Genomic DNA, 72,089 nt, shown 5'->3' with positions numbered 1-72,089 from the left:
GGTAGGTGGAGCCCCTTCAGATTTTCAAGGTGGGGACCATGCTGGTATGCTGTGGACACTGTTGTGTGAGCGTAAAGGTTGGTATGTCTCTCATATCTCAGGCTGTGTTTTAGGCACTGACATGCATGTTGTACTGACACCTGACTATTGCTTCCTCCAGTTTATTCTTCTCAGTGTGTATGTTAACTGACACCTAATAATACTAATACTGTTTAAATGGGAGTATGTGCTTTCCTGTGGAACTTGTGGAGTAACTGGTTTACTGCAATGGCTCTTGCAATTTGTTGCTTTGGCTTCACTATTTAGCCTTTACATTCACTCCTTGGAGGCCTGCTAGGTGTCTTTACTGGAATGTGTTGCTATGGCTTTCCTCTTTTCCATTCACATTCACTCCTTGTAATGCTTGCTATATTTCTTTCAGCAGCAGTTCCTTATATGTTTGTTGTGGTTTGGTGGTACTGCATGCAGTCTGGTCTGGCCAGGGTGTGGGGCTTGACACCTACAAGGGTATTTTATTTTGCTGCTGAGCAGTAGTGGCACCTTCTACTTTGTACTAACAGTTATGGCAGTGCTTGTAAACAGCTATACTATCCTTCTGTTATTAGTTGGATACCTCCTTTGATATTTGTGGGTTGTACACCTACATGTGGGTGTGCTTGTGAATACACCATTTCTGACATGCATGTAGTGCATACTTTCAGTAGTTGACAGTTACCATTATGTGGGAAAAAACACCTTTCTGCCTACTATTAGTACATTTCACAGGGAGTTAGAGGGGCACAGTTAACATTTGTTTTCAAATCAGGGACATCCCTGTAATTCAGTCCCATTTGTGAGGTCTGGCCTCTTACCTGTTCAAATATGGCAGTGTTTATCCTGCTCTGATAGTGTGTGTGGTTTATAAGGTGCTACTGTCACATTATTACCTACTAGCTACCGACTAGCATGGCTGTTTCTCTTCTCACACTAATGTTATATAAATCCACAAGAATTGCCCGTAAAGATACAAGACAAGCTTTGTGTAATAGCCTTCCTATATTCCCTTTACATTCAGTCCTACTATTTCATGATATATTGCTTTCAGCAGAAGGTTCTTGTATATCAGTCATGGCTTAGTGGTAAGTCATGCAGACTAGTGTTTCCAAGGTTCTGGGTTTGAAATTGACAGAGGAATTTTATTTTGCTGCTGAGCAAACTACAGGCCTTGTCATTCAGAGTGACTAAGGAACTTTTAAGCAGTTGTAAGCGGGTTAGCGCTGGTTTGCACGGTGCTCACGCATGCGCATTGTCGCTTAGCTTCGCGCACACATGTTTAGCTAAGTGCACACAAGTGCACACCCACTTACAACTGCTTAAAAGTGCTTAGTCTCGTGCACACCAGCACTAATTTCTTTGAAAGAAAAGAAAATGGGAAGATAGGACAGTGGTGAAAAAGGAGGCACAAAGAGGGTAGGACAGTAGGAAAACAAGCTTGGGATTTGCAGGAAGGATGTAGGAAAGGCCCATATCTGCCCATTTCTTTATCAGCAACAGCTGTGCATATCTCTGTAATTTGGAGTGAAATTTGAAACCTTCCACCCCTGAGAGAGGGGTGAGAACAACAAAGTATGTTGTACAGCCAGTTGTAATTACCACTTCACATGTCCAGCAGACATGTCTGCAAAATGGGCAGCTATGTATGGGGCATAATTTTTTTGCGGGAACAGAGTGCCCTTTTTTTTTTTTTCAGGTGAGAGTGGAATGTGAGGTACAGGAAGTAGGTATATTTGGGGAGATAGGTAGGGGAGGTTAACAGACAAGACAAACAAGATGCATACAGGGGCAGAGTATGACACATGTGGGGAGGAATCACAATTGACGAGGACGGATGTTGGGATATCGCGAGCCCATGAGCCCACAGATGGCAACAGTGGAACTGACATCCCCAACCATGGGCAGTTGCCACTGTGTCTTCACAGCCCAGGATGGAGCTGTGCTGGGGGCTGTGTAGGACGGGCAGCAGGGACACCCGTGAGTTGTGCCACCTGAGCCTCAAGCTGGCATAGGGGTTCAAGCAAAGACTGCCTGATCTCGCTACGCACCACAGACCGGACACTTTGGAGGGTGAGTGGATGGTCTCTTCCGGCCACACTTGCAGAGGGGGGACGAGCCCCATCCCCTGCAGCGCTTCCACCCGAAGGTGGCACAGGGCCACTGGAGGAGGTTCCGGCCTGGGCACTAGTGCCAGGTGCACTCGCCAGCTGAGGTGGGAGAGGTGGGTCCGCTGGAACCCGCCTTCCCTGTTGTCCTATGTTTAGACATATTTTATGACATTTTGGGTTAGTAACAAACAATACCATTCAAAATTAGTTGTAACAGCATGCATCAGTATTCCCATTAACCAAACACCCATGAATTCCAAACATTAAACAGCAAGCATAACAGATGAATATTTTGAACAACAGTACACAATCCAACAGCATGCAGGGTCGATTGATGGCAACAGGCCATCAGGTTTGGCTATGTGAACAGGGCACAGGCAGCAATGTACATGCAAATATGTTTGAACCAACAGGACAAATGTCCATAGGAATTGATTGTGAATACACATACCCAGTTTGTTGTGGAATGGCATTATTTGTGAATATAGGGTAGGGTGAAGAAATATTTCTTTAACAACTTCAACTACATATACATATGCTGTACATCTCTAGTAGCTGCAGATATATATACCCTACAGGTCTTACTACAGTTTCCTATATGTAACCTCAGGAATGTTGTTGATGGGACTGTTACTGATACATTAATATCCATTGCATTTTTATTCATACACATTTCATATCTGGCTATGTTCAGGTACAGCATCCTGCTACATTTCATTTATATGGCTCTAGACAACTGTGGATGTTCATTATTTCATACAACCATACTATCTACATATTGCAAGGGTACAGCAACATTTACAAATTGTGGGACAGACACATTCCAGCTTCAGTACTTTATTTCATACATTTCACTTTTTGGTTGTGGCTGTCTCATTCATTTCATTATGTACTGACTGCAGTATACTTTATTCAGGAGTTATAACAGCTTTCTTGGTCAATTCATACATCTTTCTCTCACTCACTTCTTTTATTTTTACAATTCAAGTTGGTACTTTATTGTAGGCATTATTAACATGTCATACCTGCTTACAACAATCCTTTCCAACAGACTCACTTGTTTCATATGGCAGATTTTCTAAGGGGATGTATTTCACACATGTCTATTATCTTTGGCTTGTTTATCAGTGATTTTCAGGCTGCTGCAGGTTATCTGATATTACACTTCAGGTGGGTAATCACTATTTCAGACTTGTTTACTTTTTATTTCTGGATTACAGGCTGCATCACTTATCTAATCATACAGTGCTAGCAGAATCTTTCTTCTAGTGTTATTTGAACTTTATTAATATGTGACTACACTGACCACTTTTACAAGCTGTCTCACTTATATTGTATAACAAGTACAGGAATATAATTACTAACCTGCCTGGTGGCACAACCGCTCCAGCCTATCACCATAGGCTCACCTATTCGCGGAACGCACACCTGCAGCTGTAATATAAATGAAGTAATATTGGAACATACATCTCCATAATATCAGCTAGGATAATTCCTTACATACATAATTACATGGATACTTACTCAGTAGTGGGGCGTTGGGCATTTGCCGGGCCTCCTGGATCCAATGGTTCAGTTGGTCCTGCTTCCATCTCTTCAGGTCCGCATGGTGGTGACGGATCTGTTCACCAGTCCTTGGTATGCCTGTGGCACTGGTGAGATCATGTGCCAACTGGTTCCATGCCTCTGCCTTATATGCACCCCACAGAACCGGGCCCTGCATGAGTTAAGCCTCATGATTGTGGACTAGGAGCCAAACCATGTATTTGGACTCCTCAACACCCCACCCCACCACTGTGCTCGAAAGCGACTGCCCTCTCCTACACCTGTCATCCTGACTGCAAATAGGTTCCACAATCAGTTATGCTGTGTATTCCCACCTATGGGGCTTATATATGCTGTTTTTCCCACACTTATCTGTGATTGGCCATTTTGGAATTGTATCAGCTTCACAAAACCTGCTTTGTCATGCTTCTATTTCCATTCATTCCTATATATATGCTAATACTGCAGCTTTTAGTACAGCTGTCATGGCTTAGTGGTTCAGTACTTTGACTATGATGCATAGTATCCTGGGTTTGAGCCTGGGCACTGCTTCTTTTTTTATTTTACTACTGTCTAGACAGGCTAGGCAGTGTGTCTGTTTAAAGGCGGCTTTGATACAGGTTGCTCTACGTTGTTCGCCAGTAAGCCAGTTGGCGCACTGGGCAGCTCCACGCAAATGGGTTATGCAGGTTAACGCGTTATTTGGCTATGAGCATGCATAGTACACTGTGAGAAATGCTGCGCAACTACGGGCATACACTTTCAGGATATTATACCACTGCTCAACTCCGGGCACTCCTATTACACCTGTTAAACCACTGCTCACCTGCAGGCATACATACTCAGATTGTTAGAGCACTGCTCAGCTATGGGCACTTATAAAATATTTTATTTTTTTATTGTGTCAGAGTTCTTCATAAAACAATATATATATATATATATATATAAATATATATATATATATATATATATATATATATATATATATATATATATATATATATATACATATATGTCAGGGGATTGTTTCGTGTTTATTTCACTAAAAATAAAAAAATGATGTTGGTGGTGCTCGAACCGTGACTGCCTCCTCTTTGGCTGATGTCTCTACCGCTATGCTATTGCTACTTGGCTTATTTTGCATATTTAGAGCTTATATGCTTTTTCAATGACTGCTAACTGTGGCTGAGCGAAGGGCACACCCTCGCAAACGAGCGCAATTACGGGAAAACATTTCTGAAATAAAAAAAAAAATTAAACTGTTCATTTTTACGTTTTACTTTTCAGTTGGGTTACTAGTCTGTAGGGGCATGTGTGCTGTTGTGTTTCGTGACATTTCCGCGGACTTGTTCGTGGGTGTTTCCTTTTGGGACTGTGATTCTTCTGGGGGCATGTCCCTTTGCAGGTCTCGCCATGCGGACACGCCCCCTACTTTGCTACATGGACCGTGTTAGCCTAGGGTGTGATTCAGCATGCCCTCATGAATATGCATGCCATGCTGACATCACCCGGTTTAACTGCAGCCTCCGTGTAAGACTTGTTAACTCTTACATGGAGGCTTTGTGAATCCTGCCCATGGTTATTGTAATTTATTGATTGGTGTTTTGCATATGACCCTGTCAAATGCTGAAGTTAAATCTATATAAATTATATAACAACACACTATTTAATTCATAGCTGATATTATATTATTATAGAACATCAAGTTCCAGGTGATAATAAATCACTTTTCAACATAAGCATGCTGATATATAATTTCAAGTCCCAAGCTTTCCTATTCTGACAATAACTTATACAATATTACTGTCTCCGTTATTTTTTCACAACATGAAAGTCAACCTAAGGGTCTACATGACCCTGAGTTTGTCTTACACCTCATTTCCTTAAAGAAAGGTTTAACAACTGCATGCCTCCAATTTTAATGAGTCTCCCCATATTCATAAGACCTGGTAAATAATACATATAATGATACAGTAAGTTTTTGCTGAAGTGTTTTCAGGCCATTATTATTAATTCCATCTCCTCCTTGTGCTTTGTTTGGATCCAGTTTACATAGTTCTTTTTCAATATAATCTAATTTAATTTCAGTATCTGATATTACCTGGATATCACTAGGACACTTTATCACCTCCTTTGTGGAGCCAAACTGTGTTGCATAAGAATTTGTACATATATTTACAATTTGTTGTGTCTGAGGATATATTTTAGAATCTGCACAGTTTATCACTTTCTATGTATTTATTCCTTCCACATCTTATGTATCAATAATATGGTTTCCTCTTATGCTCAAAATCTTTATATCAATTTTCTTCAATTTTTTCTTGATCTTGTCTCACACTATGTTTAATTTGTCTGTCCAGCTTGTTTATTTCAATTTTCAAAGTTATAATTTGACCTGTTTTCTATTTCTTATATGTTTAGTCAATCACTTTAATCAAGTAACTTGTTTTTTTTTTTTTATGGAAATATATCCCCCTGACATTGTATGCCTATATCCAGTGCATTTCTTTGTGCCCAAGACCAGATAAATGGGGAGGGGTGCATCAGGAAGGGCATCCAGCGTAAAACTTCACCAAATCTTTTTCATGCAGTCACCAGTTAATATTTCCATACCGGATCGGTCGAGGCCCAGGTTAACAATGATCGCCACCAGTACTGTTAGCCAACAGGGTGCTGGTGGAAATTGGGCTACTGTTGGCCGAAGGAGAAGAAGAGGTGGAAGGCATGGCCTAAGGCAGGAAGAGAGGAGACAGGCTAGGACTGTGGTAGTGAGGGTCAGAACTTTGAATGTTGGCAGTATGACTGGTATATGGAGAGAGCTAGCTGATATGATGGACAGAAGGAAGGTTGGTATATTGTGTGTGCAAGAGACCAGATGGAAGGGGAGTAAGGCTAGGTGTATTGGAGGTGGCTTCAAATTCTTTTATCATGGTGTGGATGGGAGGAGAAATGGCGTAGGAGTTATTCTGAAGGAACAGTATGTGAAGAGTGTTTTGGAGGTGAGAAGAGTGCCGGATAGAGTGATGTTTATGAAGCTGGAAATTGATGGTGTAATGATTAATGTTGTTAGTGCATATGCTCCACAAGTTGGGTGTGCAATGGATGAGAAAGGAAAATTTTGGAGTGAATTGGATGAAGTGGTGATGACTGTACCCAAGGGTGAGAGAGTGGTGATTGGAGCAGATTTAAATGGGCATGTTGGTGAAGGGAACAGTGGGGATGAGGAAGTGATGGGTAGGTATGGTGTTAAACAAAGGAATGCAGAAGGTCAGATGGTAGTGGATTTTGCGAAAAGGATGGATATGGCTGTGATGAATACGTATTTTAACAAGAGGGAGGAGCATAGGGTGACATACAAGAATGGAGGAAGATGCACACAGGTGGATTATATCTTATGTAGGAGGGTCAGTTTGAAGGAGATTGAAGACTGTAAAGTGGTGGCCAGAGAAAGTGCAGTTAGGCAGCATAAGATGGTGGTTTGTGGGATGATGTTGGTGATCAAGAAGAGGAGGAGGAGTGTGAGGGCAGCACCAAGAATCAAATGGTGGAAATTGAAAAAGGGTAATTGTGAGGTGGAGTTCAGGGATAAGTTAAGACAGGCACTGGGTGGCAGTGAAGAGTTACCAAATAGCTGGGTAACTACAGCAGAGCTAGTAAGGGAGACTGCTAGAAAGGTGCTTGGTATCACATCAGGACAGAGGAAGGATGACAAGGAGACATGGTAGTGGAATAAGGATGTACAGAAAAGTATACAGGCAAAGAGGTTGGCAAAGAAGTGAGATTGTCAAAGAGATGAAAAAGTAGACAGAAATATAAGGAGATGAGGTGCATGGCAAAGAGAGAGGTGGCAAAGGCTAAGGATAAGGCATATGAAGAGTTGTATGGAAGGTTGGTGAAGTCTGCGGTTGGAGTGACAGATGTGTTTAAGGTGGAGGTGGGGTTACATCAAGGATCAGCTCTGAGCCCTTTCTTATTTGCAATGGTGATGGACAGGTTGACAGACGAGATCAGACAGGAGTCCCCATGGACTATGATGTTTGCAGATGGCATTGTGATCTGTAGTGAGAGTAGGGAACAGGTGGAGAAGACCCTGGACAGATGGAGATATGCTCTAGAGAGAAGAGAAATGAAGGTCAGCAGGACTAAGACAGAATATATGTGTGTGAATGAGAGGGAGGATAGAAGAATGGTGAGGATGCAAGGAATAGAGGTGGCGAAGGTGGATGAGTTTAAATACTTGGGGTCAATAGTTTAGAGTAACGATGAGTGTGGAAGAGAGGTGAAGAAGAGAGTACAGGCAGGATGGAGTGGGTGGAGAAGAGTGTCAGGAGTGATTTGTCACAGACGAGTACCTGTAAGAGTGAAAGGGAAGGTCTACAAGAGGGTAGTGAGACCATCTATGTTATATGGGTTGGAGACAGTGGCATTGACAAAAAGGCAGGAGTTTGAGCTGGATGTGGCAGAGTTAAAGATGTTAAGATTTGCACTGGGTGTGACGAGGGTGGACGGGATTAGGAATAAGTATATTAGAGGGTCAACCCAGGTAGGAAGGTTTGGAGACAAAGCCAGAGAGGCAAGATTACGTTGGTTTGGACATGTGCTGAGAAGGGATGTGGAGTATATTGGGAAAAAGATGCTAAGGATGAAGCTACCAGGTAACAGGAAAAGAGGAAGGCCTAAGATAAGGTTTATGGATGTAGTGAGAGAGGGCATGCAGGTGGTTGGTGTGACAGAGCAAGATGCAGAGGACAGGAAGAAATGGAAACAGGTGATCTTCTGTGGCGACCCCTAACGGGAACAGCTGAAAGAAGATGATGATGTATTCAAACAATTTTTCTTCTAAAACCTTCCTCATTTCTTTTGCAGATGTTCCACTGAATACATCAATCAAATACTGACAGTTTTGCTTCCATATAATCTACTATTAAACTTTTGTGCACTGGTTTAGATGTCAGTTTGGCTGAATTATCTAGCAACAAATTAACCTTTGTAACACTACGATCATGCCACATCAACAATGGTAAAACTTAAAGTGAAGTAATTGAAATTTCTTTATCAACACAAACAATCTTGGGGATTCAATAAACTCTGTGTAAGCTTAGCATGAAGTCTACATGTGTTTTACATGTTTGGGTGATGAGCAGCAGTGTTAGTCACATCTCCATGCAGTACATCATGCTGACATGGATACAAGTGAGGATTCGTGGTTATCAATAGTGTTCTGGTCAGGAAACCATGTAAACAGCATGAAGGCATTTAACACAATCAGACAATTTTACGTATGTGCAGACTTGCTCTATGGAATTGCCAGACAGCCACAACGAGTACCAGGGCTAAAATTAATGTAATGAATACAGCAATAACACATTGCAGAAAAGTGTACTCACTGCAATGCACACTACAACATGCTGTTGGCATACTGAAATAAAGGTTTTGTGGTGATCTTCAAGGGTGCATAAAATGCAGTATAAATACACTAGTCTGGGGAAGTTTGAATATACAGACATGAATGGTAGGAATGAAGAAAGAGGAAGAAGACATGTGAAGCATGGTAATGTACACCCTAAAGACAAGTCAGTAGCATGAAAATCAATCACATATGTACCTATTACAGTAAATGCTGCTGTTTACACCTCCTGTTTGGGTATATTTATAACCTCACACAATATGTGACTGTCACACAACATCACAAATCAATACATGTTTGGTTGTGATATAAACACTTTGACATAATCACTAGAGAGGACATTTAACAAGAACAGTGTATACAATATGGGTAAGTGCATATTGTGAAGATGTGCAAAATGACTTGTTTGAATATGACTGAAATGTCAGCATAGCTGTCAAACAATCTGTGACATGTAGCAACAATCTCATAGACAACAGCAGACAGAACCAGGCGCAATCATAGACAAAATGTCAGAATAATACCATCATTAAACTGTGACATTACATAGAATATGTGATAGTGAGTTATTATGCATGTTCTGCAGGTACACACTTGTACAACTGTAATGATTTGTCAGTAATCTTTAAAGGGAAATAACCACACCTTCCTCAAAAATGACCACATTCTGGAGGTGTTAAGAGGGACACTATTACACTTGTAGTTTAAATTAGAAGTAATCCTCGCTAGTTGAGAGGCGTACATGACACATAAGCCACAATCTAGACTTACAAGGATGTAACCCATGACATCAATGTTGTCAATGAGCTGAGTATTTACTGAGCGCATCACAGGAAGATGTATCACACATGCATCTTGCAGAACACCTTGAGTTGAGGTCTGCACTGTCAACTCCTAATGGTTATGCATCACAAAGAATACTTATGTATGGGAAAAAAAACATGTGTAGAAGTTTCCTGTGGCAAAACTGGTACACTTGGTATTGGCCACCTGGATAACAATACTAAAAACAACACACTATTATCAATAGATTCCCCACACATGGCTGTGTATTATATTCATCTGCCACAGGTAATATCAACGTATATTGTCTGCAGAATCTGCAACTGATGTGTGAATTAAGAAGTGATCCATTATAATGAATGGTACAGCAATATGTGAGACTCATGGCAATGCATCAGTTATGCCCATGTACACAGAAACTACAGCACTGTAAAGTGTAGCCTCAATACTGTCACTGTGATACTGTTCACATACCAAATGATACATGCAGCACACTTTATATTAGCACATGTCAAAACCAAGACACATGCAATATGATCACTGCCACTCTGACATTGCCATGGAGGTTCTTACATACATGCATAACTGTTCTTGCAAAGTATTAAGTGGTGACACTGACATAATGTACTTGTACATCAGTGATGCTATACAGCCACACTATAGCTGCACCTAGAATACAATTGTACATTACACATTTATAGGTGCATAGTACAGTACTAGGCTAAAGTTACATGATCCCATAGAAGCCTAGCCATGTGTAATATGAGTTTTACAATTTTCAATAGCTACATGAATGATGTTCAAACAAGGATGGGCCTTTAAGATGTTATCTGATACCAACTTCGTCTAACAATGAGGGACATGGCTGCAACAACAGGATTGCAATCATGATTAACCATCCATTGATCTCAGTTGCACTTGAAGAAGGTCATGCAATGATTTTGGTTTACATAACTGAGAAGCTTGTTCAATTGAAGGGATAGTGTCTGACCATCATATCATCATGATTTATTATGTCAGACACTCAGTTAACATCCTTAGGACTATTGACCCTTGTGCAGTTTCCCAGATTGCAGACTGCCTCTTAGGCTAGACACAGATCAACCCTTAGTAGTCTGTAGGAGATATAATACAGTGATAGGTCTTCTAATATTTCTACATAGGACTTGTTGTTTATACCATGTATCTTCGTTGCGTGATAACGCTGGGGTTGCTCCAGTTGTTGCAGATGTATGGTGAGGAACATGTAAAAGGGTGCATTGTACTCAACTACTGGTGTGATGAAGGCTGAGAACAATGGAATTATAATTTCCTTTGATGCGGATGGCCTGCACATACTTGGGAGTTGCGGTACATATAAGGGATATGGCACCACTGTGATCACATGCCAGTGGAAGTTCTGATAGTATCTACATGAAAACCCCGGTCATGTACCACTCGGTTTACTCACAGAGGTGTGCTGTAAATATTGTAATTAGCTTGGGTATTTGATTTCAAAAAGGAAATGATTATGCTTTTTGGTTAATTTGGTGTGTCTCCATGGCTCTTGCAACAATATTTTTTTTGTGTGTTAATACTTTATGCAGTACATCAGTAAGGTTCTTGGATTCAGTGATTGTCCACAGTTTGTAGTCGTCCACAAAGTTAGTGAGACAAAAGCCGTCTATGTTTGTCTTGACTTCTGAGAATTAAATACCAAATAGGAAAGTGTCTAGTACAGAACCCTGAGGTACTGCCCTGGTCATTGGACCCTTGCTTGAGGTAAATTCACACACTTTGACAGTATGTGTCCTGTCTGTGATCCATTTGTCTACCCACTTGGTGATGCAGGTGTTTATGCCCACTTGAGACAGTTCCTCTGTAGTACTTGATTGTACTGGATTGTGGATTTGTATCAAATGCTTTGTCCAGGTCAAGGTAAGTGTGACAAATAATCTTTTCCTCATCCATGCCCTTGGTGACCTTTTTGAAACAACAAGATTTAACAGACACGATGTTGCCATAACAAATCAAAAATGTGTTGGCTGTACATTCAGAAGATTATTTGTGTCCTGTTTGATAAGGTCCATGATCATTTTGTGGTCTGTCTCACAGATGAAGTGAGTCAGGCTTATGGGTATATAATTCCCCGCATCAAGGAATGTTCCCTCTTGTTCAGATGAATGACTGTTGCTGTGCACTTTTCTGCCAAAACATAGGCTGTCTGGAGGCTGTGTCTAAGTAGAGATCCAAATACATTTAGTAGATCAAGCTTTAAGTTCTTGGGAAGGCAACCTGGGATGTTGGCAGGGACCATTAATGACATGTTATTAGCCTTACAGAGAGCACAGATGAGCTGCTCTGCTGAGAAAATAAGCTGAGTAATGTTTGCATGTATACTTTGGTTGATGGCCGGTGAGAACAAGGGGTAAAGTTTGATCCAAACTGTCAGCTATCAGATTATATATTTTCTCCAGCTGAGTATGACTGGGAGCATCCACAAGCAGCTCTGCACTTATTTGTGTATTCACTTTAACTTTTTATTATTTATTTATTTATCTGCTTTTGTTGACCAGGAAAGTCTACTGGGCTAAAATAAGTAAATTTTCAGTGGAAGCCCATGGAGAAAAGCTCCATAACAGAATACAAGATAATAAAGATATGTTAAACAAGAGTTTCTGAAATATAGCTAAGTTACAAAATGTGTATCAAACAGGAGAATAACTTGGAATGTTGTATAATTATATGGCTACTAGTCAGTGGTGGCTGGTGACTTCAAATCAAAGTGGGGCAGCAGGAGACAGTTGAATGGGTGGGGCCAATGGGAAGGGGTGTAACCAATGAGAAAGGGGCTGAGCTAGCCTCAAAACCACAAAAACTGTGACTTTAAATAAATATGCTGCTCTAGGTGCCAAACCATCATTATGAGAGTCCAATCAAGACAAAATGAAGTGTAGAAGAAAAAAATATTTCAATGCATTGGCTACACAATAGCTTACTTAATATCTAGATGGAAACAAAAAGGTTGTGAGACATGAAAAATAAATTACTTTTTAAAAACATTAACGCCAGTCAAAATCAAGTATAAAAAAAGCAGCACTCGACTAAAACCACTTCTCCTTGCACTGCATTTCTAATTATAATTTATATTCAGCTTTATAAAAGTACCAAGTAATATGCTGAAAGTAGCAATTGCTTTGATACCCCCCACTTCTAAACATGTTTCTTATCCAAAAAAGACCTGGTGTCTGACAGCAACTATCTACTTGTTTCATGTGGAAAACATGATCAAAGTAAAAAATGAACAGCAAACAATAAACAAGCTCAAGATAAATTGTTTAAAGGATTACTGCACAAGTTATGGACCACACATGATAGATTGGCATCCTGTTTAGTTTACAGGTAAAGCCTGCAAAGATGACTGCAAGTCTCCAACAAATGTAATCAGCTTCTGAAAATACTGTAATCCTGTCCTTTATTACAAATACTGTCATATGCATTTCAATACCTATGGCTTATATGTTATCTAGTTATGTAAATATTGTTTGCATGGCAACAACAAAAAGGCTTTCAGTGTTGGCAATTCTTTAACAGTATGCTTATTAAAGCTTGCTTGCATCTTACAATCTCAGACAAGCTTACCTCATGGTCATTAAATCATTGCTACTTAAACATAGAGCAACAGGCACTGCAACAACATCCATTTTCTGAATAATAAGAAGCATAAATTAACAGTATAAAAATATGACAGAAAACCAGAATATTCTTCAAAATCAAGGACAGATGAAAAGCCACTATAGTACTTGTGTCCACCTTGGATGGGGGATACTCTGCACATTTACACTGCATAAATGCTCCTTGCCTTGCTTGGACACATCCAGAGTTACTACATGGGGTAGTAGGGTGCAACAAGTATGTCACAATTTGAAATGTCTCTGGTTGATGGTAGTGGTCCTAACACATGTGTCATACCTCTCAACCTCAGAGCAAGAAATCTGGACAAATCCATAAACAGAACTAAGACAAAGGCCCAAAAATAAGGACAAATTTTAAATATTGCTCATATAAACTTAGAAAGATAATAGAATAGTAGGTCCTGCATTAGTATGAATTTTCTGGGTATGAAATCTGGAACTCAAATGTCTGTCATTATTTTTTAACTTCAATCTTTAACAATGTGCCACTAATTTGCCAGAAAATCACAAATTTATGTAAAATGGACCAAAATACTGATGCAAAAATATAAAATATCCACTCAATACAGCTGGGAACCTTTAAGGACACTTTTTTAATATTAGTACTGTTAAGTTGAGCAGTTGACAAAATAAGAGAATCTACATGCATTTCTGAAATAAAAGTAGTCTATAACTCTGATCGTTACAATTATTTATTAATTGTAAACCCTCCACATTTTCTTCCAAAATTGCCATTTTGAGGAGGGATTATTAGGGGGAGAGCAACATTTTGAGCCAAAGTTGGGGACAGTTGAGAGGTTTGAATATACCTAATTCTATAAAGTGATTTATTTGTGTGTACCTATCAACCTCTTAATGCAGGAAATCTGGACAAGGCCAAATATATTGGGGGAACATACAGACAGTACTAAAAATCGCTCTTGTACAAATTTAGACAGTTGATGGAATAACATGTTTTGCTTTAGCATGCATTTTTTCTGAGGGGTATGAAGCCTGAAACACAATGCCTGTCCTATTTAGTGACTTCATTCCTAAATGATTTGCCAGAAAACCACAAATTTTATGAGGAACATACCAAAAATAAGAAGCAAAAATTTATTTGTTCTGAGAAAATCTGGACAGTTGAGAGGTGTAGTAGAGCTGCTGCTGTCTTTGTGTTTGCTGCCCTTCCCTCCTCACAAAATCATGGTCCAATGGGGCCTCCCCCCTGCAGACATTCTAATGTCCCATTATTTGGCTATTTCACCACATTTACCATAAACACTATAATGTGCAGACTGCTTTACTTCTACGATAATTTCGATTTCATTTAAAAGTTTTATTTTACATTTTACAGCACAAACACTAATAGACATCTGCTAAACAAAGCAATGCAGTCTCACAATGAAAACAGACTTAGCATTAAAACTTCTTTGCTCTTGAAACTCACATTCATTAAAACAGCATTGAACCCCACATTCAAAGAAAACACAACTGGCCAGTGGTAAGTAAAGATTAACTTTGGGCTGTTTTCAAATCACTGACACCTTGCCCATGAAATATATGTGTTTTTTGATACACCTTCCTGATTGTATTAAATTATATTTCTTGTATAATACAGTACAGTTGTTAGAGGGTGTTTTAAATGTATTGTTTTAAACATTTTTCCAGTAAACAATAAAACAAAATGAATGTGCCTACAATGACAAAACTGCCCAATTCAGAACATTTCCATCATAAAATTCTAGTCAAACTTCTACAATCCACCAGTAACAGTTAATATGCACAATCTCTGCAGAAGTAAAAGTCATTTAAATAATTCCACATTAAAAAGATCTGTAACTAATGAGGAGGTTGCTGCTAGCAAACAACTTTATATTTCATTGTTTCATCTACAAATAAAGTGTCTGTTGTCCTTGAGGATTAAATTGTCTATGTTACATTAAAAAATGATAAGCTACTAATATTGCAATAATGAATGGATAGCAAACTGATAACAGGTTCATAGTTACTAGGTATCTCCACCAAAGAGGACATTCTCAGGACTGCAGCATCCACCCACTTTAAAAGTACAACACACTACAGTATCAGTAATGCATCTACATACTGTTGGAGGAGAACCCACAGCCTTCTGCAGCAAAAGCAAGCACACTACCTGTTGTGCTATTTACAATGCAAGCAGACTCAGCATAAGCAGCACTAAACTTCTCTTCTCCTGAAGCTCTTAGCTCCTTGTAAAATCCACTGGACACTCAATTGTATCTCTGAACTTTGCAGCACATGAGCACAAGAAATCTGGAAAAAGCTAAAATTTATTGGGGGTGGGGGCAAAAGCCCAAAAAGTAGGGACACATTTTAAACATTGCTTGTACAAGCTTGGAAAGTTTCTAGAATAAAATGCTGTGCTACTGCCATGCATTTCACTGCCAAGTCTTGGCCCCCGGGATGCTGTACACTACAGTCAGAGCAATATACCACTATGCCAATTCAGCTGTTTTTTGAAAGATAGGAAGACTGAAACTTAAATGGCTATCATTTAGTAAATTCAGCTCTCACCATAGCTCTCAATCTCTCAACCTTTTAGCACAAAATACATGGGCAAAGCCAATAATGGGGGGAATACAGCCCCCAAACATATTCAGTGAATTCACTTCTCACCATAGCTCTCAGCCTCTTAGCACAAAAAAAAACTGGATAAAGCCAATAACGAGGGTATACAGCCCCATAAATAGAGACAAATATTGATCTTATAAACTTAGAAAATTGCTAGAATAAAAGGTTTTGTGTTACCATGCACTTTCTGAAGAATATAAAGTCTGAAATTCAAATGTCTGTCATTATTTAGTGAATTCAAAATCCAGAAAACCACAGATTGTAATTGGAACAGAACACAAATATGAGGCAAAAATCTACAAATGGTATTGTGTAAGGAATCCAGTCTCTTGCTACCTGCACACAAGATACAGGGTTTGAGCCTACTTTCTAGCCACTGATTATAGCTAACTGGGGCATTTTGGGTTTGAGCCTACTCTCTAGCCACCAGTTATAGTTAACTGGGGAATTTTACACTCACACACACACACACACACACACACACACACACACACACACACACACACACACACACACACACCAAAAGCTCCATTTGAAATCCTGCCTAACCCACCTTCGGCCTGTTTGGAGTCCATTTGAAATCATGCTGCAGTCCATAACTGCAAAGTCCCAGCAGCACCAACTTGCCATGTTTCCAAGTACAAGTGCCCATGAATGCATTCAAAGTTCCCATGCATGCGCTGAATCCAGCCTGCAGTTCCTAGCACACACAGACTGCAGATGTTGCCATCCGATCCCCTTCCAATCTATCCAGTTGTAACTGCATAGACTTCTCGGGCATCTGTAGACTGATCCCTTCTTTCCTAATCTGGACTGGTTAAACAGCAGTCCAGATTCTAGTTCCAAGCATGCATTTGCGGAGTTCAGGGACTCATTAATTATTTTTTATTTCATTTTTTTTCTGTTTTACAGCTGGGGGGGGTGGCTGCAGTCCTGCAGTCCAATAGCATGAGCTGCCACTGCTAGTAGTTAAGAAATCAACTTTGCTTCATGGCAGGCAATGAAACGTTTCATGCTTATGGGCCATGGTAGAAATAGCTGACAAATACTATGGTGATAATACTGTAGCTTGTATTAGAAATGTGTCAAAATGTTTAAGACATTATAGATTGTTGGTATTGCCTTCCTTTTTTGTGCAGAGTTAAGCAATTAGCAAACATGGTTCTCTCTTTAAATGGGAAAATAATAACATATATACTACCAACTGTTATCAAAGTTTATATAAGTCCTGATACATATTGATACGTTTTTATAATGTCTATGTATTCTAATACTATAATATTTTTAACTTTTGCATATTTTCAGTTTAAAAAAAAATTCTAAATTGTCTATATGTGACTGCTATTTGTGGAGCTTTTCTTCCCAGGCCTCCACTGAAAATCGGTTCCTGACCCAGTGGACTTTCCTGGTCAACAAATGTCAATAAATAATAAATAAATATTTATATTGGTTCACCTTCCTTCGCACAAACATGGTAAGTGTCGAGGCATGGCCATCAGCACCTTGGATAGTACTGAGTGTAAATAATAAAGCTGCTACCTAGCTTTCCTGGTGGAGGCAGGTACAGGAGCAGTCAGTTCATGTTTAGAATACAAATGACACAGGGTTTGAATCCAGCTTTTTTTTACGCATTGTCAAGATAGCATTACATAAGTAAATGTGATAATTCCTGCAAATGTGAGAGGCAATGACCACAATGAAGTACCGCATAAAAATGAACATCAGTCAATTGATTTATGTTAATTATAAATACATGTATTTCCATTTTTATACATTTAGCAGTCAAAATAAACGTTAGAATAACTGTTTCAAAGTACTGCTATACTCTGCTTTAACTGGAAGTTCCTTTCGTGCGTCAAGTTTAAGCAGCATTGTATGAAGGAGACCACAATAGTCCTTCCAGTGTCATAAGACATAAAGAGTCATTCACTGTCACTTGGCATTGGTGCAAGATGCCTAGCTCCATGTAAATGCAGAGGGCAAAAAGTGAAGGCCTTTATTATGGGACATTTCTGCCAGGTGTGTGGTGTGTGATTCTGTTTTTTTTGACCAGACTAAAAGTGTGAAAATGGGCTATAGATAGGAAAGTGGTGAAATGGCTGGCAAGCAGGGGGGGAGAACAAAAGGAAAACAATCTAGGCATGTGCAGGAGGGAATTAGGAAAGAACCATAGCTCTCCACTTCTTCAACAGTGAAATATGAACATGGACAGCAAACTGCATGAATTTGGATGGTCACCTCAACACGGATGACAATGTAGTCTTCTTGTATAGTCAATGGACTGAATCAATTCTGTCGAGTATACACATGTACAAAGTGGACAGCTGTGTATGGGATGACATTTTTTGGTGGGATAGGTGCCCAGTTTGTTTATTTTCTTTCAAAAAGAGAATGTTGAGGAAGGGACTTAGGTATGTCAGGGTCAGGTAAATAGGGTAGGTGAAGAAGCAGATGCAGACAAACAGGACAAACAAGACAGAGACATGGATTGTAAAGGACAAAAAAGATTGCAGGATGTCAGGATTAGGCATAGGGAGAGGACATCAGAGAGGCATGTCTGTCAAGCATGGGGACAGTAAGAATCTAGTCCATACCATCAAAACTGTCATCACTGTCCCCTTCTTCAGCTTTCTGTTGGATTGGTAGACGTTTAGGTTTTCTTTGCATTCCAACAAGCAATTTCTCGCAAGGTGTGGTTGCTATTCAAGGTTTCTACCAAGAAAAGGATACAACTAGCTAAAAACTCTTGCCTCATCTAGGACAAGACTGGATCACCAAACAAGCTGTGGCCTGCTTTGCTTTAGGTGAGAAAAGAAGCAAAAGAGCATTGTATTCCAGCAGAGTGAGACCAGCACTAGCAGTAGCTAGGCAACAGCCATTCACGACTCCCCTCTTTTCATCATTCTTCACAAGCTAATTCTGTGTTTTCAGTAAGTACTGCTTGATTTGTTTATAACTTTAGAATATCTGTCTAAATACTTCGTCCTTCAATTTTCATGGTCTATTTATTAGTTTCCCCTCCAGTTTTTGGTAGTGCAGTGCATAGAAACAGACACCTTGAGTGACATTTTTTCTGTAAAAGCATAATTGAAATTTCACTAGTATCTAAAGTTGCACGCAGGACAACTAGTTTGCAGTGACAAGCACTGTCTCCAGAGTTGCAAACTGGATACTCCTGACATTGATTTATATTCTCGCTGCAACTGTCTAATAAATAAAAAGGGTCGACATGGATATGAACTTTCCCACTATCTCCGTTTCCAGCTTGGTGGCTATGGACATCTTGTGGAAATGTAGAAATTGCCTCATGTTTTCTGACAACCATTTAATTCTCAAACAAACTAATATGGTATGCAAGAGCTGTATTTACACAATGTCGCTGGAGGCAAAGCTCTCACATAAATGTACTCCTAATATCAATAAGGTTATCAGTAGTACACATGCTGCACCCATCAGAAACAATTCAAAACAGTCATATATACCCTCATATGCTGAGGCACTTTAATGTAACCTTGCTAAACTCCAAATACCTCCAAATAAAGTATTCATAACAAGTACCCTCAGCAGCTTTGAATGCACTCTTTCAAAACAACATCCACATCACATTGAACATTATCCCTAAGGGGTTGTGCTTATGGTGCTACCCCATTGGGCTAGTATATAATTCACATATGCATATAGACTTGTTGCAGTTATTTGATTGATGTGGAAAGGATTTTCTTAACATATTAATTAAGTATAATCAAATAGAAATTGATAAACTGATATTAGACCTTGATGAACTTGATAAAACAATCAGAACAGATGGTTCATTTGAAACTGTCCAGTATGATATGATTAGGATCTATATTAGCATCGATCAATATATTACCAAACTAAAGAATGGAAAAACAGAAAAAATCAAAAGAGACATTAATCAATATGCCAATGGGATAGCCTATCCAAGTCCCCCAGGAGGTCAAAATAAGAAGACTATTACTTATGGTTCGAACCATCCTTATAGATCTGACCCTGCAGGGGAAGGCCAATATAATGGGAACTTACAAAATGACTTTGCATATAACAATGAATATCCTGAATTAAGACGTTCGGAAAGGCTTAAAAATAAAGCCCCTCATGTCAATCAACAAACAGCAGGGTTTCAAGGAGCCAGACCGAAGGACAAAAAATGGAGAACATGATTTTGGAGGCTGGCATTTTTCTTAATGAAAATGGGCATGAAACATTTAAGCAAAAACCCTGTGATAGCAATTTTGACAACAAGTTGCAACAAATTATTGTTAATTGTCTTGGCAATTTTAAAGTTTATAATTTTACTAAAATTGAGTTTAATCAGGAAGTCGTTAACCTGCTGGCTAAGGGATTTACATTTGTACCATCTCATACATTTGCCTTTACTTCTACTATTATTGATATGAAATTATTTTTGAGAAAAATTAATTTTTCATTAATGTATCAAGATTCGATTTATAATGGATCACATAAGTTTAATATTTCAAGTACATATAATCCCCCCTGCATCCAAAGCTTTTAATATATGAAAAGATGTGCGAAAATCAGCTAAAGAACTTAGATAGAATTAATAGAAAAATGGAATATCCTTTAAATTTAAGTAAAGATGAATTAGAAACATTAAAAAGTTTACAGAAGGGAAATATAAGAATTATGAAGCCAGATAAGGGGGAGGAGCAGTTATCATGGATAATGATTTTTACAATGACAAAATGGAATTGATTTTGAATACAGATACTTATGATCAAGTATCTTTAAATGAGTTAAATTATGCGCATAAAAATATTTCCTCACAAATTAATGGCATGTTTTTAGATAAACTGATAGATATTGACTTATTTAACTATTTAAATATTTTATCACCTAGGATTCCCGTTTTTTTCGGGAACCCTAAGATGCATAAAAATATAGAAGAACCCCCTATGCGCCCCCTAGTAGATGGGAGGGATTCCATCACATCAGCATGCACTAAATACGTTGATTACGAATTTAAAAAAGTAATAGCAAAAGAGGAATATATTTGTAAAGATTCCTGGACATTCTTGGAACATATTAATAAAACGGTGTTTGATGCCAAGGATGTTTTAGTTACAATAGACGTATGTGATTTATACACAGTAATTCCCCAAAATATTGGGCTTCAATGGATTAGTGAAATTTTATTTGAATTTTTTTTTAAGCAAGATTTAAATAATCTTTTAATTGAACTTATTGAAATCGTATTAAATAATAATTTTATTAAGTTTAATAGCCAATATTATATCCAAAGAAAAAGGTATAGCTATGGGGTCACCGTGTGGGGGGACTTATACAAATTTAGTGATGATGTTTTGGGAACGGAAATTTATATTCAATAGTAAATATTTTAATTATATTAGATTATATCAGCAGTTTCAAGATGATATTTGTCTAATTTGGAAGGGAAATAGTGACATTTTAAATGAATTTTTAAATTACATTAATGGAACCACAAACTTTTTTAAATTTACATGGAATATTAATTTAGATTAAATCAATTATTTAGATATTAATTTGGTTAAAGATTATGAAGCTAAAGCTTATATTTCTTTAATTTATAGGAAATAAACTTACTCCAATGGCTTCCTTCATTATACTAGTGCACATCCTGAACATCAGAAAAAAATCTGTAATTAAAGGCCAGTTAGTTAGGGCCGCTCGAATTATTACCAAATTTTCAGATTTTACGAAAGAATGTGAACATTTAAGAAGTATGTCTATTAATAAGGAATACCCGATATGGCTAATAGATAAACTGATTTTGGAAGTTACTCAAAAAAGAAGAAATGGCCATTTTAAGCCAATTTTGAAACTTAAAAGTGGATTAGGTCATGAGAATAATATTAATGTAAGCACACTTAAGTTAGATAGTAGAAGCCCCAATGATTGTTTAGATATTTTTGGTAAACACCTGCAGCAATTGGAGAGACCCCAAAAGTTCCTCACCAAAAGGATAAAGGGACTCCAAAACCTGTCATATACTGCCAGACTGAAGAAACTCCAACTCTATTCAGTTGCATACCGTCTGCTCAGAGGTGACCTGTGCCTGACATACAAGGCCATGACCAACCCGGAATTAATGGACATGCTCCACCTCAAAAAATCCAAATCCAACAGAACCACTAGAGCAAGTGACTTAAACCTTAGCACGGATATAAATTGGATGTGCTGGAGGGACAGATTTATCACCCAGAGACTCCCCATGCTGTGGAATAAGATCCCAGTCCATGTGAGGCAGAGCACCTCGCTGGCTCTGTTCAAGAGAAATCTTGACCGGTGGATGGGAGATCGTAGGTTTACCCCAGGAATCATCTCTGTGTCACTGCTGGACAGAGGCACAACAAACTAATGGGCACATTATTTCTAACATAAGGGGTGGCGTAAGCCACATAACTTTGGGCTAGGCTTATAAATGCCTTAGGGCAGATAGCCTAGTATAAACCTATGAACCTATAATAAACACGAAGAATTTTCAAAGGCTTTTGTAATTACCTATACACAAGTTTACCAAATTTTGAAGGATGTATTTAATAATAATTGGGAAATTTTAATTGAAGATTCGCAGTGTAAAAAACATATAAATATATTTCCTAAAATAGTCTATAGAAAAGGGAAATGTTTTAAAGATTTATTGAAATCTACCAATAACAATAAAAAGGAAAAGATGAAGACTGGGAATTTTAAATTGTAAATGGTGCTATAAAATCCAAGAAAGAAACAGTTTCAGTATACGAGGTAATAAATATTATATGAAAAAGAAATTTAATTGTAACTCTAAAGCAGTTGTCTATTTAGCGAGGTGTAATTCCTGTACCTCATTTTACATAGGTAAAACAGAAAGAATGTTCACACAGAGAATTTATGAGCATGAATATGCAATAAAGAATAAGAAAATGAATAATGCTTTAGCAAAACATGTTAACGAATGTAATAATCACAAATTTTATTATATGGTAATAGATCAGGTGGAAATAAAAGATAAAATTCCTTGGAATTTTATTTTGGAAGAAAGAGAACTTATCTGGCAAATAAAGTTACAAGCAGATTCCTGGCCAGGTTTAAACAAAAGAAGCACTATAGGGCCAATTTTAAAATTAAAAGCGTTAACTAGGAATAAAATTAAAGATTAATATAAAATTTGTTATAGGAATTTTATTATGATTATGAAGGAGGGTACGGAGTAATAAGTTAATGTAATATAATATAATTAGTCTAAAAATATTATAATTTTATTATAATATAATCGTTTAAAAGATTATATAAGTTTGTGTTTCCATTAGTTCTTGATATACATTTAATGTATAATATGTAGGTATTTATTTATTTATAAATAATTTTAACATGAAGTTAGTATTCAGTATAATTAATTCTATTTATTTAGTCCCATATCCATTGTATTTATGCATTCCTTGATTTGTGGTACTTGAAAATTCTATCTTTCACTTTTTTACAACTGAGCATGCTCCAATTTGATTTAAAATTTGGCGCAATTTTTTTAATTTGGTGGAGGCTATAAAAGGAAGTGATGTAATGGAGGTTATTGTCTGATGAAGTTTAAAACCTTTTAAATGAAAGCGCTTACGTATATTTGTGGTTTGTTCCTGGCATTTTTTAAATTCGTTTTGTGGCTGTATAAGTGTATTTCATAATTAAATTGGATTTATTCATCTGGCTGGTGGCTTTTCGTTTATAACAGTTCATTAGTTTGGTCTTTCTTCAGTATGTCTACATATAGTCACATCTCATGGAACCTCTTCTTCTAAACCCATAAGGAAAGCCAATACACAATCCAACATTCTGGTCATTTCAGTCTCCATCGTGAGACACAGTGCTGTCCCTCTCACCAGGCTAAGTAAGAAAATAAGCCACATACAGCTGCTTATTGGGGGCCAGGATCTGTCACATTACACATGCACTCAGGTTACTGGACCACAAGTACCAGTATGACTCAGTCATAGTCCATGTGGGTGTAAATGACCTGAGATGTACTTCCCTAGATTATATGAAGAGAGACATCATAGAGCTCTCAAAATATGTGTACCAGGCTGGTATGAGCCTAGCATTGAGCAGCATTTTACCTTCTCCAAGGATGATGCCACAATAGGAACAAAAGATGACTGACTTTAGTAATTGGCTTAGTTTCTGGTATCATTCTAAAGGGGGGGGTGTAATATTTGACAGCATGGAAGGACATGGTCAACAGACCATGCTGCTTTATCAGGGATGGTCTACACCTCACCACTCTAGGCTTTCAAATATTAGCTAAAACATTGTCTTGTCCCTTGGTGCCTTTATTAGGCAATGTGAAATTGAAACTCCTACCAACATAGCAAATCAAAAAAAAAAAAAAAATCTAAAGATATTACTGCTCAATGTTAGGAGTCTAAACAAAATGCTCCACTTCCTAGATTGTCTCTTCACCCTAAAGAATGCTGATGTCTATGTGGCCCTGAGACATCGTTTAAATCTGCAGAGATCACACCAACAGTGCAAGGTCATAATGCCTTCTACACATTTAGAACAGCTACTACAAAGACAGGGACTAAAGGTGGATGTATCTCAATTTACATCAGAAATATAAATATACCTCAAAGCTGATCAAACAGACCAAAGCACTTGAGCTACTCCATGTTCACATCACCACATGCAAAATCCAGTACTATTTCCTTGCAAGATGTAAGTTCCCCTCTATGACCCAGGAAAGCCATACCATATATTTAAACTTATTGGAAATGCTCGCCATCAAACCCAGTACCATATTCATGGGAAACTTTAATTACCCCAGTATTAACTGTGAATCTTATATGATGGCAAATCTACAGGCACAGAGATTTCTGGATTTTTTTAAACACAAACTCTCTGGACCAGATTGTCAATACACCAGCCAGGGGTGCAACACTACTGGATCTGGTCCTCAGTAATATGTGAGAGTGCTGCACATCCATAGAGTAATGTCTACCCTGGTAAGGTCAAACCACAAAATGGTCTCCTTTGAAGTAATAATAAAACCAGGAACCCCAGCTAACCCTGCAATATTTGGGAACTACTCTAAGGCTAATGTCTTGCTACTAAGTGATAACCTGGCAAAAGTTCAAGTCCCCATAAACCCAGAGAATAGTGCTGCCTAGGCAGAACTGTTCACAGAAACACTATGTAAGCATAGTAATATCTGAATAGATGCAACTCTACCCACCAGGAAGAAGTATAGAACTAACTAAAAAATCAAGCCACCCTGGTGGAATCACAAAATCAATAGGCTGTATAACAGAAGGAAGAAAACCATGGCAAAAAATAGGTGGTACAACACCAGCATGATAAAAGCACTCTCATCAAACTAAACAAACAATGCAGAGGACAAATAAAGCCTACCAAAGCCAAATTTGAGGTAAATCTGGCTTCCCATGCCAAGGACAACCATAAGGCATTCTTTAGCTATGTCCACAACCTCAAAGGCACTATATAGTCATGTGCAGAGCTCTTTGTAAATGGAGCCCCCTATACTGAGCCAGAAAATATAGCAAACCTACTGGCCCACAAACCTAGCTCCAGCTTTACCCCTGCCTCCTCTGCAACCTTCCCTCAGGAAATGCCATCAAATATGACCCCCCCCCCTTCTATCATTAAGGAACAGGTCCTTAATCCTCTGTCTAAGTCCAAGAACACAGCATCAATGGGACAATATCCCATGATGCCTTTTAAATTGCATGAAATACAACCTATCAGGCCCTCTGGAATTTCTATTTAACCATAGCACCAAACAGGCTTTGTGCCTCATGAATAGAGACCAGCAACAGTCATCCCTCTACACAAAGGCAGGCCATCTACAGACCCTGGAAACTACAGAACCATAAGACTCACTAGTCTTATATGCAAATCCATGGAAAGAATTATCATGGAAAAGATCAATAATGGCATAGTAAACCTCCAGACACTGGAACCAATCCAATTTGTTTTCATTAAGGGCAGATCATACCTACTCAACCTAGTGGACTTCTTGAGTAGGTCACCAAAGCAACAGAAGAGTGCAAAGTGGTTTACACTGCCTACCTTAACCTGGCCAGGGCATTTGACATAATATTCCATTCCAGCAATTTTGACAAACTGAAGAGGTTAGGTACAAATTCGTATGTTATCTGGTGGATAGCCAACTGGCTTAAAGACAGGACCCAGGAAGTTAAAATTAGGGATTCCACCTCTACAGAGAGTCCAGTCACAAATGGAGTCCCTGAGGGATCAGTCCTTGGACCACTCTTTTTTGGTATTTACTTCTCTGAAGTCAAGGCCAGTCTCAATGGTCTCTGACTGACTATATTTGCAGATGACTGCAAATTAGGACATGTCATTGAATCCCATACCGACACAAATGTTCTCCAGGAAAGGCTAACACAGACAAACAACTGGTGCCAGAGCCATGGACTAAATGTAAATGCCAAAGAAATGGATAATACTATCCTTCTGGAAGTCATCCATCCTTGGTAACATACTGACAGTAGTAAAAAAATCCAAAACCTAAAAACGTTGAGGTAAAATTCAGCGTTTATTCCAAATAGGAAAATAAATCACAAAGCTTTTGGGATCAACCCTTCATCAGTGTGTAAAAAAAAAAAAGAGATCAAATGCCTTCATTTAAATAGTAAATTCAAACCATAAGATTAATCTCATTACACAGTTGCATTAAGCACTTCAGTTTAAAGACATATATACAGGTAAAATGTTACTGAAAATCAATATAGCCATAAAATAAGTAAAACATTTAACCAAGACCCATCCAGACAAGATGCTATTTGAAAGTTAACTGTCTTCTATCATATTGACAACACATCCCTTAGAGTTGACCTAGTAGTCAGGGACTTAGCGGTACACATAGATAGTAATCTATGCAACCTGGCAGACACATAGACAGTAATCTAGCCTTTGACTATCATGTGTCTATAGTAATGAGGAAATCATTTATGCTGCACACTTATAAACAAAGGTATAACATCTAGGTCTGAGGAAGTCATTGTTCCACTGTATTCAGCATTCATCAGACCTATCATCGAGTACAATGCCCCCTTTCTTATGTATTTGACCAGACATATCCAAAAATGGAATGTCCACAGAGGTCCCTCACTAAATGTATACAAGGTGTAAGTAAATGTCCTGTGCAGACTGCATTCACACACACTGCACTTCCCATAGCCAATGGTAGCACTCATGCTGGTGTCATTCACATTGAAATAACCCTCTGGCCATTTTTTTAACCTCATAATCACCATGGCACATGCAATAGCTGTGTAATACTATATAACATATTAGGTAGGTAGGAGTTCTAATCCCAGACATGGCAACTGTGTGTGAAGAGATTAATGTTTTTGAGGGCATTCACAGTCACTACACCTCCCATTGCCCTACTTTAGCAAGTCTGCTGATGTAATTCACCTTGAAATACCCATTTGGAGAAGGGTTAGCCCTGTAAGCTCAGAAGCGTGTACTACAGCTGCATAATGCTATAGTGTAGTATATTACTCAGGTAGGAGTTCTAATCCCAAACATGGTATCTGTGAAACTCTGTGTGTGTGTGTGTGTGTGTGTGTGTGTGTGTGTGTGTGTGTGTGTGTGTGTGTGTGTGTGTGTGCATATACAGGTTAATGATTTTGAGGCCATTCACAGTCACTACACCTCCCATTGCCCTACTTTAGCAAGCCTGCTGATGTCATTCACCTTGAAATATCCCTTTGGAGAAGGGCTAACCCTATAAGCACCATGGCATGCGCAATAACTATGTAATGCTATAGTGTAACATACTAGTCAGGTAGGAGTTTCTAATCTCAGCCATGCCAACTGTGAAACTCCATATGTGTGTGTGTGTGTGTGTGTGTGTGTGTGTGTGTGTGTGTGTGTGTGTGTGTGTGTGTGTGTAGAGATGAATGATTTTGAGGCCATTCACAGTCACTACCCATCTCATTGCCCTACTTTAGCAAGCCTGCTTATGTCATTCACCTTGAAATACCCCTTTGAAGAAGGGCTAGCCCTATAAGCTCCATGACGCATGCGATAACTGCCTAATGCTGCAGTGTAACATACTAGTCAGGTAGGAGTTCTAATTCCTAAAATGGCAACTATGAAACTTTGGTGTAGAGATTAATGATTTTGAGGGCATTCACAGTCATTACACCTCCCATTGCCCTCCTTTAGCAAGCCTGCTGATGTCAGTCATCTTGAAGTACCCCTTTGGAGAAGATCTAGCCCTATAAGCTCCGTGGTGCAATACAAAACAATGTAATAGCAGAAACTACACAGCGATGGGATTGAATCTCATCTGGGCAAGTGTTTGTATGTTTACATATGTATGTGTGTACCTCAAAGATTATAGCCCCATTTACAGCCAGCACACATCTCAGAGCCTGACTTTAGCAGTCCTGCAGATATCATCCACCTTACAAGTACATGTTGCCAAGCCTAAACCATGTCAGCTCAGTGGTGCGTGTGGTAAATATGTAACATAATGGTCTGTAAAGATTGCTAGATAGAGGTTGGAACCTCACCCCTGGCAAATGTAAATGTGCGATTAGGATAAAACTATTTTTGGGATCTCTAACCCACTATATCACCCAATGCCAGTATTTACAAGGGCTGGAGGTGTTCCTCACCTTAGAAATACCTTGGGACAACTTCTATCCAATAAGCTCTGTGCCATGTGTGATAAATGCGGTACACTGTAGTAACAATAAATAGCTAGGTAGAGGTTAGGCTCTCAATACTGGCAAGTGTGTGTGTCTGTCATCAGTATCCTGTGTGGAGATTGCTGTGATTGCGTAATGACAGGATGTATTGTGGGGTGGGTTTTGATAAATTATTATACTGAGGACCTACTATATGTTATCATGTCCACCTTACAAGGACAACATATGTCAAACAGTAGAGAGGCTGGTGTAGACAATCCATAGCCCTACATGTGACATTATGGATCGGTGAATAATATAGGCAACCCCTGTATTACTGAGAGAACATTTTTCACCCATGTCTCATACACAAACATACTTGGCTAGGCAACAACCACTATATTGGTAGTTCCCTGTATATTGCCCACAAATAGTAACCATGTTGTGATTGCAGTGGGCTACATGCCTATTGACCACAACACTGCCACTGACATCAGAAAGTACTGTGATGTGTAACATCTCCTGACTGAGTGTGTGTTATCCAGCAAGTAAAAGGACATGGCACCCTGTTCCATACCTATAATAGGCAAATACATGCTTACAGTGGTCCTTTTGCTATGTTCCCCACTGGATGCCTGCAACAACTGTAGAGTTTGCAAATGTAGCCCACAAAGGGAATGCTATGCCTTATGCACATGCAGTGTATGGAAAGATGCCACTTACTCCACTGAATACCTGTATCATGCTGTCAATGTAGGTGCAAGCATGACCTCAATTCTATAGCCAGGTCTCCCCAAATGAAGTTAGGAATGCTACATCAGAAGATAACAATCTGTACACATAACATGCCTCAGAGAACTCAAGTACACTTCCACATGTCAAAGAACATGAGTGTGGGACATGTACACAACGCAGACACTGTCCATGCTATGGAATATAGCTCACATTCATGAGAAGCAGTACACATCAGTGGCCACCCACAATAGTAACCCAGATGAGTGGATGGTGAATACAATACCCACCTGTGGGGACCACTCCAGGGACTACACCCCTAAGCCACATTGGAGACCATTGTCATGTGGCTTGATGCCAAGTTATTCCCTTTCCATAGCCTTGTACAGCTGTCAGTCCCATCCACCTACTACACACCTGTGAAACAATGTACCTATGCATCTCAGTACTGGCACAGGTGGATGTATGTGTGTGTGTGTGTGTGTGTGTGTGTGTGTGTGTGTGTGTGTGTGTGTGTGTGTGGAGATTAAAGATTTTGAAGCCATTCACAATCACTACACCTCCCATTGGCCTAATTTAGCACACCTGCTGATGTCATTCACCTTGACATAACCCTTTGACCATGTCACAGCCATATAAGCTCTGTGGCACTTGTGATAACTGTGTGATACTGTAGTGTAACAAGCTAGTTAGGTAGGGGTTCTAATCGTTATCCTGCCAACTGTAATGATGTGTGTGTTTCTCTGAAAGTGTGTGTGTTTGTCTCCATTGACACCTGCTTTTGTGGACATTCACATGTACTACACTTCCCTTACCCCTTCTTTGGCAATGTTGCTGGTGTCAGTCAACTTCAAAGATACCTTTGGAAAACTCTCCAACATGTAAGCTCTGTGGCATGTGCAATAACTGCATAACACTGTAATAGCAATAGATAGTCAGGTAAGGGTTTAAAACTCAGTACTGGTAAGTGTGTGTTTGTGCGTCTGTCATCAATAGCCTGTGTGGGTGTTGGGGTGAGTGTGCACTGACAGGATCCATTGCAGTGTGAGTTTTGCTACATCATTATATTCAGGACCTATATGTCCCATTGTCCACATTACAAGGCCAACAGTTTTCAAACACTGCAAAGGGTGTTGTAGACAATCCTCAGCCATAAATGTGTACAGCCATGAGCAATTACTATGTGACAGTATGGATTAGTAAACAATATAGGCAACTGTTATAATACCCAGATACCACTCTCCACCCACAGAGCATACACAAACATGCTTGGCTCTTACTCTCTTTCTCCCTTCCTTTCTTACTTTGTCTCTGTCTCTGTCTCTCTCTCACTCTCTCTCTCTCACACACACTCTCTGGTGGATGTGGAAAAGTGCATCTGTTTTGCATAGGTAGCAGCTTGAGTTTTGTAAGGAATGATCATGTTCAGCTGATGGCCTGTGCATGGACTGGAGTCCCCCACTTGCTAATTGCATGTGGAACAGCTGTGGTATCATTCCTATAGCCAATTGCATGGAAATGCACTCCTTTAACTAAACACTTCATGTGGGCATTGGCCCTTTTCCTTCACAGTGAGCAGGACTTCATGTGGGTGATGACAAACAGCATCACAGAGGGTAATTGGAAATACCTCTTACAACATATACTATGGAGACAGGCCACCAAACATGAGGGGATGTTCCAGATATGGGGGCAGAAGGTAAGTACTGCTGTTCTACATTTGAAGTAATGTTGGTTTAACAGGATTTGTGTGAATATGGCTGCTCTATATGATTTAAAGTCTGGCATGACAGTGTTATGTGGTTGAAGAAACTCTCACCTGTAGGGCTATCTGCAGACTGTCCAGAGTTTGAAGTCTTACATGTGTTGTGTTACTCACACATTTCCTATCTTTAGATATGTAGTAGCATACTCTGAATATTGCAGTCAGTATGTGGTGACATCCATGTGAGTTACTGAGTTCAAATCCCCCAGAAGAGATATGTCACAACAAACCTTGTTACACCAGGAAATTTCTCAGATTATCACAGCAATATGTCAATATTGGCACTGTGTTTGTGCCTCTGTCCCCCAAGTCTGTCACTCTTTGTCCATATGTCATGCAGTAAGAGGTGCATATGTACACTACATTATTATTTACTGACATCATACCTCGTAACAAGCCAGTGAGATGTCAGAGTGCTAGACATGTTATGCATAGTGGGCCTCATATTTAAGGACAAAACCTGGTCATTTTGTTGTAGTGTATACATTAGTGAGGTCTGTGTACCTATTGTGATTGTTGACAGAGTGTGTATTATGAATATGTACCTTGGCCTGTTTACAGACTGCGGTAGATGTCATTGTCCTTTGTCCTGTTCTATCAGATGTTGCATGCTGCTGCTCCAGTTTATGGTACCCTATCAGCGTACATGTTTGTAGGGCCAGACTGACACATGTCCCATACCACAGTCAGGCATCAGACTACACTATGTATTGGTCCAGTATTTGTAGTGTTACTGTGTGAATGGCTCATATGAGGGTGTTGTTGTTCACACAGTACATATACTGCAATATTACTTAGGCTTACCATAATGTGACTGTGTTCAGATTGGTTGTAGGTATGCACTTTCACACTGGTGTCTGTTACTCCATGATGTTACATGCCTGTAGTGCCTGCTATTTTTACAAGTACATATGTATTCCCCCATAGGAAACTTGGGTCAGTGTTGTAGTAGTCTGCCTGTAGTTTGCATGTGCTTTGTGACATGCCTAGCAGCTCAGTGTATTTGCCTAGTGTGACGTTATGTCCAGATATTTGTCAGATGAACTGTTGCCTGGCCACCATAACTGTTGTGTATGTCTGAAAGAGAAGTGGGATGGTGTAAAGATGTATGTCACTAAGTAATGTGAAGTATGTGGGCTTGGGAACTCTGCACCTCTGGTTAATATGTGTTAAGACAGACAGGAGTGTGTGAATGCATCAACTGTGTGAGCTTTTCTATTCCAGTATTTTTGTGATATTCCCATTTACATGGTTGTAAACATCCACTTTGTTAGGCTTGGTCCCCACATCTTGCAATAAGGTGTTCTGTGTATACCTCTCCACTGCTCAGATTGTGTCAGACTGTCCACATTTATTGCTCATATCTCTTCTGTATTCCACAAGATCATTACTATGGTCGAAACTCATTTGGTCGACGGCTCATTTGGTCGACAACCAGTATTCAAGGTACTTAACAGGGATTTGCCTCCCTCTCCAAAGGTGTGACCCTGGAGTTAATATATATATAGTTAGGGGGGTGTGGGGGGCACGGCCCACCACAATGGGGTGTGTGGCTGGCGAAGCCCTCCACCCGTATTTGTTTAAAATGTTTAGTTTTTGTTATATTTTCATGTTTTAAATGACTATTAAATTAATACTAGTGGGGGGCTTTGACCCCCCCACACCTCTCATTGTGGGGGGCTGTGCCCCCCACACCCCCCTAACTATATATATCAACTCCTGGGTAGCACAACTTTGGGGAGGGGGGCAAATCCATTTTAAGTGCCTTGAATACTGGTTGTCGAGCAAATGAGACATCAACCAAATGAGTTTCGACCATATGAACTGTCGACCATATCAGATAGACCCATATACATACATACATATATATATATATATATATATATATATATATATATATATATATATATATATATATATATATATATATATATATATATATATATATATATATATATATATATATATATATATATATATATATATATATATATATATATATATATACACACACACACACACACACACACACACACACACACACACACACACATATATATATATATATATATATATATATATATATACTTCTATTAAGCTGACAGCCCATTTCACTGAAACCCATTTATTTGACAGCTCATTTCATTGACAAACATTCTAGGTGGGGGCTGTGCCCCACACACCCCCAACTATATATAACAACTCCAAAGTTGCACAACAGTGGGGAGGGGGGCAAATCCCAGGTTTTTGCCTTGAATACTTTTGTCAATGAAATGAGCTGTCGACCAAATGGGTTTCAGTGAAATGGGCTGTCAGCGAATAGAAGTAGACCCATATATATATATGTACACATACATACACAGATATATATATATATATATATATATATATATATATATATATATATATATATACATATATATAAATCAATATACATATATATAAATATGTATATAAATATATATGTGTATGTACATGTATACATATATCTACACATATATATATATATATATATATATATATATATATATATATATATATGTATATATCCATATCATTGTTATGTGTAGATATGACTGTTGTATATACCTTCCCAGATGTATCACACCATTTTTATCTATGTGTTGTTGTGTCTTTTGGCTTTTCCCGGTTAGGGGTCGCCATAGTGGAACTCTGGTCCGCTAATGATTGGCAGTTGATTTTTACGTGCTAAGTTGCCAGCCCTGATGCACAACCTTCAACGAATGTACGCCCATTCATGCATGTCTCCACACAGAAGATGCTCTAGCTGAGAGTGGAACCGGACAGCGTCTTACTGTGAGGCGACAACTGTATATTTAAATATAGCATGCTTGATTCAAAACTAATATCACTAACAAGTACTACACAATTGTAGAAGTCAAAGCAGTTGTTCAATACTATTCAGTATGTGTACTGACAGATATATTGGAAAAAATAACAGCCATCGTTGCAGTTGTGATGGCTTCTTGGTTAACTGCTGTGACTATACGGTACAGGGTATTGGGTTCAAGACCTGCAAGGGCTGTTTATTTTGTTGCTAGACAGAACAAGGACTATTGGATACAGAGTGGTTAAGACAGTTTTTGCGTGGGTTTGCCCAACAGTAAGTGCTGCTAACATATGGTTAAACAACTAGGCGCTTACACCATGTAGGCTTTGCTTACCAGTGTGCAAATCAGCTTTGCATTTACATTTACACAAATGTTACACCTGTTAAGCATAGCTTAGCCTTGGTAACCAGTGATCACATTACAGTATGATAAAATAGCAGGGTAATGACATATTTAATAAGTGTATTTAATTCCATGTACATAACATGCTTCTATATGCTGTCATTACAGTAGCAAGGGGTGTGAGTATACTGTCTGGAACATCTGAGTATATATGGCTAGTACAACAATCTTTTCCTTTTGTATGTGTTTCACACATGGGTAGTAACCCAGGTTATATGCAGTCACACTTGCATGTATTCTATCATTATGTTACTACTGTTAACAGTGCTTTACCAAGTAAGAGTAGATTGCAGATTGTAGTACTGGAATCATACACCCCTGCATGCAAAGCTGGACTCTGAGTACTAACTATTGTATTCTTGGTGTGTGAGCCTTGTGTTATTAAAAACTTGCTACTGGATATTGATCTGATATGTGGATGTTAACTGTAGACTACTATGTGTATAGGACATGTCATTGAGGGCTGCTGCCATGTAGTAATGGCATACCTATCAGTGTCAGACGTCTATCTGTCAAAACATTAATCCTAATGCATAACCTGTCAGCTAGATGATTTTTGTCTGCCCTCTGTACAGATGTGCAGATGTCAGGTATCCCTCTGGGCTGCTCACAAGCAATCTATGCTTGACTGACACTGACATGTCTGCCCAGCTGTGTTATGAATGCCACAGCTAGGAAAACCCACCATGTATGCACCACATGCCATGGATATCTTAACTAGACTACCACAGTCAACAGAACATGCTTGGGTACAGGTCTCCAACCCAAACACTGGCCATGTTATGTAATATATGTTGCATATGTGTCATTTGGAGCACCTCACTGGCCCTCTGCAAGAGACAACCAGATGGCTGGATGTTGCATTTAACTGTTACCCTGAGGATCACTCACGTGGCATCAGTTGATAGATGGCCTGTGGCATGATACCACTGTACCCACATCCCCTACTCTTCTCATCTCTCCATGAACAATATCCTGGTACACACCTAGGAAAACCTGCACCTATGGATCACAGTACTGACAAATGTGTCAGTGTGCATTGCTGAGAATAACAGTGTGTGTATGTTTGTAAACCTGCAGCTGATAATACCCTTAGGACCTTCTCACACACTACACCCCCCATTGCCATAGTTAGAAATGGCTGCTGGTGTAATGCACATTAAATGTACCTTGTCACACTCTTCACCATATGGGCTACCTGGAGCTTGCAGTACCAGCACAACACTTTTGTACAAATATCTAGATAGGCATGGGTTACCATCTGAGTTCTGGCAAGTGTATGTGAGCAAGTGTATATATTTGTGGGATACAGCATTCTGAGGCCACATGCTTTAAATACAATACACCTGGCCATACAGAATAAGGCATAGCGATGTTGCTGACATTAGGAGAGCCATGACAAATCATCACCCAACTATCCCTGTGGCATGTGCAATAAATGCATATCCCTGTAGTAGCACTAATGAGATAGACAAGGGGTTATATTGCAGTCCTGGTTAATGTGTGATTGCGGGTATGTCAGAGTATTATCATGGGTTTCAGTGAGTAAAACATGCAATGCGGGGTGTGGGTGCTGGGTATACTGTCTTTAAACCAGGGTACCCCCGGTACATTTCCCAAGGTCCATTGTATGAGGACCACTGTCACCACCAACCATACAAGTAACTGAGTACACTATCCAGCCCAATGATGCATGTGTTGTGTGCAAATTATCTGTAACAGAATAGACTCACTGACAAGGTATTTAGCACTGATAAACCTAGGTCTCTCAGATGAGTCTATGACTATGTCTTTGTCAATGTGTATGTGGCAGTATGGCATACTATGTATTGTCCATTAACACCCAGTACATCCTCCATTACCATACTGTGCAAGGCCTGGTGATGTTCCTCACTTAACAAGAGACTCAGGGCACACCTCATCCTAAAAGTAGTGTGGTATGTGCAGTTAAGGCCAAACACATTAGTAGCAATAAGTAACTAGGTAGGGGGTTCTACTCTCAGTGTTGCTAAGTAAGTGTGTGTGTGTGTGTGTGTGTGTGTGTGTGTGTGTGTGTGTGTGTGTGTGTGTGTGTGTGTGTGTGTGTGTGTGTGTGTGTGTGTGTGTGTGTGTGTTTGTGTGTGTATGTGAAGGGATCTACTTCAGTTTGCAGAATATACATGTCCCAGAAGGTCATCTGTCAGAGAACTGACTGGCAAATGCTAATATTTCAAAGGAATCATGTCATGGAAAGTCATTCCATCAAAACTAGTAGTAGATGTGTAAATGCCCTCTTCCCCACTGTATAGCTGTACAGCAATACTGGAGTTGGTATATATAGTTGGCTGTCAATATCGACACAGCCACCCTCATTGGGGTTATTGTTGTGTGTTACCCCATGCTTAGTCTTCTGTAATACTGTACAGTGTATGTTAATAGGTTAGGTAGTCATCACTCACACTATGTGTGGCTCTACACCACTCCACACCCTCCAAAGTGTAGGGCTGTGCCACCCACACTAGCACACCTATGGTTACCAATGCCGGGATTGCACTACATTTGGGAAGGGGACATATACCCTGCCAGTACCATCGTCAATGACATTAAAGTAGCAGATTGATTATTTACTGATGTGATGTTTTGCCTATTATAACTTGGTGAGATTACATAGGCTAAAATGGGTTCACTGCAAAATGAAGTACATCCATGTGTACAGTATTCTCTGTGCATTGCAACACCAAATTCTGTGTGTGTGTGTGTTATACACAAACATATGGTGTGTGCCACTCAGTACACTTACCATTGCTCACTGGAAGGGCTGCTGACATCGGCCACCATGCACTCACCTATATACACCCCTCAGACTTATCAGCAATGTGGCACATGCAGTAACACTTATACAGACCTGTTACTTGTGTTCAGCTGTACGCAGGATATGACACAGTCAATGTGTCGCCACAGTGCCATACCCTTGTAGGAACCAACAACAGACCAACATCCTGCTGACACATAGACACCTAGAACACAAACTGAATACATTATGGAGACCACTATCAGTCAGTGTTAATAACAGCTATAATGCACCATTGCTGAACAGCTACACATCCTGACATGCAAGCATTAAACCTTCCTGCTGAAAACATATTACACAACATTACATTGTTATACCTTAGTACATTCACCCTGTGCATCATAACCATATTAGCCTATCCCTGCATCAATGTTATGGATGATAGGGATGTGGCACATATGCACAGGATGTAGTGGGTTTGCCAGAGACCTAGGCTGAGCCATTTGTTTAACATCATGTGTGTGTGTGTGTGTGTGTGTGTGTGTGTGTGTGTGTGTGTGTGTGTGTGTGTGTGTGTGTGTTAGGAGGTTTCATTATTAATTGGGCTGTGGGGATGTGGTGTGTGTAGGTATGGAGGTGCCCTAGCTGTGGTGGTGATGTGTGTGTGTGTGTGTGTGTGTGTGTGTGTGTGTGTGTGTGTGTGTGTGTATGTATACACACAGTTCTTCCATGTGGCTGCCCTATACAGGGGGGTTGTTGCACAGCTGGAGACCGTACATGTCAGGGTGTGCAGTTCACCATCTCTGGCCATGGACACGAAAACTGTGCTTACAATGGGTTCCACAGGCACTACCATGTACAAGGCCAGATATGCTACTTTCCTCTGATGATGACACATGTCTGCTGGATCCGGGTCCCTCTTGGGACAAGCTAGGGCAATGTGCATGTGGTCTGCTGTGTTGTGGTGTGGACAGCACCCCCCTGCAGTGCTGGTGCTGGTACTGCCACTACGAGAGTGGCTCTGACTTGTTACATGTCTATGTAGACCTCCACCTGTTGGTGTTGATGATCTACATCCACATGGCTGTCGCCCTACTCCCACCATATGCTTTAACATGGGCATTGTATGGTCAAGGATTCCCACCATCTCACCCAACCATCTATCCAGGAGCTATGCAAAATAATGGTGGGCACCTGTTAGATCATGGATGTTGTCAATAACAGCAGAATGAGTAGCCCTCTGGAGCCTCAGACCCTGTCTGGTATAATGTTCCATACATGCCTGTGCCTCCATGATTGCCCAAAACATGCATCTTGTGACACCTGCTGTGGCACATCTGACAAAGACATAATGGCCAGCAGACCTCATACGAGCACCCCTGCATATCTGCTGATGTGGTACCTCACCGGTCATCCAGCTATGGCTGCTGTGTAAAGACACATTTACCATAATCCCCATACTGTCCTGTCTTATGCCACCACCTGTCAACTGTCCCTCATCTATGACCACTGGTGATGGGGTATGTATAGGCAATGTGACTGTGTGTGGAGATGGGGTGGATAACCTTGGGATATCAACCGATGGCACAGCTTCAGCCCCTGTGCCTTACAATACCTATCATCATTGTCAGAGTCTGTATGGACACTAACATCAGTTTGCCTGCAGGAGGGATCATGACCCACCTCGCCACCTGTGAGGGGAAAACAGAAAACATACTTTAAGACCTGTACATTACTGCTTACCTCTACAAACACACACACACACACACACACACACACACACACACACACACACACACACACACACACACACACAAACACACACACACTTACAGGTGAAATGGCACAAAGATATTACACAGACCTTTCATTACCCAAATGTCAGCATGCATGACATATGGCACTCAACAGCATGCACTGCAGCTATACTTAATCCCTGTTACCAACATTATACATCTCTGTGATGCATGCATTGTGTTAGTAGCAGATGCCCCTTCCCCTGGAACACCCTGCACCCATGTACACAGTATTGCTGTGCACCTGTTCAGCACCCTGCCATGTAATGTGCACCATACCTCACAAGTGTACACACCATTGCTGAATGTGTATATGTGTGGCAGTAATGTTTACTATGTTGCTCACAACCCCTATGTGTTTGTCTGACACATATCTGGGTTGATGTGAGGACAGATGTCAATAGTGAATGCCTGACATCAAATTTGCAGATCTCATCATTAGCAGTCCATATATGAGCAATAAAATCCAATTATACTGACAATCTCCAAAGCTTACTGTGGCTATGAGGAGTGTACACACCCTTATTGACATGCTACCCTCTTCTCTGATATGCCATATCAGAGGGTGGTGTAATGGTTAAGGTGCTTACCTTAGAAACACAAGGTGCAGGGTTTAATTCTCACAGGAGGTAATTGGCTAGGCTTAAAGTAGTCCATGAGGGCAGTTAGCCTAGTAATAATCTGTGAATCTATGAATCTATGAACCAATAAAGTACCATGGGGCCACAATACTGCATATGTTAACATTACACACACCTAATATGTGACATATGACCTGTGCAGTCAAATGCAGTATCAAAAAAATGTGTTAGTTGTGCAGATGTTGATTGGGATGCATACAATATGTGGGTTGCATAAGTGTGCACATCCTTAACACAATGATTTTTTGCAGCACCTGTTAAGTAAATTACAGCAGTCACTATTCCTAGAAGGTGTATACTAGCATGGCCCATCTTCACTTACCATTATTCTGTCACTCCACCCTACAGATGTCCCCCACTTCTGCCAGATTGCAAGGGCAGCTCATGTGCACAGCCCTTGGAGGTCACACAGTGCCTTCACAATTGCTGTGGAGTCAGGGTTATGTCTGGCACAATGCATGACCTTGACTGTGTTCAGATACAGCCATTCTTAGCGAGTTTTGGATATATGCTTCAGTTCACTGTTGTGTTTCAGGATGACACCCTTCCCCATCCTCAGCCTTTTTGCAGATACTTGACAACTATGGGCAACACATGAGTGTCATTTTGCAGTGTCCCAAATTCAGAACACCATGTCTACCGGCCTCGTTCCTGCTAATGAACAGCAAATGTACAGGTGTACACTGGCACCAGCAAGGTACAGATGGGGATGGTGGGCCTGAGGTAGAGTGATGTATTGCTTGTGCAGCACGTGTATCTTTATTAATATTATCTGTAGGTTTCAGCCTTGGTCTCAGTACACCATTACACATTGCAACACATGCCTTTTGGAGACTTGATGTTATGCATATGCTACCTGTAGAGAGCCCTGGATGATGTCTCCTGTGGAACAACTCTTCCATCTGATTACCCTAACCATAGGCCAGACTTATGCAATGGCCAGGTAATTGTCGACACATGTACTGCACAGGCAGTACTTGCTAAACATTCCTGCAAGTCCCTCAGTGTTTCAGCATGTGTCTGGGCAGCCTCCATGACCAGTTTGCAACATATGTTGTCATCTGTCTTGGAAGGGCATCTGTTTATTTCCTACACTAATGGTGTCCCATACTTCATCATCACATACATGCTTGTCTGCACTGTTTGTCATGGTATATACAATGGTGAGGTAATGATACATCTCCCTCTCCTGAGTGTTACCTTTTGGATATGGGATCCATTCCATGGTTTGTAAGATGTGTGTAAGCCATGGCTGCCTCTATTGCAGGGGAGTGGGCAAATGTCATGGACATACTTCTTGGACAGCAGACCATTACTTGGTGTGGCATTGAGAAACAATACTTGATGGAAGGTGCATACCCAAGATGAGTGAATGCTGCAGTACCTCAAAAGTGGCTTCTATGATATGTTACTTGGAGTGTGTGCACACATATGCTTCCGTTGTTTGTTAAGGTATGTATTCCCCATATTTGTTGTCCTAACATAGGATTCCATCGTACACATTCATTGTTCATGTTAGGATCACATTACAGGTTGTAGAAGTTGTGGAATGTGATATTGTGACATGCCATTGTGTAGATCTGTAACAGTTGCTATTGTAATACTGGTATATACACTCACTGTTGTAGCCACTGTAAAAGGGTAATGTTTCAGACATGTCCCTACTGTAGGCCATGTGTCTCATAAGTTTGTTAGTTTCTATCCACACATCTTGCACTGACAGGTTGTTAGTTATACTCTAGGACTCTTACATACCATTCAGATATGCCACCATGTTCACCACTGTGATGCAGTGCAGTTAACAGCAAAAATAAGTGAACATGTACAGCATGCATTATGGGTATGTGTGCTAAATGTGTGCATAGCAAATGCCAGGGCCATAACATGGCTGGTGTATTGGTAAACCTGAATAAAAGACCTCCATATTCACCAGCTGCCCCAGAAGTATACCAGAGTGACCTACATAGTTGTGTGAGTGATGTGATGTCAGTAGCCACACATGTGGCATTGGTACAGAGCGGGAGCAGCATTTCAGTACATCAACAGTACAAACCTACAATACTACAGATTATGCACATGTTCATTACTACACTGCAGTGACTTACTATGTTATCTGACATATGCATGAAGATACTTTAGAGATGAGGATGGATAAGCAACAGTGGTCTTCTAATGTGCCCTGGGGCCTTATCTGCGTGCTCCTTGTCCATTGTGTGGGTAGCACTCACCTCCACAATGCTATCTTCTGGTTTTTGACTTTGCTGGCAGGCAGGTGCCCCAAAGCTGGTGAGGATCTCCTCCAGATGTGTCAGTGGGGGCTGGATTGCATGACCCCCACCTATGGCTATGTGGTCCCTCCTAACTGCAGCAGCACGCTGATGGGCGTGGCAGATGAGGTCAGTGCAACGATGTCACATCTGCTCATAACATCACATACATAAACAGTAAAAAGGACTGAGGACCTCATACTGCAAGGATATCTCTCTCCCACCCCCGCAATACCTGCATAACTAATCTGAACATGCACATCTATGAGTATGTATGTTTACACCAAACCTTCTGTTGGGACATATATCCTATTGTGCAACAAATACTGAAATGTGTTTCTATTAATGTTCCATGTTGAAACACTATCATTGGTGGCTTGTTGCTAACAATGTAACCTGCATGCCATTGTAATGGCCATATATGAATGTTTTCTATTTGCTAGGCAACTGTTCCATATGTGGTGTTTTGGGTTACTGGGAATATGTATGTATGCTGTTTTAGCTAATCCTGGATTGTGTTGACTATTACTACCTACATATGTTCTAAAAATGCAACAAAATAGCATGATTGGGAAGGCTGTTCCCAGCAGAACCACCTCTCCAACCTCATCTGGCATTGGCACCAGGCCACAGGATGTCTGGGACCCAACCTGGGACCATGTCATTTGTTGGTCCTGCACTACCTTTAGGTGGAACCACCTCAGGGGATGGGGGACTGTCCCCCACCAAGAGCATGCACAGACAGGATCTTATAATCTGAAGTCAGGTCCCGGGTATGGTGCATAGGGAGCTCTGCAGAGAATTGTGGGATGTGCTACACCACCTCAAGACCATCGTGGCACATGTAAAGGTTCAGCCTGCCCCTCCTGCTCTGCCTCCAGCACAACCACCTTCAGGGCCATGAAGGTGCAGTAGTGACTGCCTATGGGCAGGGACTCAGTCCCACTGTTTCCATTTGGGGCTCATGGGCTTCCAATTTCCAAATACCCCTCCCTGTCCAAGGCATTTACACACCACATGTGTCATATACTGCCCCTGTATGCTATCTTGTATGTCTTCCAAACCAACCTACCTCCCCATATATACCTTCTATCCTTCCCTAACATCCCACTTTCACCTTAACATACAAAGGGCAATCTGTTGCCAGCACAAATGTCACACCATATATGACTGTCCATTTTGCTCCCACTTACAACTGCTTATGGGTGCCTTAATTACCCTGTATCTAATAGCTCTTGTTCTGGCCAGCAAATACATTATCATCCCTTGCAAGTGTGTAACCCAGGACCCTACACACCATAGCTCATCAATTTACCAGTAACCCATCTGAGCTGAAGATATGTGTGATGTGTTCTGAAACATATGATGCAGCACAGTTATTCAACAGTAGGGGAAATATATGTATGTATATATATATATATATATATATATATATATATATATATATATATATGTATATAGATGCACTTTATAACCTTGAAATACTGAAATATCGAAATTCAGTATCTCAAGACTATAAAACCGAATCCACAAAACACCAACACAAAAAAACACGGAATTCTCAACACCGAAAAAACCGCACACACTATACCACACATGCACCACAACACCCACATCACAACATAAACAAACAAAACTACACACATACACAACTCATACACACATAAGCAGGGGGCAAGCCCCCCTGCACCCCCCACACCCCACCTACTTATATATACTAACTCCGAGATTGCACAAACACAAAACAAAAGCCAACTCACACACGCACATTCTCCAACCCCTCACACACACATCAAACACATCAGCACACTCACAAACACTCTAACTCCCACTCAAAACCCTTAGAAAACACTTACCTGACATAACACCTACATCCGCACACGACACTGCGCACCATCAAAACACAATCCCGGACATTACGCAGCGTAAGGTCATAACCATGAATTCAACATATATTCGAGTTCGTGATTATGACCTTTCGCTATTTTTAACATTCGATTTTATAGTCTCGAGATACTGAAATTCGACATTTCAGTAATTCGAGGTTATAAAGTAAGTGTGTCCATATATATATATATATATATATATATATATATATATATATATATATATATATATATATATATATATATATATATATACCCTTATAGGGTGCCTGAGAGAGTCAGACAGACTCTGAGGGAGGAGGTACAGGAGATGTTGGAACTAGGGGTGATTCACAAGTCCAACAGTCCCTGATCCTCCCCAGTGGTGCTGGTGCCAAAGAAGGATGGCAGCCCCAGGTTCTGTGTGGACTACAGGAAATTAAATAGTAACACATAGCCAGATGCGTACCCCATGCCTAGGACAGGTGAGGCCCTAGAGCAGCTGGGTGGGGCTAAGTATTTTACAACCATTGATCTTACCCAGGGTTACTGCCAGGTGCCCTTGACTCCCAGTGCTAGAGAGATTCAGCCTTTGTGAATCCTTTTGGCTTGTAAGAGTTCACAAAGATGCTCTTTGTGATGAAGAATGCCCCAGCAACTTTCCAGAGGCTGGTAGATAATATCCAAGCAGGAGCAGGAGGGTTTGCCCTTGCTTACCTAGATGATATTGCCATCTACAGCCATTCCTGGCCAGAGCACCATCAGCATGTCAGGGAGATGTTGGGCAGACTACGGAGGGCAGGGTTGACCATTAAGCTGAGCAAATGTCAGATGGGAATGGCAGAGGTCTCCTAACCAGGACATTGAGTGGGGAGTGGTAAGATAAGGACAGAACCTGCCAACGTGGAAGCTATTCAGGCATGGCCTGAAACTGTTACTAAAAAGCAGATGAGGGCATTTTTAGGGACAGCAGGGTACTACAGAAAGTTTGTCTCCAGTTATAGTGCCACAACTGCTCCCCTCACAGACCTGACAAGGAAAAACAGGCCAGAAAAGGTAGTGTGGACCCCAGCATGTGAGCAGGCATTCCAGAAGCTTAAAGAAGCTTTGGGAGGACTCCCTGTGTTAGCTAGTCCAGATTACAGCAAATAATTTGTTGTGAAAGTGGATGCTTTGAACTATGGGGTGGGGGCTGTACTTAGCCAGATTTCTTCAGAAGGAAAAAGAGCACCCAGTGGTTTATCTCAGTCATAGGCTCCAACCCAGGGAAGAATGCTATGCAGCTGTAGAAAAGGAATGTCGAGCCATAGTGTGGGCACTGCAGAAACTTCAGCCTTATCTGTATGGAAGAAAATTCACTGTAATGACAGATCACAACCCTCTAACATGGTTAAACAGAGCCAGTCAGCAAAATGCCAAATTGCTAAGATGGAGCCTGGGGTTGCAAGCATATGATATGTCAGTGCAGTACTGTAGTGGGAGTAGCAATGCTAATGCAGATGGGCTCTCAAGACAGGGAATGGTGTGAGGTGCACTCAGATAGACCTAACCCTCTCAAGCAGTGTTTATCAAGGATCAGTTGAAAAACTAGCTTGAGTTCTCTGGGGTGGGGGGAGATGTGAAGAGTGGTAGAGAAGGGGTGAAGGCTGCCGGCCTAGTCAAATAGAATTTGATACATAATTCTGGCATTTGTAAATATAAATATAAAATACAGGCTTGTTTCTTAAATGAAAGAAAACACTGTAAAATGTGAATTCAAGATTGTAGCAACATTGCCATCTGCTGTAAGGAAAACTAATCCAAGCATTTCAAATGTTCTTTGAAATTAAAATTATGTTTTGTATGTCCTTTGAAGTTAGAAATTAGTCTGGATTAAGCATACTAAGGCTTAAGTTAATGACCAGAATTTACATGTGGAATGTCATTTATTGCTCTAAGTGCAAAAGAATGTAAATGTAGTTTCTGTGGCCTGGGAACCAGGAACGTGTAAACAAATCATGTAATATTTTATCAGAACTGCAGTTTCAATTTAAACAGTGAGAACCAGAGATTGTTAAGCATTTTTGTCTTGATATCTAACCTCAGCACTACCTTGCTCTATGTAAGTAAGTTATCTTAGAAGTCCGTTTTCTTGTAAAAATAGCTAGGGCTATAAAGTTTAGACTAAGTGTTTTTATGTTATGTCAGAACTGTACTACATAATTATTTTAAGTCTCTGTTTGATCTCTGAACTCTTGAGTAGCATTGTGGTGTAGTGGTGTTGTCTTGTGTTTTTAGTATTTATTATTAAATATTTTAAAAACCTTTTACCTGTGGCTGGTTTATGTAGAGATAGTTAAGCTCTAGAGTACATTGCATATTTATAGAGTTTATTGTGCAAGGACACTCTAATAAGCCTTGAATGATTAGTCGCACTTACCAATCGGATAATAATATCACACAGTAATAATGAGACACCATTTTAAGGATGTTTGGGTAGCTGATAATTATTAGCTGGTGGTGGCAGTAATTACTACCATATAGTCTGGGTAAAGGGGCACAGATGGAGAATCTGTGTCAGCCTTTCCCAGGAGTGTCTGTGAAGTTGTATAAATACTTATCTCAAAGTGCGTGTATGTGTCAGCTACTTGGGCAGGGACATGAAGCACTGGTTGGACAGAAAGGGTACTGGAGGTTAGCTTGCCAGCTAGGCTGAGATCTGGACCCTATAGCTGTGCCCGTGGGGAGTCTTATTGGGGTCCTGGAGAGTAAGGGAGCAACCAGCATCGGACTGACTGTGATCTCTGTGTGCACTTAAGGGAAATTGTACTTTACTGTGTGTATTTGTTATAGTTTTCTCTTATATGAGACACCCTCTCTGATGTTAGTGGTGAGGATTGAGGTTTTTTGATTGCTGGGCTAGGGTGCAGGTTTCACATATGTATCATTGAAATGTTTAGTGCTTCAACATTGTACATTCCCTATGGTAGACCGACTGTTCTGCATGATATGTTACAGATATCATCCGCACATCTTACAGCTGAGATGGATTACTGTTAACTTGTTGTGGGTGTGTTGTGCAGGGTCCTGGGTTCAAGTCATGCAAGTGCTGGTTATTGTGTAGCAAGGCATATCTGTTCAGCTGTGGAGGAAGGGGAAATGGCAATAATTACAAGGAATCCCTAATTTGGGCACCTTCACTCCCATTAACAGTGTGCATGGTCAGATGTTTTGCAGTGAGACGTTCAGAGTGTGGTTCCAACGTGTGAATGCAATACACATTTATATATATATATATATATATATATATATATATATATATATATATATATATATATATATATTTAGCTATATACATATACACACGTGTGTGAAATGGACAACTATGTATGGGGTGAATTTTTTTTTGGGAACAGATTGCCTTTTCTTTTTTTTCGTAAGGTGAGAGTGGGATGTTGGGGGAGGATAGTAGGTATATTTGGGGTGGTAGGTTGGGTAGGAAGACAGACAAGACAGACAAGACAGCATACAGGGGCAGTATATGACACATGTGGGGGGAAACACCTTGGATGGGGAGGGGAGTTTGGAAGTCAGAAACCTATGAGTCCACAAATGGAAACATTGGGACTGAGGTCCCCATCCATGGGCAGTCACCACTGCACCTTCACGGCCACAAAGGTGGCTGTGCTTGAGCCTGTGTAGGAGGGGCAGGCTGACCCTCTAAATACACCATGCATCCCTCAAGCTGGTGTAGCAGATCTCCAAACTCCCTGCAGAGCTCGCCACACCCCAAGCCCCAGGCCTGACTGAGGGTGACAGTTTCCTGTCCTCGCTCGCTCTCGGGGGTAAGAGGCAAGGCCCATCCCTGAGGTGGTTTCTCCTGAAGGAGGTGCACGTCCAGTGGATAACGTGGTCCCAGGGTGGGTCCCAGATCTGCTGGAGCCCAGTGTCACGGTCAGATGAGGAGGGAGAGGTGGGTCTGCTGGGACTGGCCTTCCCAAATGTGCTATGCTGTTGCAGTTTTAAAACATATGTGGGTTAGTAATAGTCAGTACAATCCAGGATTAGTTATAACAGCATGCATAGATATTACCATTAACCCAAAAACACCAGATTTGGAACAGTTGCATAGCAAACAGTACACATGCATATATGGAACCACAGTGGCCATTGCAATGGTATGCAGGTTACATTGATAGCAACAGGCCACCAATGATAGTATTTCAACATGGAACATTAATAGAAACACATTTCAATATTTATTGAACAATAGGACATATGTCCCAACAGTAGGTTTGGTGTAAGCATACCCATGGATTTGTGTATTTAGATTATTGTTGCAGATATGGTGGGGGGAGATAGAGATGTCAATTAATAATGTATATATCTCTGTAGTTCTCACAACTTTAATGCTCATTGCTCTAATCAGTAAGGTACAGGTATTATTACATTACCCTATTGCCTTGGTTTTGGCCAGTGGTATTTTTGTAAACAAGTGTATACTTCAACTGTCTTATAGCTAAATTCTACATCTCTTACCTGGTATACCTGTGGAGGGAATGTTTCTTAAAATACCTGACTATTTCTGCACATATTCCCAGATTCCGAGTTAATGTCATGCACATACCTCTCAATCTGTTATGGGACACACTCTGGTCAAAGCTTGACAACATGGGGGAAGAAATGAGACATATTTTGAATATTGCTCACATAAACATGGAGGGCTGATAGAGTGACAGGACCTGTTTTCATATACATTTTCTGAAGGTTTTTAGGTCTGACAATCAAATGTATGCCATTATCTGCTGATTACAAGTCCGACTGATTTGCCACGGGGACAGGGAAACAGGCAGAAAATATGACCCAATTATCTGGACATTCTGAAAGGATATGTACAGTTGAGTGGTATGATTATGCATACAGCTTACTACCACTCCCAGGATTCAAACCATGGCTGTGTCTGCTATAAATACAACAATTTAAGTCACAGTACAGTGTGCTATTTGAATATTGCTGTCTGTCTCGTCCGTGTTTTCTGTCTAAGTCTTTTGTGGTTGTACAATCTGACCTTGTAATTACAACAGTCTTATGCAGACATTCCTAGACTTTTTTATTATGTAGCATAGTGTGGGTAACAGTCGTTAATACAACATTATTTATTATTTAGCTTTATTTTTTTCCTCATAGACATTTGTTTACCCCCCTTTACCTTACCTACTAGTCTTTTAATAGAATCAATTTCCTGGATCTGCTTCTTTTTTCACCCTCTCCTCCCTCACCTTGCTATATCATACTCTAGTACACCAACCTAATATATCTTTACAGATCAGCCGACTTTACCATATACACTTTCTCTAACTCTCTGACCTACCTGCTCTTTCTTCCACTCCACTGTTTGTTTTCCGTAGTAATCCACTCTCTTGTGTCTTACTGCAGGGCTTTAGATTTCCCCTCAGCTCTCCAAACTAAATGGTTATATGCCATTATTATAACTCTCCTACGTCCTATTATCCCCCTCTTTCCCATTAGGCTCTTTATCCTTGATTTCCCTTACCTTCCAATCTACCTTCCCACCTTACTCCCACTCATTTATCATACCTATACTCCTACCTCTTTGCCCCTCCTCTATCACGTATTCTTCCCACTGTCTTCTAATCTGATGCTCTCTACCTCGTGAATTCCTGTCTATGACATGAAATCTGGGTTACTCCCCTCTTACCCTCCCCCAATGTCTACTACTAACCTACAAATATATCCCACTAATCTCTGACACCATCTTTCTTTCCCTGTGCACTATTTGGCTGTTGTGCATCCGGACCCGGAGGCTTAACCCAGGCTGAGAGTAAGCATTTTTATGATTACTATAAATATAGTTTGCTATGTCTACCTAGTAATATGGACATATCCTAACTTAAAGTTAAGCTCTCTAAGTTAAACTGTGTGAACTGTTTTTCTTTTGAAAGATTGTCTTTTACTGAGAGTTAGCTTTTTGTTTTTAACTGCTTTACTGCTTGCGAATATCTGCATTATAAACTCAATGAACTAAGTATGGCTTTCCATGTACCTAGTGGATGATTTTTCTCTCTGTTGAAAAGGAACTTGTGCCGATAATTAGTCGGACCTGCGTAGTGTCTACACGTGGGCTTATAAATTGTGAGCGTCATAGAGTCCCATTGAGAAGGACTGTTTGTTTGACATGTATAGTCCCATCTGTAATATTAACTGTATACTGTGTAACGCTAGTTGTATTTAGCTGTGTATCCTTTGTTTTATATGCAGGGTCCCATCTGAAATCTAAACTTTATACTGTGTAACGCTAGTTGCAATTAGCTGTGTATCCTTGTCGCTATTCACCTTTACCTAGTTTGAGCCACTAGGATACTTTTAATCTCACGCTGAATCAGGCTCACATTGCTTTTAGTTGTATGCTTAATGTGTATAGCTCTTATATACTTAGCCGAAGGCATGCTACCGTATTATTCCCTATTTACTTAGCGACTGGCTGAGGTTTATCTCTCTACACTGGAAACAAAATAGTATTATCTATAATTGCACCGCCCTCTGAATCCTTACCTAACGGGTAACTAGCAGGTCTAACTTACTTTCTGCGGAGACTAATATAGATCTCCACTCCCTTTGCAGTTGGCGGTTAAGGCTCCTGATTTTACCTATACGGAATATACGCTGCCTGTCTCAATCTTTCGTTAACATAGAACACAGGTCGGTGTTTACTGATTTAGCCTTTTTCAGGCTATAACCTGATTTTTAACCAATAAATCGTTAATATAGAACCTATTTATTAATGATTTGAAGTTAGTATTGTACAGTTTAACAATGGCTTTTTGCGATAGTCCCATATAATATTACAAGGTAAATTATTGTCTCTACCCTTATACTGTGCCTTAAATATTTAATAGGACCAATTGTTAGACTCTTTGATCTACCTGTCTTTTTTTCCTTATTTTTTACATGGTCTAGATGTGTTTTTATTTCATTGTCTAGATGATTTGTAACATGGATACTAAGCTGATGTTGTTAGCAAATATTTTACATGCATGTATTATAATTGCATTTGCTTTCCAATACTAGCACTGTTAGCCTTACTATCTCTCTCTCTTCTTACCCTGTACAAGCGTGGTCAATTGATATATTCAAGCACCAATATTCCTGCCTATTATCCTCCTGGAAGCAAAGGAATTTCACCAACTAAGACCATACCCTCCAGCTTCCTGAGAAACCTACTCATTAAGAGAGTTAAAGTATGTTCTGTTTCTGTATGTTTGTCCTGACTACAAAGACTCTCGTATCTTAGTTAAGCTTCCCTCCAGAATAGCCAGCAGCCAATAACCCCCAATCCCCTCATTCTTACTACTGCTGAATCTCTATTAACACCTTGCTCAACTATTCACATTGCTGGTACATAGCATCTTTCATCTCTCCCAACCGTTTTTAGCCCCTTGCTCAGGTACCAGTCATTGCAATTATATAACTCACCTCGCCTCACTACATTTCTATATTGTTTTCCCTCATAGACTTTTTTTTACCCCCCTTTACATTACCTACTAGTCTTTTAACAGAATCACTTTCCTGGATCTGCTTCTTTTTTCACCCTCTCCTCTCTCACCTTGCTATATCATACTGTAGTACACCAACCTACTATATCTCTACAGATCAGCCGACTTTACCATATACACTTTCTCTAACTCTCTGACCTACCTGCTCTTTCTTCCACTCCACTGATTGTTTTCCGTAGTAATCCACTGTTTTGTGTCTTCCCGCTCCGTGCGCCCTTCGGGCTCACTCCGCTCCCCTACCCTGCCCCCAATTCCCACCCGCCCCTAGGGTCTCTACACTTATACCCTCATAACCAGTCCCCCTTTACCTAAAACCAATCACACACTCACTACTAGCCACACCCTATATCTATATCTCCACACCCCTTAGATATAAATCTCCTCCCATTAACCTCAGCCTATCCTCCCAAAGTTAACCCCTACTCTTCTTCTTCTCCTCTAATACCCACTTTTTATTCTTCTACCATGCCTAACCAACATCAATGTTTACTAGTAGTCTCACTATTGACTACTCTTACCACTACCTACTTCTTAACCTCCTATGAACAACCCCTTTTCTCTACTCTTATCATCCCTTCCAAATACACTGCAACGTCTTTTCCTGCTTTATCCACAAGCTTTCTCAATGCCATCTACAAGCCCAGCTACTTCCAAGCTAAATATCATCGACTAATTCATATTAAATACTCAATACTTAACAATAGAAAGTTATTTGACTACCATTGTAAACTTCCCCAGTACTACAGCTTTACTTTATTCCACTCCTTAATAGATGGAGACATTCATCCCAACCCAGGCCCAACGACTCACCCATCCTCCACTAACAGTAACCAATACAATACTATCCCCTTACCATCAACCAAATCCTCTAAATCACTCTTAATAGCTCATCTAAACATATGTAGTATATGCAACAAAATACCTCATATTCATGCTCTTCTAGATGTTCACCAGTTCGACATCCTCTGTTTAACTGAAACATGGCTCAAACCTGCAATAAAAGATATTGAAATTATCCCCCCAGGTTATAATATAATTTGACAGGACCGTATAAACAAAAAAGGTGGGGGGGGTAGCAATTCTCTATAAAGCAGCACTACAAATCAGCAAAATAAACCATAAACTACCCTCAGAAAACAACATAGAAATAATTATTTCTAAATTACAGCTTAACAACCAAAAATCAGTTAACATCATCTGCACTTATATTCCACCAGGTAAAAACCATACTACACTAGAAGACCTTCTAAACTGGCTTTCCTCAAATCTCCCTCAAGAAACAATACTACTAGGAGACTTTAATATTGACTGGAACTCATGTAACAATACCAATCCATCCACCCTGATCAACCTGTATGGCTTCACACAAGCTATAAACTCTGCAACTAGAATAAATAAACTTAATAATAAAGAAAGCATCCTGGACTGGATACTAACAAATTGTCCACAGCAAAACTATACAACAGGAACCCTCCCAGATGACCTTAGTGATCACTCTCTAATATATATATAATTAGACATAAAACAAATGTAAATATCTCTACTTCAGTCAGAACTGCCCGTAGCAAAAAACACTTTGACCAAGAACTGTTCCTAACCGAACTTAAACAATGCAACTGGGAACCACTCAAGTCCCTCCCAATAAATGAAGCAGTAACTTACTTCAATACTACTTTCCTAGCAATCCTAGACCATCATGCTCCAATGCGTTCCATAAGAATGAAAAATAAACCAGCACCATGGCTCACAAATCAGACTAAGAAGCTAATCCTTAGTAGGAACAAATCTTGGGCTAAATGGCGTACCACAAAAGACAAAATTGATCACCAAACTTTTAGGCAACAAAGAAACATAACTAAAAAAAGCTGTCCTACAAGACAAAAATAACTTTTATATCCGACTTCAAAAATCATCCCTTCAGCAACCACAAAAGTTCTTGTCTACTATAAACAGGCTTCTATCCCCAGGTAAAGTAGTCACACCTAATCCACTAGGCTCCAACCCTGACTGTCCAACACAAATAGCAAATGCTTTTAATACTTGTTTTACTTCTGCTGTACTAAATCTAGCAAATCAACAAAACCCTGATACCTCCAACTTGCCCAGTACAAACTCCATTCCTCCCCCCTTCTACCTTGAACCGATACCCACCTCCTATATCTCTTCCCTACTTCAAAAATTAAAACCTACTACCCCCTCAGCCGATAAATTACCAGGAGAATACCTCCAACTAGGAGCCTTAGCCATTGCCTACTCAATCTCCATATTGATCAATAGAACCATAAAAGAAGGCACTATTCCATCAATTTGGAAAATCTCACACATTATTCCTCTTCACAAAGGTGGTGACTCCACTGAATACTCTAACTATCGTCCCATAGCTCTACTGTCTCCACTTGCTAAAATAATGGAGAAATGTATCCACAAACAATTAATTACCCACCTACTCCACTACAATCTCTTAGCTAACTGTCAACATGGTTTTCGTCCTTTCCACAGTACCACCACAGCCTTGCTATCCTTTGCCAACTGCATCAACAATAATCACAATAATAATATTCTTTCCTCAGCATTCTTTGTAGACTTATCTAAAGCCTTCGACATGGTCAACCATCAACTTCTCCTCCACCTACTAAAGTCACTATCTCTCGATAATTCTACTATGAACTGGTTTACATCTTACCTGGATAACCGAAAACAAGCAGTTCTCTGGCAAAACCATCTTTCAGAACTCCTTCCCACCTCCCTAGATGTCCCACAGGGCTCCATTTTAGGTCCACTATTGTTTTCCATTTTTATAAATGACCTTCATCTCTCTATTCCCTTCTCTACCTGCATTCAATATGCTGATGACTCTACAAGCATTTGTTCAGCTTCATCCCAAACTGAACTTCATTCTCTCACACAAAAATCATTCACCACTATAGAACAATGGTCCTCCAACCACTGTCTTCTCCTCAACCCAAAAAAAAAACAAATTATTGTTCTTTACACCCTCTCACTTGTCTCCCTCTCTTCATTTTACACTTATATCCAACAATGGTACCATTATTTCTCCAGACCCCACCACCAAACTCCTAGGTATTACAATTGACAATCAACTAAAGTTTGACACTCACATAAATACTACAATAAAATCTACGAATAAAAAACTTGGATCCCTCTATAGAATCAAACATTTCCTGACACCACTAGCCAGAACCACAATAGCTAGAACTCACTTGATCTCTACCCTTTTATATGCTTCCCCCATACATACCAATCTGTCTAAAAATAATCTTACACATGAGGGGAGGGGGGAAGGAGGTCCAACAGAGGGGCGTTACAGAGGGAACTCTCACCGGACACACAGTCCAATCAGAAACAGAGTAATTAACAATAGTAATATCAATAATAATCCCGCCGATAAATATGGCGCTACGAGAAGGTTTACATACACGATTATACTGTTATACTATGCTGCATATATTATAGGATGAAAATATCTACCTACCCACATTTCTAATCAATAATCAAATGTTATACAGATAAAGTACATACATTTATCTGACTATATGCACAGGGTTTTTGGATAACTTTTTTGACTTCCTTTTTTATTGCATTTATTTTGTGGCCTTCGATTCAGCCTCCCTAAGATAGGCCTTTTCAGACCATATCTCTCATCCATGAGACCAGTTGTGGCAGGGAGAGAGGGATGGATTTGTGCAGCCAGCATTGGCATTGAAGTTATAGCTTAGCCAATGCATTTTATCCTTAGGGATCCTTTATCCTTTGTTGGACTTTTATGTTTTTGTGTTTTTTTGGGTTTTTGTTGATTTTGTTTTACTTGGTGGATACCATGGATGTTCAGCATGGTAACCATGGATCTACAGTTCAGGTACATTATAGAGGATTAGCCATGATTTTGGTTCATTTATTTATCAAGGACAGCCTCCCCAAGTGAAACATTGTTTAACATTGTCATTGCTGGGTATGGTCTGGTATTGTCTTCCAGGGTCATGTTCCTTCTTCAGGATCATGTGTTTCTGCAACAGGATGGCGTGTGCCAATAGCAACCTGAGAGACATCAGCACAACATCAGCACCTTTTTCAGAATGAGTTGTTTCAATGTTTTTTTCATTTTACAGAAGCGTTTTGTTTGTGCTGTTGTTTTTTTTCTTTTTTGTCTCATGGAGTTGGAGTTGAATACATTTTTCAACAATGTCAATGATGTTTTGTGGTGAATTATGGTTCAATGGTCAATGTCCAATAGTAAGTCACCCTTTTTTGACATTTGTTTGGGAAGGTTAGTTACCAGGGGGTGTTAAAACAGGGTTGTTAAGAATCCATCCATAAGAACACCCTGCAGCATGCATCCATGTATGTCTTATGTAATGTGGTCAATGGTCAATGGCAATATATATCCAGATATATATCCAGATCACCCCCTTGGGCCCCTTGATCCTGGATAGTAGATTCAGGGGGAGGGGATATTATAATACATTAGACATTAATATAGGGGGATGGAGGGGAATGATGCGAAAGATGTTAAGAGGAGGATAGGGCTACTCCATTTTTTTCTGAGGGGCAGACTTTTTTAACTCCAACACCACGTTTATCAAGAGATAAGAGATTATCCAACAGATGGAGGTGAAGTAGTTTTCCTATCTCTTATACTAGGGATATATCAACACTTTGTTTGTTTTGAATTGGCATGTATTATCGGTCAATCCAATCCCATCAAGAGACTTCTGGTGATAAACCAGAGATATTTTTACCGTATGAAGAGATATCAAACAGCTGTTTGTTTATCGAAGCAAGCAGTACACCAGGGTAGATATAGAGGGACCTTACATGACTCCTTGTAATAAGTGTAGTTTCTGATAATCTTAACAAACTAGCTAGATTGTATAATAATATTACCAGATTTGCCACTAACTCTCCATACAGGACTCATCACTGTCAGAATCTAAAACAACTAGATTGGCTTGAATTACCTCACCTTTTACAATTTAACCAACTTATAATCACCCATAAAGTCCTTCACCAACCCAACAACACCCAAATTCTCTCTACCCTCATAACACCATATTATAACTTGAGGAAGCTACGCTCCACTAAAAAAATGTTGATACACACTTCCTTATCAAATAATTCAGCAGGAGACTCCATATTCTCTAATTCAGTTGGGAAAATATGGAATCACTTACCACAAAACCTTACAACCCTAACCTCTCTCCCACTATTCAAAACGAACCTAAAACATTTCCTCTCTAACCACTGGTTATGCTCTTGTACCAACCCTGACTAACTGGTGTTCTTAAACTATCTGTTACCATCAAAACATAAAATTATTTCTCAGAACTAGTCATGGACCTATTTTCTAAACTAACCTACCTTTCTCATTTCCTAATACTGTTTTCCTGAGTACTACTTATCACACTGAACACTTCTATTCATATTCTTCCAGTGCTTCTTGAAAATTTTATTATACTGAAGATGATTAACTCTTTTTAATGTCATGTACTAATTTTTGTTTTAAATGTTTTTGCTCTGTATACTTTAATATGCAATATAGAATGTCTTTGAACTTGGAGCTTTTCTCCTCGGGCGTCCACTGAAAATGGCCATGTATCCAGTTGGACTAGCCCGGTTAACAAATGTAAAATAAAAAAATAAAAATAAACATTACTATTCAGAGAATGCAACACTAAAAATGCCATACAATACCAGACTAAACACTACCAGTCCAGGATTTTAATCTTTATTGCCAGGCACAGTTTTCTTATCTGACTGACCTGTGGAGGGAATGTTTGTTAACACTGCCTGAATGTTTCCACACATATTACCAGTTAATATTATGCACATACCTCTCAATGTGTTAATGCACACACTCTGGCCTAGCTTAGCAACATGGGGGTAGAAATGGGACATATTTTGAATATTGTTCTCATAACCTTTTGGTGAGTTGCTAGAGTGACAGGTTTGTTTCCATATACATTTTCTGAAGATTTTGAGGTCTGAATATCAGATGTATGTCATTATTTGATGCCTAAAATTCTGAGATCATCCCACTGATTTGCCAGGGGGGCAAGGTAACAGACAGAAATTATGAGCCAATTATCTGGACATTCTGAACAAACCTGTACAGCTGAGAGGTATTATTATGCATACAGCTTACTACCACTCCCAGGATTCAAGCCATGGCTAAAAATACAACAATTTAAGTCACAATAGAGTGTGGTATTTGGATATTGCTGTATATCTCTTCACTGTTTTATGTCTAAGTCTCTCTCGGTTGTGCAATTTGACCTTGTGATTACAACAGTCTTATACAGACATTCCTAGACATTTTTATTATGTAGCACAGTAACAGTGGTTAATACAGCATTACTAGTCAGAGAATGCAACGCTAAAAATGCCATACAATACCAGAGTAAACACAACCAGTCTGGGATTTAGAGCTTTATTGCCAGGCAGTTACAGTTTTATTTAAATACGACCTACATGGGACTATTACTGTCATATTGTCTGGTTTATTCTATACAACCCATACACAAAACAATTTTTACACTGGCAGTTGACTTTCTACTACTTTTATATTTATTTGGTATGACTACTACAAGCAGGATTGTTACTAACCAGCCTCACAATGCAGCCTTTGCAGCCTATTAGCATGGGCTTCCTGATTCACAGCCCACTCAGCTGCAGCTGTAAGAGAAATAGGGAACTATTTAGCCATACCTATCCATCATATACACAGGCTGGACATTATTAAACAGTTACTGGTATGAGTACTTACACTATGCTGGGACATCACCCCTCTGCCTAGATTCTTGGATCCACTGATCCAAGAGCTCCCTCTTCCTCCATTTCAAGTCAGCATAGTGGTGCCTGACCTGCTCACCAGTCCAAGGGGATACCAGTGGCACTGGTGAGGTCACAGGTGAAATGGTCCCAGCCTTCTGCTTTATATTGCAACAGTCTCTCATCATGTTTTTTTACCAGGAGTCCTACCATGACCTTGGACTTCTGGATGCCCCAGCGCTGCGCTCGGAAGCACACTCCCTCTGCAACTCAAGCCATGCTGCCTACAGTGGGAAGCTGCAACCAGTTATGAGCTGTGTTCCTACCTGTGGGGTTTAAATACAACTGATTTCCTGCCCTTTGCCATGATTGAACTATTTTAAATATGCTGAGCTAAGCTAAGCTATGGGCAAACCTGCTTAGCTAAGGTTGGCATTGCTTAAAGGTGTAGGTTCAGCACTGCTTCCCAATGGGTAAATCCATTTAGCTGGGCTACTCATTGTTTAGCAGTCTTATTTACACAATGCTTACACCTGGTAAGCAGAGTTGTGCAATGCTTAGCATTGCTTATTTTTCATTTTCTAGACTATTTGCTGTATGGCATTGATTCATCATTCACTACATATTATAAACTTGTTTACTGTCCCTGACATTCCCCAATGTACTTTCATTACATTTATTCATGTGTGACTATAGTGTATGGGGCACTTGTGTTTATATGGGGATTTCACCACTTTATTGCACTGACACCTTACATCTGGAACTAATGCAGTACCCCAGTTAACAAATATATGTTATTTAGTAGGTAATACAAAAAAAATTGTTTATGCACTGCTGTCACATTTAGAACGCAATTTGGTTACAGTGGGGATTGAACCACGGATGGCTGCTTGTAAAGCATAAACTCTAACCGCCACACTATTGCAATACAGCTTATGTTGGATGTCTCTTGCTATTTAACATCTTGTGCTGTTTAAGCTGGACTAAGAGAGCTAAGCAACTGGCACACCTGTGCAGCTACACTTAAACTTTGTCGTATTTATAAAAAAAAAGTTTTGTTGTGTTATTTTATCTATACCCTTCAGAATATCCCTGCTAATGCTAAACCTGTTATTTTATCAGCTTTCTGCTTTAAGGTGGGCATACCTCTCAACCTCTTGGAGCAAAAACTGTGGACAAACCCTAAAATGATGGTGGGACAAATACAGAGACAGATTTTAAATATTGCTCTTACAGTCTTGCATTAGCATGGATTTTCTGAAGGATATGGAGTCTTTTAAACTCAAATTTTGTCATTTTATTTAATGACTTCAATCCTCAGCTATTTTTCACAAAGGTACAGATTTTAGGAGGAACACACCAAATATGAGACAAAACTGTGGACATTCTGTGAAAATCTGTACAGTTGTGAGGTATGTTTACATCCTGACGTGTTAGGGTGTTATGAGCGTCCTCACTCATTTTAATTGCAGAAAGCCAATTCTGGAGTGCAAGGGCATGTGTATTGGGAGAGCTCTGCTCTCAGACACACCCTCTGCACTCGTACACAGGTCCATGTTAGTTTAACAGCACAGGCAGCGCACCTTCAGAAATATGCAAGGCGCGCTGCTGTGCTGTACAGGAGCAGTCCCTGCCATGCAGGAATAACTTATTCCTGCATGGCTGCTTGCTGAATCCCAGGGTATTTTTGCATCTGTTACACAAAGTCAAAAGTTTGGTATTCAGCAATTCGAGTGAGTTCACACCACATTTACATCTTCACTGAGGGCAGATTAACTGAGTAGCTAGCAAAATTAAAGGTCAGGAGACTTGTGTATTTAGACAAAATAGAAGATTGCTATTCCTTTTGATTTATCTTCACAGAAAGCTTCTAACTTTTCTAAGGTATGATTGCATTTTTCAAGTACATTATAGATTTTTAACATCTTACAAAGCAAATTTTACACATATATATATATATATATATATATATATATATATATATATATATATATATATCCAGTAGCAAATGGAACTTTAATCTGCATGTACTTCTTATGAGTTCACTGTTGGTATAGACATTTTTGGCAGGCATTTACATTTCTCAAAGAGAGACAGGGTATTAACTTTCATCACAATTATTGTTAAAATTGATATTTTATAATCTTCTATGTTATTGCAGGGAAATTTATTGCACTATTAAAATAGCACATGGGTTATGCTTCTGATATGGCCCAGAGACACCTCCGGGGGAGTGGTGGGCACAGGGAGCGATGAATGGCAATCTTATTAAATTGAGTTTTATGTTGTAAATGTGTACACATTGTGAGAGTTGTGTTGAAACCAAATATACCAAATTAATTATGTGGTACTCCTTGGTTTGTACAAACCTTCATTTGTTAGTTTTTTGGGGAGTGGGGGTGTCACTTACCATTTGTGTGTTGCCACAACAAAAATGTCTTTCAAGTGCTTTTCTTTTGAAAATGTGCAGTCAACCTGTTATTTTGGTGGGAAACAGAATACATTACTAAAGTGGTGTTGCTTTTTTTGGATCAAACATTGGTTTGTGTGTGTGTGATGTGGTACAAATACATAATCTTCAATTTTGATAACTGAAATATGTGTTTCCAGAGCTCAGTGTTGACAGTCATGTGTATATAAGCAGGAATTTAGTTATGTAATATTTATGTGTTGTATCCTTATCTGTTTTACGTCACATAAAATTATGGCACCCAAGCATCCAAATCCTCGTAAACCCCTTTCTAGTGACTCTGAAAATGATGTCATAGTGCAAGCATTCAGGCGCCACAATGCCTTTTTGCTTGACAAAGGATGTGGGGATATGCTTGCCAGAATGCAGCTTTGGAACCAGTTAGTGCAGTAGGGGGAAACACCAGGACTTATGATCAGGTGCGTCGTAGGACAACTGATATGATTTCATCAGCCTGGGCAGCTGCAGTTGCCTGTGAACAGCTGGCTACAATGGGGGCTGCTACAGAGCCTCCACTGACACCAAAGAAACAGTTCCTGCCCACTGTCTGAGATCCAGAGAGCTCAGTGGAAACTGCACACCAACATGTGATTGATGTTGGTATTTCTTGGTGTTCCTGCTGAAACTGTTTTCTCAGGATAATATTGAGAAGGATAACACAAGACAGTGAAAATTTCAGCTCAAGCACTGGGATTGCACTGCAGGGCTCTGTTTGATGTATCTATGCACTGAAACCATGACTTCAGCAGCCCAACACATGCTCTGTGATATTTCTTGTTTGAGCATGTGCCTCATTATATCGTTCTTCTATGGGTGTCTGTGCACTTCTGATGGGCATCATCAACCACAGTTTGAGTGCATATCCTGCATCACCCAATAAATGACCTTGTGAGACATCCCCCCTAGAAAACCTCTGGTAGAGTTGAGAGTTGTGCCAGATATGTGGGTCATGGTAACTACCAGATTTGCCAGCACACACACATTCAGGATTATTCCCTTAGTGTTAGACATGACCTGGCAGTTAATGGAGTGGAAGGTTTTCTTTTTATGTACACCCTTCTCTGTTCCCTGAGTGATGCTTTGATCTCAATGTGTGTGCAGTATATGGCACACGGGACTTCAGTGAAATGTGCTATAGGATAGAAATCCTGCACAGTTGTATCTCTGTCCTCAGCTGCATGGGGAAAATGTATGTAGTCACTGGCATGCTGTAGCAAAGTATTCAGGAATTGCAGTAGGATCCTGGATGATGGTGCCTGTGACACCCTCAGCATATCCCCTGTTGGTCTCTGGAAAGTTCCTGTACCTAATATTGTAAGTGCTACACATAGCTTAGTTTCCACAGGTATTGGTTCCCCTTGGTTTGCCCTTGCTGTGAGTTGAGGATGACAGAGGTTGCAGAGTTCCTGTAGTGCGTCTCTATCTGCCGTATAGTGGTCTGCTATTTCCAACTCATGTGGACCATGAAAAGTTAAATGGGGTCTAAACATCCATCTCCTTCTTGGCCAAGGTCTATTAGCAACAGTGGCAGCATAGCCTTGGGCCTGTTACACATACATATGCATAATAAGAGCAACAGCCCCTAACATGCTCTCTGTGAAAAGTAGTTTCCGTAGCTGTATTCCAATAGGTTTTGGAATTTGAGGGCAAAACCTGCACTGAGTATACACGATTGCTTTATAGCTTGTTGAATAGCTCCTCATCTTGGATTGGCTAATTAGCATACAGTTAGCTACTCATGCAACAATGTTTACCAGGTTTGTTCAGCCACTTACTAAATATAAATCAGCGTGACATGGTTTTAGCTCACCGTGTAGGCTTTATTGAATCCATTACAATGATTAGTATGTTCCCTTCTCTGGTTGTTTTCTTTACAATCTGTAGCAATTGTTGTTCCTGAGCATATGTTGTGAATAATTTCCTTAGTAATCCTGTCGAATCAATATTATTCTAGTCTGTTTCTGGTAAATGTAAGACCAAAGCCATTACTATTCTTCCCTTCTGTGTTTCATGCAGGGAATGTATGACTTCCTGTAGGTCATCAGCACTTGACTTTGGTGGTCTATACTCTCCAACAATTGTTATAAGTTGCAGGGTTGTCTTTATTTTCACAGTTACACAAATTTATAGTATTGGTGTTATCATTTAAGGTGTAATAGTCACAGGTCCCACAACTATCTTTAATTTATATCATAACATCTCCACCTAATTTTTGGTTAGAATTTTTGTTACAGTAAAAACATTTATACCATGACTGAACTTGTTTCCAGTCATTGGTCTTTAACCATGTTTCACAAACAATAGCAACATATACATCCAATAAAATATATTATTAATGCTCCTAGCATTAACAACCATCAGAGATGCATCAAATGTTACTGTGAACTGTTAAATGTTTCAGCTGGCACGAATCCCAGCTTGTGTTTGTCAAATATTATAAAAAATCTGCTGCAAGTTCTCTTCCCTGATCTTGACAGCTACATCCCATCCTGTCGGAACACATGTGCCCAAAATTAGGCTTAAATTCTCTACACATTTCCATGTTTTTTAAAGAGGTAATTTTTTTCATGTAGGTATTTACCCAAAATCTCTTTTCATTCATGGTGACCTGACTCATCTTTCTATATGTGATTTATGAAAAAAATACACCCTAGTATCTGCACAAGCTATACTATCTAAGAGGGCTGTAAGTTCCCTACTAACAGTCAGAGGCTCCTTGTGGATGAGATAATTTGCACCAACATGAAAATAATAGATTCTTACTTCCTTACAGTAAAGCATTCTAAGGTCTTTCTCACATCTCTATTTTTGCTTCTTGTTGACCAATGACTGGAAACCAGTTCAGTCATGGTATAAATGATATATAATGATCAGTTGTGTCCAGTACATTTATTGTCCAGATAAGCCTAAAGAAAATGTTTAAAAATCTATTCCTGATCTACAAAGCTGTAAGAGACCCTACTTTGTTTGACTTAATGGCAACAGCACAAATCCAAGCTCAATGGACCTAAATCTATAATGCAACATATGTGGGAATTTTTGGAGTAACAGATATCTGTCCCAAATAACTCTTCTCATATTAAATAAACTTCCACGTTCTATAAAGCAAATCATGCTCCTCACTATATACAAACTTAACTTAGACAAATGGCTTAGAAATCGTGCATTTACCCTAGATCTAGCCTTTTTATTCCTTAGGGAAGGCAGAGTAATTAGTTGTATGCATTTTTGGGACTGCAGTGCATAGACTTCAAAGGGCTTACCTGGTGTATTGCCTATCAGTCTAGGAACTTATGATGCTATCAACAACTCCTCTTCTGTCTGACTGAATATTCTTGTTACAAAACATTTGAATTTTCTAAAGTTGGAACATATTACTGAGTGTCTATACAGACCATTTGTGGTAACCTTCTAGCTAAAAGCATAATTGTTATCATGTACACTTTGTGACAGCTTAAGAGGCATTTTGCATCAATAAAAACACATCATAAATGTCACATGTGATAATATAAACCACTCATTTGCATTTAACATTAAATTATCCCTGACAATGAAATACACATCTCAGAAATGATATATCTGCAATTCATGCAGAATCCACAGGGAATATACCCCTTCATTCTCTCTCTGTTCCCTCTACTGATATTGTCTGATTCATCAGTACCTGTTGTTGATAAAGTGGGTCTGTATCTAGACTGTCTTTTTAGTCTGTTCAGATTCACTTCTTTGTATTCTGAAATTTTCTTACTTACTGTAGAATCCCCCAATACATTAGAAATGCACATGGAAACTGAGTAGATGTCTCACATGTAGATACAATCTTCAACTGAAACAACAAGCACGGTAGGGCAAAACTTGTCCCCTAGTACAGACAGTACAATCCAATGTCAAGACATGTAAAGGAAGAATACAGAAATTAAAATATGGTTGTATCAACATGCTGTCCAAGACAATAAATAGGCAAAATATGGGAAACAGAACAGCTATGAACCATGAATCAATCCAGGATGGGAACCACTGTTTGCTAGGTGAGTGTCTACTCATAGGGTGATGTATGCAACACAGGTTCAGCATAATGGTGAGGTCTCACAGGGTAATCCTGCAAAGCTTGTCTACCCTTCTATGCTGCAAGGTGTCACAGACCATTGTGACACTGCACCCATTATTTCTCATTAGAGCTGGCAGCATGCCTTATATGATGAATTCTCTAAGGGCATCAGCATGGTTCTGCTCATAATAGATGACTGTCAGAGGTTCATTCAACCCTGTATTATAATACCTAGATCAGAGCTGACCATGATTGCATTCTATGCAATTTTACAATGTGGTGAGGCAGCCTTAAACAACTTCTCCATGGAACAGAGTACTGGGACAATATGGAGAACAGCCAATGCGCCTGCAGGAGGTGTGTAATGCACCTGCAGGGATGGTTATGGATGTAATTAACAGGGAAATCTGCAAGGAATGACACAGTCTAATGTAAACACTGCTTCTGCTGCTTCTACAACACCTCAGTTCCAAACTATCCCTGGTGAAGCAGACATCCCTGTGCAAAGGTGCTGAGAAAGACAGCACTGAAAACCCATCACTATGAAGATGGTACCATTGAACCCCCCCAGTTCTAAGTACTAGTGAACTCCTTCCCAGTTCTAGGTGTCACCAAAACTCCAGTTCTATGTACCAGTGAATCATCCAGTTCTAGGTACCAGTGAATCCCCCAGTTTAGATACCAGCAAATCCCCCCAGTTCTTCAGCCATGCTGAGGAGGTCATTGGACAAACAGCCACAGGTACCTGGGCTTTTGCAGTTGTAATACAAAAAAATTAACTGTTCAAACCAGTAATTCTTACTGATGATTATGTTCATATATAGTGGGGCATCCAAAAATTGTTGAGATTTGTTAACCTGAGGTAGTGAACTCTTTTCAGGCTCAAGCTTATGAGAAGCAAGGAGAAAATGTGTATTATACAGAGAAAAAAAGAGGTTGGTATTATCTTCATAACAGATGGTGTTAGTAGCAGGCATATGCAAAGTTTTTATCTATACATTTTTTTCATAGTGACACACTTTTTTTTCTTCACCATTACCGAAAAGAGGAGAGGGTTTGATATTGTGGAAGGGTATGATGGATAGTGGGATCTGTAAAGAAGGGAGAGTTTGGGGATTTTATTGGGGAGAATAGTACATTGGGAGAGGTGGATGAGGGATCAAGGAAGTACAGACAGTGCAGGATAGATGATGGAAGAAACTCTGAGAAGATAAAATGTCAAATACCCAGCGGATGTTTAAATAAGAATGGTAGAAGGATAATTTCAGTTTTAAGGATGAGAAACATTTGCAAGCTTGTTTTGTGACAAGATATTTCTTCATTTATATGTCTCTTCTTTTGTGAAGAGATATTTCTTTATTTCTTGCTAAAATTTGATTTGGGGATAATGTTTCTTGGGAGACTGTGATTATCAGATTTGTGGAACCATTAAAGAGAAGCTGTGATCTATAGAGTGAATATTTGTAAGGGGGTGCAGGATTATGAAAGACTGGGAGGACTGAGAACTGAGAATATAAGATGTGTTTTTTGGGGGGAATGCCTGCTGGAAAAGAAAATGAAGATATCTGGTAAGTCAGTTTGTGGATGAGGGAGGCTCATATTTACTGGCAACCATTTTGCTTTAGAGAGGATCTTTTAGATAGCTAGGGTGATAAATCTACAGATGTGATTTGAGAGTGACTGAAGTGTAGAACATTTTTTATCTGGATATTTTTTAATGATTGAAGCCCATGTTCTAGCTTTAGGAAGGAAGACATCTTTACCAGTGGATTGTCTGCAATCAGATGGGAGGAAATGGAAAATCTTTTTTTTTTGGCCAGAAAAACAGATGGCTAACTTAGGATTTTTTTTTCTATTTATGAGAGATTGAAAGATTAAGAACTGATCAAACCAGATTCTCTGGTATTTTAAATGTACAGTTATTTCTATCATCCAAGACTGTTGAAGAGATCCTGCCGAGTTCCAAGGATTATTCATAGCTTTATTTATTTATTTATTTATTTGTTTGTTTGTGTGTATTGACCATGAATTAATTCTGAATTAATCATTGAATACATTCCTCAAAGTCTTTTCCTATTTTTACTGTTAGAGTTGGAGGTACTGGTTCTGTAGCATAGGATGGCTTGAGTTCGGGTAGTAGAGAACTGTTGGGTACTGGAGCAAGAGTAGTAGTGTAGTAAAAACAGATGCCTGAGAAATTCCCTGTGGGAGTAATCTACAGGATGGTCTGTTGTTGTTGAGTCTTGCTTTATAGTGGCATTGCTGAGGAAGTTTTGAAACCAATGAATTTATTTAACATTTCTTTAGCAGGAAAGTCCAACTTGGAACAAGCCAATTTTCAGCAGAGGCCCAGGGAGACACACTCCAGGTGAATGTCTTTGTAACATGTGAGGAAACAGGACCACCCAGTGGAAACCCACATGAATGCAGGGAGGACATGCAGATTCGACAAAGAAGGCACCCCTGTTGAGAATCAAACCAGAGAACCTCTTGCTGTAAGGCGACAAGGAAAACTGCTGCGCCACTGCACCATCTAATGGCTTCATTACTTATGCCTGATTTGCACAGGCCATTTAAAAGCATTGTATAGTCTACCAGGTTGAAGGTTTTCATAAGATCTATGATGAATGAACCTGTAAGTTGTTTTAATGGAGGGACAGAATGCTTATTTTTTTTAATGTATTCAGTTAGTTGAAAGGAGACTAGCTCTTCAAGAATTTATCCTAGGGTTGGGAGGAAGGAAACTGGCCTGAAGTCTTTAGAATCTTTGGGGTTTCTGACTTCCATTAAGGAATTAACAATTGTTGCCTTCCAGTCAAAGGGAATTATGTTGTTAGAAAGGCACAGTTAATGTAGATGAAGAAGTTGGATAATGTAGGTGCCACAAAATTAGATTATCAGCACCAGGGTGGTGCATTTGCAAAGCTTTTTTTTCAGTTGAACTGGATGTTGATTGATGTTAGAGGGATATGGGAGGTAGTGAGGGGAAGTCCTTGAGGAAGTCCTGTGGAAGCAATGGATCTGAGTCTGTGGTAATGGAGCCTTGATTTATCAGTGTTTTTTTTTTCTGTGTATGCACTTAGTGATTCATTTGACTAGGTTCCAGAACTGTTTTAGGCCATTTTAGATTTTAGATTGTTTTTATGGTGTGTTGCTGGTGTTGTAGGATTTGGCCATGTGCCTTCTATAGTCCTTTTTTGCCAGTTCTCTGAGATCTGTGAATCAGTCTTTATCCATTTTCTGCCATAAATTACTGTTTTCAGGATTGCCAGGCTTTTTATTTTTAAGGTTGTATGTTGATTTAAGTTCAGGGGTCATACATTTGTTAGTATTCAATTTTAGGACTCAGGAGGTTATTTTGGGAAATGTTTATTGCAAAGTTAGTGGAGAAGGGCATTCATTTGTTTATTTATTTATTTATTCATTTGCATTTTTTTTACCAGGAAAGTCTGATTAGGCATTAATCCCCTTTTCAGTGGAGGCCCAGTGGGAAAGCTCCATATTTACAATGGTACATTAAATAGAAGGCAGGATTTAATAAACCATACAGGGCTCACTGAAACCATGTGTGTGTCACACCGCAACATGATAGGGGACTGATTTGTATTCAGTAAGTGACTCTACACAACATGTAGAGCCAAGCAAACATGGTAAACATCATGGCATGCTAATTCCTGTATAAGCTGAAATGTATGCTAATCAATCAATCCAAGATGGTGGGGCTATTCAACAAGCTATAAACCAATAGTGGCACAGAAACTACACTGTAGGTAAAGAATGTTAGGGCTGCTGCTGTTCTTCTACATCTGTATATGTAACAGGCTTAAGTCTATACTGCTGCTGCTGCTGATAGACCTTGGGCAAAGAGGAGACGGGTATTTAGAAACTGTTTCACTCTTCATGGTCTGCATGAGGTGGCAATAGTACAGCACTGCAGGGTGGATAGAGACACACTCCAAGAAACTTCTGTTGTCCTCACCTGAGATCAAGGGCAAATCAAGGGGAACCAATACTTATCTAGACCAAGGTATGTCTAGCACTTAGAATATTAGCTACAGGAATCTTTCAGTGACCCAGAATGGACATGCTGAGGGTGTCACACATTTCCGCATCCAGAATACTACACCAGTTCCTGAATGCTATGCTACAGTATACCAGTAACTATATATATTTTCCTCTACCCCTGAGGACAGAGCTAAAACTATGCAGGAGTTCTAGCCTATAGCACACTTCCCTGAAGTCTTGGGTGCCATAGACCACACAAACATCGAGATCAAAACACCATCCAGGGAACAGGGAAAGTTTACATCAACTGAAAGTGGTTCTACTTCATTAACTGCCAGGTCATACACAATGGTAGGGGAATCATCCTGAATGTTTGTGCTGGCAATCCTGTCAGTTACCATGACTCCCATATCTGGCATACCTCACAGCTCTACCAGAGGATTTTCAGGGGTGATGTCTCACAAATCCATTTACTGGGAGATGCAAGGTATACACTTGAGCCATGAGTGATGATGCCTATCAGAAATGCACAAGCACCCAGGAAGGAATGCTATAATGAGGCACATGCTTAAACAAGAAATATCATACAGCGTGTTTGGGCTGATGAAATCACAGTTTTAGTGCCTAGATACATCAGAGGGGTCTGTATGGTACGATTCCAGTACTTGTGCCAAAATTATCTCAATCTCTGCTATCTACACAATATCACCTTGTAAAAACAGCTGCAGCATAAATACCAAGGGCTAGAAGCAAACATTCCACCACGAGTGGTACAGTTACCCCATCCACGTGCAGGTGAGGAGTCAGCTGGGGATTACCCAGCTGCTGTGGGTATAGGTAGACATAGGCGTACACAATATGCCCTTGCCATGGCCAAGAGGTAAGGAATAGCTCACATGCTCACCACGTAAGGGATACACCTTTAATCTTATGCACATACATAGAGTAAAATCGATGCCAGGCAATGCTAACAGCTTTTCCTGACCCATGTAATGGCTGTGTACTGCTAGCATCAGACAGAGTCAGCTCCAAATGACAACAGTTGTAACTGCAGAACATCAAGGTAAGTGCTGAACCTGTAAAAGAAAATAAATGTGCAAGAACATAAAAAAATAGCAAATACCTGCATACTGTTACTTGTAAATGTATGTAAGTAGAATGTGGTGAGTTTTCCAGCAATGGCATCCATATGTGACACAAGTGACTTCTGTAATATATATTTATGCAGTTTAACAACTGACAGGCCTCATGCATCTAAAATACTCAGTACAGAAAAAGGAGCCCAAAGTCTACCTATCCCTACATTCTCACAAGTGGAATAGTAAGCATGACTGCCATATCAGCAATTTCAAGGTGCACATCACAACACTAAAATGCTGTAATAATTCAGAAAAAATTCTAAATTATATTACCAATGCATATTTTATTTATTTATTTATTTATTGACATTTGTTAACCAGGTAGTGTCCGACTGGGCCAAGAGCCTGTTTTCAGCGGAGATCTGGGGAGAAAAGTTCCACAATTTTAAGCACTTAATTGGGTATCCACTCTTTGCATCAGACATATACATATGTAACTCTGAATCCAAAAGATAGAAAGAAAGTGATGGCACAGTTATCATCATTTGCACAGGCTGGGGGTGGGGGGCAGAATGCCAAGGCTGACACCAAAGTAGTGAGTTTGTGTGAGAAAGAAACACAGACAGCCAGGAATATAGATAATATCAAAAGGCCACTGAGACAGGATGACCTGCAACTCTCATTAATGCCTAATGTAGCTGGAATGTGTGGAGGGCTGTATGGGCACTGTATATGAAATGTCTCTGAATGTCTGTATGAACACAGCCAAGCTCTGTTCTAGCATTATGTCCTGGCATGTCAGACAGGTGAGAACCATGCATGGTAGAGGTATCAGTTCAGGGTCCTTGGTTCCAACCCTGAGAACTGGTTCTGTCAGGAGCTGGATTGGCATGTCCATGACCATGGTCAGATCTGGTGTTTCTACATGAACATGAGCAATGTCTGCTGGACAAGCTTCCCTCACAACTATGCCCAGGTCCATAAACCTATGGTCTACCATGTCTGGGCATGGAAACCTCAACCACTGACAAAGCAGTGGTAGTAGTGCCACTATGGTAGTGGACACATCCACGTCAGCTAACACCAGATGATTTTGCGGCCCTACAGCCACATGGATACTGGCTTGCTCAAAGCAGACATACCATCACAGACACTGCCCATTCCAGTATGTCATTCCTCCAACCCATTGAGTCAGCCACATGCTGGAGGCAGTCATGTATGTCAGACTGAGCCACATCTAGAACCTTAAACATGTCCTTTTAGGCCCTAGTGGAATGTGCCTCTACTTCTGTGATCACCCTATACATAAGTCAGGTGACACATAATCACACACCAGCATTAGGTGGAGCACAGACAACAGGCCTCCTACAAGAACCCTTACCAACCCTCCTGCATGGCACCTCACCCACACTTTAGCTATGGCCAGAATCAAACAGCAATGAAACTGCAGTAATCACACTACCCACCTACTATCTGAGGGCTCAGTAGAATGGGTATGCATAGGGACTGACTGACTTGTCCACTGTCTGAGGGCTCAGTAGAATGGGTATGCATAGGGACTGACTGACTTGTCCACTGTCTGAGGGCTCAGTAGAATGGGTATGCATAGGCATACTGACTGACCTGTTCACTCTCTGAGGGATCAGTAGAATAGGTAGGCGTAGGCAAACTGACTGTGTGAAATCCAGGGGATGTGTGAGTCAATATCTCAGGGTGGATGGGCCTGGAAGAAATGAAGCAATGGAAGGATGATAATTAGGCATCACAATTGGAATAACACAGGGAGAATGAATAAACAATTGGATTTATTCCAAGCAAAAAAATAGCTGTAACTTAAACTTGTCTGAGCCATCCCCCACCCTCATGTCTATTGCCCACTCTCTTGTATAAATATGAATAATCAATAGGTACAGATAAAAACATGTATCACAAGCAGTAGCAGGCATAATATATTTTAGTCTACAAGAAAATATAATATTGCCATATGTAAGCCTGCCTGGGATCTGCTACTCCTGACACCTTGGCCTCCCAGCCACATCAGTAACAACATCAATCACATGATGCAAAGGCTCTCCTGAGCTGTCAAGATCTCTGACAATGGACAGGGAATCCTCATTTCACATCAGTGGTGGCTTAGTAGCAGGAACAGCCCATGTAGCCAGCTGTTCTCGGGCAACTGCAGCCACCCTCCTCTGTGCTGATGAAATCATGTCAGTGGCCTGATGCCACACCTGATCATAAC

The sequence above is a fragment of the Protopterus annectens genome, chromosome 1.part1 (assembly GCF_019279795.1).
Source record: "Protopterus annectens isolate FY-2018-M chromosome 1.part1, PAN1.0, whole genome shotgun sequence".
NCBI lineage: Eukaryota > Metazoa > Chordata > Ceratodontiformes > Protopteridae > Protopterus > Protopterus annectens.
The sequence above is the reverse complement of the archived record's forward strand: the minus strand, read 5'-3'. Positions refer to the sequence as shown.